Raw genomic sequence first — 72089 nt, forward strand, 5'->3', positions numbered from 1 at the left:
AGATCCATTCAGGTGACCAGAGTCAGCTCTACTCATTGGCTTAAGGTGAGCAACCAATCAGGTACCCAGAAAAGAAGCATCACTGCCCACCAACAAGCCAGCCCCTTTTTGGGGAGGACCTCTTCCTTTCCAAAATAATATAACCAGAGAGAAAGCATGCTCTCTCTCTCTGCCTGAGCAACATGTAACCAGATTGTTCCTCCCTCCCTACTCTAAGTAAGGAGCATCAGGCATGGCACATTGCAGTGCATGTCTATATCTTCTAATTGTGACTGGACCCTAAGCCACCAGGATCAGGTCGTTTACCCTGTCTATGTTTTTACCCTTGTCCACCATGCTAAATTCCCCAGAACCCTATTTTTAGAGCAATTTGCCTAACAGAGGATGGCGCAAACACTGCCCCCCTTCTCTTCCCTGGGTCTGTGTGTGCAGACCCAGGGAGGAAAAATTGACAGCATCCCGGAGGCGTTTGTGCTCCCCCCCTTTTTCCTTTGGGTCTGTGCACAGACCTGGGGAAGAAAAAAGGGGTGGATGCCTGGGGGATGGAAGACTGGGGCTGCATTGTTGGGTTTGGGTGCCTTGACTGGGGTGGCAGGCACCCCACCTTACCATTTTTTGAGTGGGTGTCACCATTTTTTAGTTTTGCCCGTACTCAAAAAATGGGTAGATCCGGCCCTGGTTGCTTGGTTGCTGATATCAATGTGAACTCAATACATCGAACTGTTCTGCATGCAACTATGACTGTATAGGTTAATGATGACAGTTTTCAGCTTTCTCTTCTATTAGACTGCATGGCAATATTGAATGGCCAATGTTACCCATCAGGTGCATTCTAAGCATGGAAACAGTAACCATGATTGCTATACTGATCCCTCACTCATGCTGTGTGAGAAAGTTGTTGATTGACATCCATGATGAACCCTGTGTATTTTTGTATCAAAATAGCTGAAGGATTAATGTTCTAAATCCATTTAAAATTAATTTGTGTACATTTCAGAAGTAAAGCCCTCTGAATTTTCACTGCTATTCAATTTCTGCAGAGCTCCAGATGGTGCACTTCAAGAAGCACAGCCAAATTGGCAAAAACAGACCTAATCATTTCAGCATTTTCTCAACTCAACCTTTAAGCAGAAACAAAATGAACCGAATGACAATATTTAAAAAAAACAAAGCAAACCACTTATACCCATATTTATTTTATCACATTTGTTTTCAACCTTAGTCCTAGGAGTTCACTACAGAAAATAGAAGTTCGTGACTCTGTGATGGTGGCATTCACAACATCACCCTGAGAGCTTCACAGCTGCGTAGGACAATATATTTATGGGAGGTGCCATGGTTCAATGGTACAACACCTGCTGCTTTTCATGCAGAAGGTGTCAGGGACTGTTCTTGGGATCTCCAATTAAAGGAATTTTGCAGTGGGTAACGTGAAAAACCTCAGCCTGAGACTATAGAGCTGCTGGAAGGCAGACTAGAAAATACCAACCTCAACAGGCAAAAAAGGGTGATTCAGTTTGAGGTAGCTTCATGTGCATGTATGCATTCACATGCTGAGGATTCTCTGGTTTCTTGCAGTGGTTTCACACACCGTCTTGTGGTCTTTATATAGAGAGAAGCATTTGGCTCAGTAGCACTGGAATTCACCCTTTAAACTAACTTTAAGTACCATCAATTTTTGGGGAAAACTAGTTTCAGTGATAGTTCTATACAGTATAGAACCAAACCTGAAATAATATGAAGTCAGCTTTCCCCTTCATTACAACAAATGATGCGGGGAAAGATTCCTAGACCCTGGCATGCATTCTACTGCTCTCCTCATCTAGTATGAAAATTACACACTAGATCAGAGAGCCTTCTGTGAAAGTTAGCTGGGTCTGGCAGCAGAGCCACCATGCAAGTTAGCTGGGCCTGGCACTGGTAGCCACTGCACAAGTTATCCAGGTCCAACAGAGGTGGGCACTGTGCAGCTTGGCTGGGATAGACAGAGGCCAGCATGTGAGGCCATGTAACTCACCCAGGCTTTTACTGGGGAGAAGCTGCTAGGAGGGAAAGCTGAAGTCAAGGGGCAGGTATGGGTAAGTTGGCTGGTGGGAGGGAAAGAGAGAGAAAGCAGGGAAAGGTGAGAGGTTATGAAGGTTGCCAGGGAAGGAAAAGAGGAAACAGTGGCAGAAGGGTATATAGGGGGAAATGAGATGTCTCTACAAACCTTGCAGTTCCCCAGTTTGTTTATGCATAGTTAAAATTAATCTGTAACAATGAAAATGAAAATCTTTTAGACATCTGGTCAAGATGCTTCCATGTAATCATGCTATTAACTAGGAAATGATATTTTTAATTGTTTTTATGCTTCTAGTTTGAGGACTGTTAGGATGCTAAATGTTTTGTGCCTTGAGTTTTTATGTGTTTTTTGTGTATGGGTTTTTATATGCTTCTATACTTCTGAGTTTTTAAAATACAGCAGAGCAGTATCTGTGTTCTCTCTCTCTCTCTCTCTGTCTCTCTGGCTCTCTCTCACTCACACACATACACACACACAATAAACAGTTTGCAATCCTACATGTGTAGTCTCACTGGGGCAATTTACTCATCAGTTGCTGAAGTTCCAAGCTCTTCAGACTAACACAACTTTTCTTATAGCTTCACAGCTCACTAGGAGCAGCCGTGTTGTTCTGCTGGCTCACCCTGTCCCCATTCAGCCTGAGTCCTACAGATTTAAAGGCACAGGCACACCATCCAAAAAGCAAGCCTTACTGAGCTTCTAGCATTCTGAAGTTGAAAGGCACATGGTGGCTGTGGGGGCGGGGCTTCCCCCCACTTGCCAGCTGACTGGAGTGGGAAGGAGACTGCAAAACTGGGGGATCCCTCACTGAGACCTGGGGATTGGCAAGCCTAGGTGACATATATACGTTTTATATAAACAAATTAATTATTAGGGTTTGTAGAATCTTTCGGGATCAAGTGCCGTGTTCTACTGGAGAAAGTTTTCCTTCCAGACATTTCGTTCTCAGCTGCGGAGAACATCCTCAGTGGCGTTGCAGCCAGAGCAGGCGCTCAGACCTTCTTGGCTGCTGTGCATTGAGTGGGGCCAGGGCTGCTGGAGAGCTGCTATTTGTAGGCTGGAGGGTGTGTGATGAAAGGGCAATTGTTTTGTGGATGTGCCCATTGTTCAGGTGAGTATGATAATGTGAGACCTTTCTACGGTGAGTATGATAATGTGAGACCTTTCTACGGTCTCACATTATCATACTCGCCTGAACAGAGAAGCTATTGAGATTTACAAACACCAGCACAATTTTAACAGAAAGGAAGAAGGCATTTTCATCCACCAATCTTGGTACCCATCTCTGCAAAACACCCTACAGACTATAAATTGCAGAAAGTCTCAGAACAACCAGCAAATTCCACAGAACAATCAGCACAGTCAACAACCATCTTCCTTATCTTCAAACCCCTTCCAACCTTCCCAGCAATTAACACAGAACAATGGTCACATTCAACAGCCAGTTTCCTTATCACTACCCTTCCAGGAAGCCCCACCAAACAATGGGCACATCCACAAAACAATTGCCCTTTCATCACACACCCTCCAGCCTACATATAGCAGCTCTCCAGCAGCCCTGGCCCCACTCAATGCACAGCAGCCAAGAAGGTCTGAGCGCCTGCTCCGGCTGCAACGCCACTGAGGATGTTCTCCGCAGCTGAGAATGAAACGTCTGGAAGGAAAACTTTCTCCAGTAGAACATGGCACTTGATCCCGAAAGATTCTACAAACCCTAATGATGTTACCAGCCGTGAAAACCTGAATTCTTTGATAAATTAATTATTGTTAATTATTGTTATATATATATTGTTTATATATATATATATATATATATAAATTGCCACTGTGTGACACAGAGTGTTGGACTGGATGGGCCATTGGCCTGATCTAACATGGCTTCTCTTATGTTCTTATATGTAAGGAAGGGGAAACCATAATGGTAATTCTCCACTCATGCCTTGGGAATGGATTGGTTCATTACCAATTTATAGACAGTGTAATGGAAAAAAATTCTGCTAATAGGCACAACAATTAGCACACATATTTTAGGAACAAAATACGAAGAATGAAACATTTCCAATGCCATTTCTTCTCTTTTGTGATTAACAGCACTAATTGCTTTTCATCCATATGTGATTGTTAGAGCAATCTGGGTCTTTATAGAATGCCAAAAAGAGACTTTCACAGCAGATCATGCTGTGGATCAGTTTGCCTGGCCCCCATTAAGTTCAAATGTGTCATGAGAAGAAGAAGAGAAGATATTGGATTTATACACTGCCCTTCACTTGGAGCGGTTTACAATCGCCTTTCCTTTCCCCTCCTCACAACAGACACCCTGTGACCAATGCTGTTGAGTCTTGTGAGCTGAAATTCTACTTACTGACTGAGCTACTGGCATTAAAGCTGTGAGCTACTGCATAAATTAGTTTGCTCTGGGGTGATTTTTTCCTGAGTAAGACAAAAATGTGTGAGCCAGAAGCTAAAAATCTGTGAGCTAGCTCACACTAACTCAGCTTAGAGGGAACACAGCCTGTGAGGTAGGTGGGGCTGAGAAACAGGGTTTTTTCTCCCTATTAAACAGACCTGGTTGTAAAACTGGTTAGGCAGGAATAGAGTGTGTTGCTCAGGATAGGGAGGGCTAATCAACAAGCACTATGAGACATCTGGTATGATGGGGATGTATATTGGAACAGGCCATCACATGGCTTGTGGCTGAGTGCACTGTGAAGGAGCACCATTGGTGCAGAGTGGCATCTTTTTGAGCCAGATAGTAGCCTTGCCCATTAGGAGAGATGGCTGAAGCTGTCTGCTCATATGGCTGTGCAGGTGGTAATAAGCAAGGCTGGTGGAAGAGCCAGCTGAGTTTGGAGCCAGGGTAGATCTGACCAAAGGGAGACCAGGTGGATGCCTAGTGGAACTCTGCCCTCAAAATCATCAGTTTATTGAAGTAAGCAGTGACAGAGATCAGCCAGTTAATTAATCAATGAAGTTAAATAAACAAAACTAGTTGAACACACATTCTGTTGTCTCTTCATTTGGGAGTGATGGGGCAATTGATATAATGAATACATGTTAAAACAAATGAGATATAATTATGACATGTTAAATTTGCAAAGAGCATAATTCAACTGGATTTGTAGATTCAAATGTAACAAAACCTAAGATGTTAAAATCCAGCTAAAGCTATGCTTGGTTGTAAGACCCAGTAGGCTAGGTAGCTATTCTGTTTATGTACTTGAATTGGAGAAAAAAAGATTTCTTGCTGTTAAGAGAAATGAAAATAGATCCAGCAGTCCTGCTTTTAAACTGTACTAAGCCAATCTTATTTGGCTGGCATCAGCATGGTTTAATTGTATGCATAACACCCTGGTCCTTCTTCTGATTGAAATGATATGATTAAACTTCAGCTTTCACTTAAGTAAGAATGTGAATAAATTCTGTAATTACCAGCTGATGGGAGGTTCACACAGAGATGACTTCATAAACATACCCCACCTGTCAAAAAGAATGGAATGTTTATTTACCATGCATGTTCCCTATTAGGTACTCTCATTTTTCTTCAACTATAAAAAGCTGTCTATAAATTATAGGGAAGAAATGCACATTGATTCCAACCCATGATTTTCTATGAACAGTATGAAAATGTGCAAACATGAAATTAGCCTTTATGTCAAAATTGCATGAAACAGCTGGATGATCATTGCAGATTATGTGCTAACAGCACCAACAGCATGAACCGTATGAGCCAATTAAACTGAATTATGGGTACTAGTTTTCTAATGAGGGCTGTTGTCCAGTAGGAATTGATCTATGACCTCATTAGACTCTGAGTGGGTTTGGAATTGTACAATTTCAGCCCTTAAGAAGCATCTCAATTGGAAAGTCTAACTGGGCATATTAAGAAGCCTAATCATGAACAAATGGTGTACGATTAGTACTCAAGTATTCAAGCAGGTAGGAGGTTGTTTCTCAGTAGAAAAGTTGTAATTATTATTCCTCTGATAATTTGCAAAATATATCAGGATGACAAGGGTTTAGAGGTCTGCTTTTAAAGCTTTAGCTCCAATTATACATGCAATACTTTGATATAAACTTCTGGGAAAATACCTTAACACAGCATATTTCATATTCTTGACAACCGATATAAGCTTTTATGCTTTTTGAATCTTGCAGTTATATCATGGAACATGGGTGTCCTTCCAACAAGGCAGGGCAAAAGGGTCATTAGCACCTCTAGATGTCTGGAATCAAAAGTCACACCCATGTTCCCTAGTCATTTCTTGTATAGTTTCCAGACATTTGGAAGCTATAGAGAATTTTTTAATATCTAGATCTGAAAGGGCTGTGTGTGTAAATCTGGAGAAAATTGAAATAGATTCAATACATTGTATTTTATCTAGGGTTGCCAAGTCACCCACAGCCTTTGGCAGGGGACTTTTTCCAATGTACGCTATGCATGCACCACATGATGATGTCATTTGCAAATGATGTCATCATGCCAGCAATGTCACGCGCTGGCCATGCATGCACAGCATGATGATGTCACTTGCAAATGATGTCATCATGCCAGCAATGTCACGCATCGGCTATGCATGCACAGCATGATGATTTCACTTGCCAGCAATGTCACGTGCCGGCCACTCTGGGCATTTCCAGGAAAACTCTATGGTTTTCCTGGACACTAACAATTTGGGAGGAAAACTCTATGGATTATGAAAACCATAGGGTTTTCCTGCCCAGAACAGCTGGTGCACGACATTACTGGCATGATGACATCACTTACGAGTTACATCATCATGCAGGAGATGTCGAGTGGGGATCCCCTGCTGACCCACTGGGGGCCAGCGGGTTGGGGACTCCCAAAGTGGGAGAACCCCCACCTGGGAGCTTGAGAGCCCTAATCTTACTACTTTAAACACTAAAAAACATTGGATATGACTTAGCACATAACACTGTATGGGAGCCAGTTTGGTGTAGTGGTTAAGTGTTTGGACTCTAACCTGGGAGAACAGAGTTTGATTCCCCACTCCTACGTGCAGCTACTGGGTGACCTTGGGTCAGCTGCAAGTTCTCAGCAGAGCTGTTCTCCCAAGAGCAGTTTTCTGAGAGGTCTCTCAGCTCCACCTCCCTCACAGGGTGTTTGTGGTGGGAAGAGGAAGGGAAAGGAGAGTGCAAGCCACTTTGAGACTCCAAGTTAAATGTGGGGTATAAATCCAATCTTTTTCCTCCTTGATTTTTATATTTAGAGGCTTTTGTTTTAGTGTTTTCCCAAACACTCTAATACATTTTATTTATATAATCACTGACCTTTTATTGTTCCCAGAAGGCTGATACCCTCTTCCCAGTACCCAAACCCCTTCTTTTTCAAACACCAGTAATCTCCTTGAAGGGTTTCTTTTTTAAACTAATTTTCAAGGTTTCTGCAGGCTGTTTCTAATCACACCAGATCAGGAAATTCTGTAATCCTCTGAGATAATTCTCGGTTTGATCTGGTAGTAAATCTTCTCTCTCTAGAAGATCTATCCCTTTTCCTTTGGCCTGAATGAAAGTCTTCTCTACTGTCCAGTGTGTGTGTATATATATATATATATATATATATATATATATATATATATATATATATATATATATATATATATATATATATATATAAAAATTGCCACTGTGTGACACAGAGTGTTGGACTGGATGGGCCATTGGCCTAATCTAGGGTTGCCAAGTCCAATTCAAGAAATACCTGGGGACTTTGGGGGTGGAGCCAGGAGACATTAGGGGTGGAGCCAAGATGAAGGCTGTGACAAGCATAATTGAACTCCAACGGTCAAATGCTGCGCGACCCTGCACTCGTGACGGGAGTGGGATACGGCTTGGCCTCTGCCGGTGCCTTCCTGCGAACGGGGCAGGGGCCTCCACTTGCCTCTCTGAGATGGCTCTGCTGGATGTGAACGCCAGCTACGGCACCGACCGACAGCAGCACCGTCACCCCAAGCACCACCTTGGATATCGCCGACATGTCCCAGGACACGACGCGCCACACGGAGCATGCGCCTGCCTCCCCGCGCACAGCCCTCCTGCACATGCCTATAGGCTTAGTGCCCCGAGCGCATCGTTCCCAGCAGGCCAACGACCCCCAGCCCAGGTAGTTGAACGCCGAGAGCGACCGCCAGTTCTTGGAGTAGCTTTGCTCCAAAGAGCCTTCCAGGGGCGACCCCCACCCCCCAGAGAGCAGGGAGTGGCCTGAGACCCTGTCAGCTGTGTGTGGTTCCGCTCGGGAGCCTCGCGGTGCAGCTGACCGTCTGCCCGGCTGGCTTGTGTTCAAACATCGCCTGCCAGAGCAGCAGCTACAGAGAAGAGGTGGCATCTTTGGAAACGCTCCTTGGCGCCGTTTCCCCCCTCCCCCCACTTCCGTTTTTTTGGGGAGTGGGGGAAGAGGCTGGAAATCCTGGGGTCCCCTGCCAGGGCGGGAGGGTTGGGAAGCCTAGCCTAATCTAACATGGCTTCTCTTATGTTCTTATCCATACTTCCTTGCCCAACTTTCTCCCAGTTCTCTGTGTTCAAACTACTCTCGGCTAATGCTGAATTCAGACTGTGTTCAGTCAAAGTAGGAATCTGACTCTGTCAGTGATAAGCCCTTTTTTTGTCAGGGCTATTCTCAGATGGTCTCAGTACATGACTTTTCTCAGTTAAAGAAGGACTCTGACTGAATTTCTTTATCATCTAGCTCTCCCAAGACTTTTTTTTCCTCAGCTGATGCTAACCAACCAGATTGCTTAGAGCAGCCCATCACTCAAGGCTGTGAAGAATTAATCCTTCACATTCCTTTAGTTGTTGGTATAGCACTTCTAAGCTGCCACTTTTAAGTAGCCCTTATGGCCCAGTTTTTCTACCCATATCATTTCTGTTGGGAAGTTAATTCCCCTGATTTTTTCTAATTTATTGATTCTATGATCTATTAGATTTATAATGCAAAACACCACCAACTTATCCATCTCTGTCCTGCCTGTAGAGCTTATACCATGTTTCTGAGATACTTAATATATCTAAATTGTCACTAAACACTGAGCATTCCAAATCCCCCATCTTGGCTTAGAGACTTCTAGCATTGACATATAGGAGCCTATAATGTGTTTTTCTCTCCAGAAGCCCTCACCTCCCTTGGCACCTTAAGCACCACACATGACCCTCAGTAGCCATCATGCCCTCACTCCAAAATTCTATTATGCTTTTATCAATCTTACTCTGAGTGTTTATGTAATAGTTTCTTTATACTGATTTGCCCTGAACTGGAGGCTCCCCAGCTCTAGTTGGCTCCCCCCAGATTAGTTTAAAAGCTGCTTACCACCTTTTTGATATTTATCACCAGCAGCCTGGTTCCCTTTTGATTCAAGTGAAGCCCATCTCTTTTGTACAAGTTTGTCCCAGATATGTTGGCTGAGGGACTAAAGGTTGTGGTGAGATAGCTGAAACAGAGTCAGCTGGACTTCAGTTGAAGATGGAGGCCATCTGGGTCAAAGAGATGGTGGTGTGGGAGAGGTCATCTCTCTGCTCTTAATGGCATGCCACTGACATCAGCCAAGAAGTGATCCATGCAACAATTACCTCAGCTGGATTGCTGTAACTCGCTCTATGCAGGGTTAACAGCTTTAAGAGTCCAAAGTAGTCTGGCAGTTACTGGTATTCTCTCTACTCTGATGTAATATATCTATTTTATAAAGAATTTGAATCTCCATAGCTCAGTCTCTCAATATGTTAGTCGTATAAAGTTGGTCCTGGACCTCCATAGTCTACTTCCCTCTCACTGTAAAATAAACCTCTTTTTTTAATTTAATTTCTTTTAAAAATCTCTCCTTCTGGTTATTAAAGACAGACAATGACAAAAGGGGAGGGATGGTGGCTCAGTGGTAGAGCATCTGCTCGGTAAGCAGAAGGTCCCAGGTTCAATCCCCGGTATCTCCAACTAAAAGAGGGTCCGGGCAAAGAGGTGTGAAAAACCTCAGCTTGAGACCCTGGAGAGCCACTGCCAGTCTGAGTAGACAATACTGACTTGGATGGACTGGGGGTCTGATTCAGTATAAGGCAGCTTCATATGTTCATATATATGTTCAATGATATCAGTATGTGTTACCAAGGAGGGGGAGAGGGTATCTCAGAAACTCCATCACACATTACTTCAGGTCATATAATGCCAAGCTTGAAAGACCAGTAAATAAACATTTATTTAGCTTTTTTCACAACTGTGTTTGATAGAGTGATGGGAAAGTGTGACGTGGGTACTAGTCTTCAATTTATCACAAAGCAAATACAAGTTACTGTTGCAAGACCAGTGACATTGGACTGAGTAGGGGTTTTCCCACCAAAAGTATTTTAGTGCCTGCCTACTCCTGCAATCTCAACTTATCAAAGTGTACATTTCTCTACCTAGGAAAAATGCTTGAGAGCTGTCTTGAAAATGCTTTCACAAAGCAATCCTAAGCAGAATTACACCCTTATAAGACCACTGACTTTCATAGAGCTAGAAGGATGTAACTCTACTTAAGATTGCACTTTAAATGAATTAATCTAGTAGTAATCTTGTTGCACCCTTGTTCCCTCTTTGAATCAGGAGGATCATACAGGACTTTTTTTTTGTGTAGCAGAAACTTCTTTGAATATTAGGCCACACACTGCTAATGTAACCAGTGCTTGACCTTCTACTTAGCACTCTTCAATGCTTGACCTCCTCCAAGAGCTTACAGGGCTCTTAGTACAGGGCCTACTGTAAGCTCCAGAAGGATTGGCTATATCAGGGGTGTGTTGCCTAATATGCAAAGGAGTTCCTGCTACAACCCTCCCCCCCCCGATCATATCTAATGTAGCAATCCTTTGCCTAATGCTGTATAAAGTCAGACATAATTTTTTCCAGCAGCTTTACAAGAAACTAAAGGAACAAGGGTACTATGAAGCTTTGATTCTATCCTGAATAATGACCTGAAGCAGAGAGATTTGTTTCCATTCTCAGGCTCACAAATTTGAGTTTCTTTTTTTAAAAGTTCCACTGTGCATATACAGGATTTTCTGAGGTTGTTTTGTGTGAGTGCATAAGTAGCCAAGATTATGATTTTTCACTGCTGAGCAGTTTCATGGATATTAATGAGACCAGCAAATTAACAAGTTTTTCTTGCTGTCCTCTCTTTCTTTCTCTCTCTCTCCCTCCCCTGCCCCCCAATTCCATGATGTCAAATATGGTAATTTCATTCTAGCAGTAACACCATTTCCTTTTGCCCATCTAACAGGATGATTTCAATGCTTGACCTTCTCTGTTCACAAATTTCTTCTTAAAATAATTCCCATGTAGGCAGCCATGTTGCTCTGAAGCAATACTCCTACTTTGTTCCTGTGTATTAAGCTAGGGAAAATAAATCATGAAAAGTAGACTTACAGAATCAACCTTTCTTGCTGGCTGACAAATCAGACATTATCGCTTTGCCATTCATAAACATTGGTCATGCCAAAACCTAAAAGATTAGCGTAGGTAAAGCACAGTAGGGAACTTTGGGAAGATGGTACTCAACCTGCCCCACCTTCATCTTCCCTGGGCTTCTCCCTAGTCAGAAATAATAGCTGTTGAGAAATAAAGGACAGATGGAAGCAATTTCAGAGGGCCCATGGCATCTGCTTGGCATGCAGAAGGTCCTAAATTCAATCCCCTGCATCTCCAGTTAAAATGGCCAGACAGTGTGACATCAAAACCTCTGCCTGAGACCCTGGAGAGCAACTACCAGTCTGAACAGAAAATATTGACCTTAATGGACCAGCGGTCTGATTCAGCATAAGGCAGCTTCATGTGTGTGTTAATGCATGTGTATTTGTGTTAACATATGTGTGTTCAAGAGGAACTCCCCCCCCCCCCCCCAGTTTCCAACTGCCACAGCAGGGGCCATCAGAGGGATTCGAAGCAGCAGCTAGTATCCTTCCATTTTCCTCTTTTGATTATGTAATCTATTTGACTTCTGTATTGGCAATCCAGTGATGTCCACATATACAGTCATTGACTGCTTGAAACTTGCTCAATGAATGAATTGTTATCTTCACAGAATTCTGAATCACTCTCCTCCTTAATTTTGTGCTCCCAGCTTAATTTTCCAACAATATTTGAATCTGCTTTGTTTCCCACTTTTGCATTCTCCTATGATTATCAGCACATCTGGTGTGTGTGTATTCAGTTTCTTCCTGGGCACTTGCATAAAAGCTTTCAATTTCTTCCTCATCAGTGTTTGTATTTGGAGCATAAACTTGATGATATGTTGATAGGCTTTCTATTAAGTCTGACTTGATATTATTTGGTCAGACTTTGCATTATAGCCTGTGACTGCCCATGATGCTACATCATGTTTCACTATTAGCACAACTCCTTTTTTTCTGTTTGTCATTCCCAAGTAAAATAGTTTGTAATTTTTTGACAGAAAATGCCCTGACCCAGTCCACTTTGTTGTGCTTACTCCAAGGATTGCAATGTTTAAACATTCTATATCTCATTTTATAATTTCAAGCTTACCTTGATTAACACTTATCACATTCCATGTTCCTATTATATGCATTGAACAGCTTTGGATACTCCTTTTTCATTCATACCCATCAACAACTGAATGTCCTTTTGGCTTTAGTCCAGTTGCAACATTAAGAATAGAACTACTCATACTTGGCCTCAGCTCTTCCCCAGTAGCTAATTGAGTGCTATCAGACCTGGGGGGGGGGGGGGGGTTTCCATCTTTCAGCACTATATCTTTTTCATTTTGGATTGTGTCACTGTAGGGTTTTTGAGGTAATAGTTGGTCAGAAGTGGTTTACCATTGCCTTTTCTCTGAAATACTAACCAAAGTTAGCTGAAGTGGCATTATCATTGTCCATGAAAGATCTACCAGTGTCACCGTCTGCTATTGCTGCTGCCCAGTATCTACACTTCAAGGATTCCTTTGCCCATCACTGTCATTGGAACTGTCTGTTCTCTTCTACTGATGTGGCTGTTGCTTCCTGGAGGAGGTAGATCCATCTTAGTCTAGAATCTCACTGTGACCATTCCATCTTGAGTGACTCTGCTAGGAGTTTAGACCCCTTATTGTATTGCTCTCAGCACTGCTACCACACACACCCTTTACCACATAAAAGTGTGTGTCCAAGAGGGGAATTTGTTCTTCATACTGTGGCAAACTTTTTTTTTTATTTCTAGCTCACTCTGTTCCTTGTTTATCTTTCTGAGTAAATGAAACTCCTATGACAGAATTGCAACTTGCTTTCCAACCCTACCATTTGGAAACCAACCAGAGACTTATGCAAGGAGTACCAGCTCTTCTCAGAGAGTATTCTGTGTAACAAGCAGATGCAAGGTGTACACCCACAAATTCACTTTGCCCAAATAAATTAGCTGTTTTTATTAAGACTTGCATATCACCCTTGCACAAATCAAAGTATGTGGGTCTCAGATCTGAAACACCAAAGGAGTTGGCTTGGTAATTTATCTGATGCACTGCTCAACAAACAGCAGCGTGTATGTTGAAAGTCAAGTTGATCTTGTGCCTTATAAACCAGATGCCAGTTTTTCCTCATGATCTGCTATATGAGAATAAGTCTTTGCACATCAAAGTGTACTATATTTATTAGGAATTACAATAACCATCAATATATCTAATTCCCAACATGGCCAAATATTCTTCAGAAAATCTGGAGTATAGAGTCATGAACAGACAAGACAGATCTTTCTACAAATGTTAGAGAAGCCTCGGATTTGTAGAAAAAAGTTTTTAATGAAAGTACACTGTAAAAAAACCCAAACAATAGAAGCAGTGCCTGAGACTTCCGGGGTTGGAAAATGCCGAGCTGAACTGCTTCTCAGAAGGAGAGCAGGCTGGAACTTCTGTTCGGGGTAGTGGAAGGCAATCTAATGCCTACTTTTCTCTGTCAGAAATCAGTCCAAGATATGCACAGGAAACTTTGAGGAGATTTATCTTGGCTAAAAGGGAGTCCCGGGGGTGGGGCTCCTTTGAGGCTTTGAGGGATCTCCGGAGACGAGTTGCATTTTCATCATCTGCAGAAGTTTCCAGAGTCATTTATTTGACATAAGCTCGACAGGATCCTAATCTTCTTTGATACTGCTAAACATCTAAAGCTATACAAGACTGGTGTTGATCTGGATAACTACAGAAAAGGTACAGATTGTATCTTTCATTCCGGGACTAATTAAAGTTAAACAAAATAAAACCAGAAGGTAGGAAATTAAAATTTAGAAAGCTTGGAAGAAGGGGAGAAGGGGCAAAATTTGGACTTTGTAAATGTAAAGGACAGTGCTAAAAAGTGGAAAGGAATTTATTGTCTTGTCTACTTGTGGTTTTGGAGAAAAAGGCCCATCATCATAGACTTGCAGCTCCCACAGCCAATACAGGAAATACGTCAAGCATCGTGAGATCTCTCTACCAGTGAAAACGGGATTTGGTGGCAAGCAAAGCAGGAAGTATCAGATGGAAAAGGGAAATCATTGAAGCAGCCAGCCTATTCTAGGAGTATAATATCATAGGAAAACATTGGTGGCCATTGCTAGAAGGCTAAAAATTAAATAACATTTTTAAAGTGTTCGGGTCATTAAAAATTGGTGGAGCCGACAGAGGTGATGATTATAAGGTAAATACTATTGGACATTACTGTTAATAACTATTTTAGAAGCCTCTAGAGGAAAAAGGAAAACATTTTTAAAGTGAGGCAGAAAGTTGCGACCGCCATTTTGGAAAAAATAAAACTTAAAAAATTAATATCTGTGCCCAGGAGGCTCTGAGGTCAGTGAAATTAGGCTTATTGAAAAGAGCAAGCCTCACTCTTTTAAATCTGATAGTTGAAATTTAATTTGGTGAGGTCGAAATTTTCGGTGTTTTTACATGTCAGACCATAAGCAAACCCATAAAGGACTGCTTCACTGGAGAAAATGCAGGACCAATTAGATGCAATGGAAGCCAGGATAATGAAAGGGATGAGGGAGATGATAACTGCTTCCAAAAAAGAAATTAGAAAAGATATTGAAGAGCTAAAAAAAAGATATAGAGGATCTCAGAAATGAGACTGTGGTGACATCAAAAAAAGCGCAAGAGGTGAAAGGGAGAGTGAAAGTACATGATTCCACCTTGTTAAAAATACAAGAAAAAGTGGCAATTCATGACTGCAAATTGATGGAGACCCAGATACGTCTGAGAGGAGTACCTGAGGATGAAGAAACTGATTTGAAAGAATATATAATAAAAATAATTGCAGAATTTTTGGAGGAAGATCCTGAAGGGACTAGAAACATGTATGACTATATGTATAGAGTGAACTCACTATATGCCGAAAAAAATAATCTACCAAGAGATGTGGTTATAAGATATATGACAAAAGAAATGATGGGGAAAATCATGAATAAAAATTTTGAAAGACATTGATAGTGGGAGGCAGCAGAGTAAGAATTATGAAGGAGTTGCCAAGACAAGTGATAAATGACAGAAGAGCATATAAGAAATTGACAAAAAAATACAGGATAATGAAATGAGATATAGATGGATAATACCTGAAGGTTTGAGTTTTGAGCTACAAGGGAAAAGAATTACAATTACAAGCACACAGGAACAGCGTGGATTTTATGAAGAACATAAAGAATTTGCACCATGATGGATTACAAATTATTATCTTGGAATGTAAATGGACTAAATTCACCACAAAAAAGAAAGGCAACATTTCATTGGATTAAAAAGCAAAATTGTAATATAGTTTGTTCACAAGAAGTACATATCAAACAAAAGGATTACAAATTTTTATGGAATAAACAATTGGGACTAGAATTTCATTCATTGGCTGAACAGAAGAAAAGGGGAGTGATTTTTTATAGTAAACAAGAATTGGACCCGAAACTAGTGTTTAAAGATAAAGATAGAAGATTTGTAGCAGTAGAAATAATATTAAATGCAAAAAAAAAAAAAAAAGTTGTTACTGGGACTGTATGCACCAAATGGAGCAAAGGATGCTTTTAAAAAAGACATTATACAACATTTTGATGAAGCGACATATGATCAAGTTTTGATAATGGGGGACTTTTAATGGAACAATTAAGAACACACTGGATAGGTCTGGGGAAAAATAATAATAAGGAAGGAAAATTGCCAGTCTTTTTTTGAATTGGTCAAACAAGAAAACTTGGAGGATATATGGAGGAAATTTAATCCTGAAGTGCGGGACTATACCTTTTTTTCAGCAAGACATAAAACTTTTTCCAGAATTGACATGTTGTGGGGTACTAAAGATTTAGGCCTTATAACAAAGAATTTTACCTAAAATTGGGGCTGATCATAACCCAATAATGTGGATTACAAAATTGTCTAAAAAGTCGAGAAGATGGAGATTGAATGAATATTTACTACAGAATAAAGAAACAGTGACATCTCTAGAAAATGAAACTAAAGCTTGGAGGATATATGGAGGAAATATATATCCTTCCAAATAAATGATAAAGAAGATATAGAATTTCAGATGGTGAGGGATGCTTATAAAGCAGTAATGAGAGGAATATTGATTACATTGAATAATAAAGAAAAGAGCGCAAAAGAAAAACAGATGCTGGACATTCAAAATGAAATAAAGAAAAAAGAAGGGGAAACTGAGAAAAAGGCCAGGGAAAAAGAAAATTATTAGGGAGATTACAATATTACAAACACAAATGAGACATTTGTTAAATAAAGAACTGGAATGGAATCTGAAAAGGTTGCAGCAGAAATCTTTCGAGAGAGCAAATAAACCTGGAAAATATTTGGCCTGGCAATTGAAGAAAAAGAGAGAAAGTAAAATTATTAATAAAATTGTGGTGGAGGGAAGAGAGGTGGTTGATCAAGAAGGAATAAAAAGAGAATTCTTTAAGTATTATGTCAAATTATTTAAGGGTGTAAAATAAAGAAAGAAAAGATGCAAGAGTATTTACAAAAGATTAAAATAGCACCCTTAACAGAAAATATGGTAAAAGTCTTGGATGATCCAATTGAAAAAATAGAAATTGAAGCAGCAATTAATGCAATGAAAAATGGAAAAGCACCTGGGCCAGATGGATATACAGCTAATTTTTTTAAAACCTTCAAAGAGGAGTTAATTCCGAAACTTCAGAAATTGATGAACATGATAAGAATAAAAGGGAAAATACCAAATACATGGAAGGAAGCTGTTATTTCGTTGATTCCAAAGGAAGACAGAGATGTCACGAATGTAAAAAATTATAGACCAATCTCACTATTAAATAATGACTATAAAATATATACAAGAATTTGGCAGAACGGCTTAAACAATATTTGATAAAATTTATAAAGGAAAATCAAGCGGGGATTCTTCCCAAAAGGCAAATAAGAGACAATATTAGAACTGTTGTAAATATTGTAGAATATTATGAAAGACATCCAGAAAAGAAAGTAGCATTATTCTTTGCGGATGCAGAGAAAGCATTTGATAATTTAAATAGTGACTTTATGTTTGCAGTAATGGAGAAAATGGATTTGGGGGAAAACTTTATAAGGATGATAAAAGCAATACATACTGAACAATGTGCAAGGTTATGTATAAATGCAAATCTTACAGGAGACATGATAATTAGCAAAGGTACAAGACAAGGCTGTCCGCTTTCCCCACTGTTGTTTATAATGACTCTTGAAATCTTACTGATGCAAATCCAAGAAGATAAAGAAATAGAAAGATTAAAAGTAAAAGGATTTACTTACAAATATAGAGCATTTGCAGATGATATAATGTTTATAAATGAAAATCCTATACAAGTCACATCTTTGTTGTTAGCTAAAATACAAGAATATGGGGAATTGGCAGGACTGTGTATTAATTAAGAAAAATCAAAACTTCTATGTAAAAATATGCAAGTAAGCAAACAAAGGAACTGCAGAAGATAACGGGATGTGAAGTTACCTCTAAGGTAAAATATTTGGGTGTGAAGATAACAATGAAGAATATTGACTTGTTTAAAAACAATTATGAGAAGCTATGGCGTAAAATTGATGAAGATATGATAAAATGGAATAAACTTAATTTGTCATTGCTTGGCAGAATAGCTGCAATTAAGATGAATATTTTGCCAAGAATAATGAATTTGTTTCAAACTATTCCGATTGTGAAAGACAGTAAACAATTTAATACATGGCAAAGGAAAATTTCAGAGTTTGTGTGGGCTGGGAAGAAACCAAGGATCAAAATGAAAATCTTAACAGATGCAAAAGAGAAAGGAGGATTCCAATTACCAGATTTAAAATTATATCATGAAGCAGTTTGTCTAGTGTGGATAAAAGAATGGGTGACGCTGTTAAACGAAAAACTTTTAGCGTTGGAAGGTCATGGAAAAAAAATTTGGCTGGCACGCTTATATGTACTATGCAAAAAAAAAGATGGATGGTTTTTTCTCTCACCATTATAAGAAATAATTTGCTAAATACTTGGATGAAATATAAGAAGTATGGGGATGAGAGAAAACCGTTATGGATAGTGCCAGCAGAAGTAATAAAAATAACAGCTGAGACGGGTGAAGAAAAGTGGTTGTCATACAGTCAACTATTAAAAATACAAAGTGGCAAAATAGAATTGAAAACTGCTGAAGAGTTGAATAATAAATATGATTGGTTCCAAATGCAACAAATAAAGAGCTTGGTGGAAAATGATATTAACACTGAAGGAATAAGAAGAGAGCAAACAGAAACAGAAAAAGTTCTGCTTGGAGACAATGAAAAATTAATTTCAAAATTATATAAATTACTTTTAAAATGGTCTACAGAAGATGTAGTGAAATCTCAAATGATTAAGTGGGCAATTAATGTAAATAACGAAATACAGATGGAAACTTGGGAATATTTGAGGAAGAATTCTATAAAACTTTCGACGTGTCATAGTATTAAAGAGAACTGTTTTAAAATGATGTACAAATAGTATATGACTCCTAAAAAGTTGGCAAAGATGAACAATAAAATGCCAGATAGATGTTGGAAATGTAAAAAACATGAAGGTTCTTTCTACCATATGTTGTTGACTTGTGAAAGAGCAAAAAAGTATTGACAGAGGATTCAACAAGAAATTTCTAGGATCTTGGGATACAAATTTAAGAAAGTTGCAGAGACTTTTCTGTTGGGATTACAAATGGAAAGATTTCCAAAAGAAGATAGAACTATAATCTGGTACTTGCTTTCAGCTGCTAGGACACTGTATGCGCAGTTGTGGAAGCAAGAAAAAATACCAGAAAAATGGGATTGGATTGTAAAAGTTATGACATGGAGTGAAATGAACAAATTAACAAGAATTTTAAGAGACTATGACTTAGAAGTTTTTAAGATGGAGTGGGAAAAGTTTAGAAGATATGTAGAAAAAGAGTGGAAAATAAAAGGACATTGGACAATTTTTGATAATGATTATGTAAGTCTTAGAAGGAAGAAGAATATTAATCTTTGTTTTTATTAGTTAAGGGTACCTTTAAATGTTAGTATTTTAAGTAAATAACACTGGCGGGTCAAGTAAAGGGGGAGGGGTGGTTAGAAAGTAATATATGGGATAGATAAAAAGAAGTTATTAACAATGCAATAAATAGATATTGTTACCATATGTTGCTAAATAAAATTGTTTAAACAGCAGTGCCTGCAGCTTTAAGAAACAAATGCCCTAAGTCAGTGGCCCCCAACCTTTTTGGCACCAGGGACCAATTTTGTGGAAGACAATTTTTCGATGGACCGATAGGGGTGGAGATGCTGGGGGGTTTGCTGCCCCAGACTGCCCCCATGTCCACACCCTCTACCTGTCTCCCATGGGGGTCTTTAAATAAGGAGTAGGTGAAGGTCTCTGCCTCATTCTGCGGCCCGGTTGCTAACAGGCCATGGACTGGTACCGGTCCATGACCCAGAAGTTGGGGACCCCTGCCCTAAGTGGCCATTTCAGGGCTGTGATCACACACATTAAATAATACACTTTCAATCCACTTTCAGTGCACTTTACAACTGGATTTTGCCAGTTCACACTGAAAAATCTAGTTGGAAAGTGCATTAAAAGTGGGTCAAAACTTTTAAAACGCATTATTTAATGTGTGTGACCACAGCCAGAAAAGGAAAGAGAAATTGCAACAGTATTTCCATTGAAGCTTTGACTTCTGCTAGCAAAAGGAAGGGCTGGTGCTGAGGTTCTTTCCTGGACTTTTTTATGTTTGAGGGAGAATTCATAGGGTAGGGTTGCCAGCCCCCAGGTCCCAGCAGCAATGGGGGACTCGATCTGCCACTGGCCAGTGAGGAAAAACCAACTCTCAAATGGAAATGTCACATGGTGACCCTCTGGTTTTTGGACAAACTCTGTGATTCTGAAGGCAAAAAAATTATGGAGTTTTGCCCCAAAAACCAGAGCATCACATGCAATGTCTCTGATGCAATGATATAACGTCTGGGTGATGTTATCTCATTTGATGTCCGCTCACCCCCAGAATGTCTCCCAACCTCCCCTTCCCATTGTGATTGTGAAAGGACTTGGCAACACTGTCATGAGTGACTTTGTACCACATGACTTGCATGCAGCACCTAGGCCAGATTGCTTTCTATTGCTCAAAGGCTATGAAAGACAGTGTGGTATCATGTTAGAGTTTCAGACTGGGATCTGAGAGACCCAGTCTGCCATGGAAACTCACTGGGTGACCTAGGGCCTGTCACACACTCTCAGCCTACCCTACCTGATGAAGTTGTTGTGAGGATAAAATGTAGGAAAGGAAAATTATGTAAGCCACTTGGGGTCCCCATTGGGGACAAGGTGGAATATAAATGAATTAAATACAAAATAAATATAGCTGTGGGGGGCAGATAAGATGTAGGATGGGTAAGAAAGAAGCAGGGAAAGGTGGGGCTAAGGGGGTTACTTGGAGGACAGGAAGGGGAAATAGTTTAGGGAAAGGAATACAGGGGAAAAAGAGGTTCCCTTCATAAGTCCGTGTTGGTTCTGCACCAAACAACTGGTTCTGGCATTGAGCAATTGTCTAGTCCAGGGAGGGACGTCCAGGGAGGGAAGCAGGACAAATTGAAGATGGACAAAAGCAAAGATAAAGGTAGACTGGCTGGTGGGAAGGAGTGAAGGAAGCAGGAAAAGGGGAGATGCTATGAGGGTTTTCCAGGAAGGGAAAGAGAAAATAGTGGATGAAGGGGAAAAAATGAAATACCTCCCCACATTCTTGCAAATTTATATTTGTTGCACAATTAACTTGAAGATAAAACCTGAGTTTTCACAGTGGGATTCTGGACTATCTACACATTCTGGAATCAATGAGGTAGAAGAGTATCAAGGTGTTAATGGAAACATTTGGACAGAAAACCTTGCTGGAGATTTGGCGATTCTACTGCGAAGTGCTCAAAATTTACTTTGAGTTTGGTAAAATTTATTGTTTAAAAACTTGTTTGGATTCTTTCATTTTGTAATTACACATTCAGAGTCATTATATTCTGAAGATATTCCCATTGGTTTAACTTCTCCATGTTTGTTGTTATTTTTCCTGCACTCCAAGGTAGAGCAGATGTGTCCCATGAAACTCAGTAAATCAAGAGTTTTCCTCTCACTCCAGGAAACACCCTGTCCACCATTGTTCTTATTCTAAGCAGACATCTTTGTATTTGTATCCTGCAATTGAAAATGAAACAAAAATTGCATATCTCATTTTGAAGAATTTTTTTGTCCACTCTTCAAGTGCTACTATTCACCTGGAGATGTATCCTGTTTGGAGAATGCTAATTTTCCTACCCAGTAATGGACTGAAGGTTTGTCATGAGATGATTCTCGGATCAGTTGTAGATCCAGACTCAAGCCTGATAATTTCCATTTGCATCCATCCATGGGAAAAAGGAAAAGAAAGCCACCAGAAGCAGAGTCTCTGCTATAGGAACTGTGTGATAGAAAACTTCCCAAAACAGAACGGTGCCCCATGTGTAGCAATGTGCTGTTTTGAGGTAATGTATTTTGATAGTAAAAAAAATCCCTTTTTGGGGGAAAAAAGTGTTATTACTGAAGAAACCACATAAGCTAGAACATGTTCACAGTGATATGTAGATTTTGTGCTACTGCAATCTAAACTTTTTTTTAAAAAAATTATCCAACTTAAAGAACTCCAGGCCAGGGCAAAGGGAGATTTGCAGAAAGTTGAAAAGAGATGGCATGAGGACATCCTAAGAAGTTTCCAGAGTATATTTAGGATTGTACCCTGAATATCTGTAGTAGGTAATGTAATCTAGGAATCTTTTAGATATATCAGTTCCAAATCTTAAACCAGTTAGCACTCTTTCAAGATTATTTCATTGGTCTCTTGACTGTGGCATTACTGTATTCTGTAAATTGTGATTTACTGGATGCCCTTATTAGATTAAAAAATAGAAAAAACTCAAATATTTATGTACACATATTTTTATTTCATTTACTTCTGCTTTAATTCTTTGACACAGCACTTATTTGAAAACTCAAGGATGCTCTGAATGTTTCATCTTAAAGAACAATCTCTCTATGAATACAGTAATACAAAAACTAATTTAGAACAGTTGTACAAATGAACAGTACATGTAAGTCTCCTTTTTTCTCACTTGCTGTCCAAGTGGTAGGCTTTGCTAAGCCAACATGGTCACCTGCTGAAACCACTGCTTAATTGTACTAGGTGCTTCCAGATTTTAATATTTTAATGAATTGAATAAAATTATTGCAGGGTAGTGAGAGATCAGCATCAAAGAGGTTTAATGAGGAACATGCAAGGTGGGGTATACAGCTTCACAAACCCTCTTTTCTCCCTTGGACATCTGTCAAGGGAGGACCAATTGCCAATCTGTTATATATTTTTTTGTCTGATACATATTATGTATGGGATGCTGTCATGGTAGGCCTGTGATATTGTTGTTTTGAGTTGATGCAAGCATTTGGTCTTGAATATTTCATTTTCCTAATATGGCCAAATTCCAACTATCTAGCAAAGGACTGACAAAATATTGGTTGCAGCTATTTAACTGTATTTCAGAACTTCAGCTGTTTATTCACCCGGTACAGGAACTGTGGTTGTGTCATTTTGTTCAACTTTGATATTGCTGTAGTACAGTTAATAGAACTGGAGTAAAACATGGATCAGATCAGTGGCCCTTCTAGTCCAGCATCCTGTTACTGGTTGATAGTTTGACATTTGATTTCTTTAAGTACCCTTAGACACATGCTATCTATACTTATTAATTTTACCACTCCATACAAATTAATACATATTAATCATTTATTAATTAATACATAAATCTTCAATTTGCCTAGTAGTCCTAGAACTTAATTTCTTGTTTCCACAATTTGACACAGTCTTTCAGACACCTTTTCTGAAAAGAGCAGCTCCAGTATGGGTACATACCCCATATTTTCCATAGTGAAAACATAAAGAATTCATTTAGTTTCTCTACCATTTCCCCATCTTCCTTAAGAAATCCTTTCATTTTTCAATCATGCATAGGTCCAACTGCCTCCCTTTCTGGTTTTCTGCTTCTAATATCTTGGGGGGGGGGGGATGCTTTTTGCTTGTTTTTAGCTGTGCTTGGCAGTCTTCCTTTACATCACTGGTAGTCTGGCTGGTCCCCCTGTAGTTTCTTGGTTTGACAGAGGTAGGAAGTGTGTACAGGTTGAATCCCCAAGTGACTTGACAACTGAGACAGTTGCAATATTTCTGTCCTTTCTTCTTTATCTGGGCAAATCAGATGCACAAAGGGCAAGGCTCCTGTATCCTTGAATATCAGTGATGGATTTGGGCAGGCACAAGACTAAGAACAGCTTCAAAGACTTCTTCTCACATTTTCAAAGGTATAGGAGCCCTGCATTTAGTTGCACTCCTTTTAACATGTCCTATACTCTCATTTGATTTTTTGTTTGTGCTGCTCATGTTAGTTAATCACATTCCAAATACACAGGATTGGGCAATGTTTTACAGAGTGCCTGGAAAAATACTGGCATATTAGAAAGTGCAATAACCACATTTGGGGAAATTCTCAAATTAATGATTAGTAAGACTTTGATCCACAAATGTTTGATGTCACTATGAACTATAATCTTCTCCAAAGGTAGATCCAGACATCTTTGTGGACAGCAATAGAATTACAGTGTGTTCATAGAAAAGCTTAGATTCTTTTCTCTCCTGTAATTCTCCTGCACTTCTTAAAGCTCTCAATATAATTAACAAGTGAGAATATGCCCACACTATGCCAGCAAAGGACAGATTTATGCAGTTTCAGAAATATTTCAGCACCTGATTTTGGTGCTAATAAATAAAACCATGGAAAAATTCTATTCTCTCAATTTTTAACCCATTCATTTATATATGCTAGCTTAAAGGCAGAGCTTTTTTGTGGCAGCAACTCCTTTGCCACACACCCCTGCTGTAGCCAATCCTCCAAGAGCTTACAGGGCTCTTAGTACAGGGCCTACTGTAAGCTCCAGGAGGGTCAGCTATATCAGGGGAGTGTGACCTAATATGCAAAGGAGTTCCTGCTACAAAAAAGCCCTGCTTAATGGTAATTAACCAGTCATATTACATTACCACAATGGTGATAAGTGTCTGTCTTGAGATGTATTGGGTTAATTTTTTAAAAAAAAATTGCCTTCAATGCACAGAAGCTTAACCTTGCTCCTCCACATTTCCCGGTTAAAGATAAATACTGTTCAAATAAATTATAATGATTATCTGACTCTGATGGGGAACAAGAGAAATAATTTTTTACTTATAAAAATAGAAGCATATCTTACATGACATATTCATTTAACTTTGTGAACAGAGCAAAAAGTTTAACTTGCTACAGCTCCAAGCCCAGGTAGGAAACAGAAGAAGAGAGGTTCTATCTTATATATATATATATATATATATATATAATTAATGAATGGTGTTGGCAAAATACAGCTCACTCACTGGCTATGGGGTGCATAGGGGTGCATAGAGCATTTGCTAGTAGAGAAAAGGCACAGTACTGGCCTGCTTAAAATTTTACACTTAAGTGGCTTTGAGCTAATTTGCTGTCAAAAGAATGGCTTGTTTGAAATTAAGAATGAATGAATGAATAAATAAATAAATATTATAGGGAGTATAAGAGCAACTGGCCATCTATAAGAACAGCTTGCTTCTAATAAAAATATTGCAGAGAGCTATTGGCCAGCAAACTCCAGAAGGCTTGTGTATCTGATTAAATGGATAAGTTTGGACTGGCTTAAGCTCCTACTATAAATATATGCACTTAAGTGTCATTGAGTGGATGAGAAAACTTAAGAGAGAAGATGTTGCAGAAGAGCATTAATACTGGGTTGTTACAAGAGGCTGGTAACCCTAGAAGAAATATAGGAAGGATTACTCCTGAGGAAGTCAATTAACAAAATGAGCCTATATCCGGGTGCTCATAGGACCTTCCTTGTAATATTGAAATATGAGAATGGACCTCTGTGATAATATTGTTATGTGAAATTGTTATTTCTAGTGAAGTATAAATCGATATTTAAAAGGCTTTTTAATGGTTTTATTAAACATTGTTAGCCAGTACGTCACAGTATTTGTTTCTTTCATTGCCTGTCTTATCAACTGTGATCCCTTTTTGTTGATTATACTGCCATATTCAGGGCCGGCGCTAAGGGATCTGCCACTAAAGGCAGACTCCTGCGTATCACCCCCCCCCTCCAGCTCCCTTTTTTTCCCATATGCATATGGACGGGCTGGCAGCGTGCCTGGAGCCAGTCACAGCTCTGGAGATGCAAGACTTTGCCGAGACCTCTGTCAGTAAAGGGAGAGGCCTCAGGTGAATAGAATAGGATAAAGTCCACCATCCAAAGTAGTTATTTTCTCCTGGATGGGGAGAGAGATTTGTTGTCTGGAATTCAGTTGTGATCCCAGGAGATCTTCAGGCTCCTCCTGGAGGTTGGCTACTGGAGGCCTGGCAACACCCTCTAGATGACTTGATACCACCTGGCTGCCATGACTTAACTAGGCCAGGTGGTATCCTGTTCATCAGCAGCTCCACTATGACAGTCATTGGGCCTTAGCAGTTGCCAACTCCAGGTTAACCAATTCCTGAAAAATTCAGAGGTGGAGCCTGGAGACAGTGAGTTTGAGGCGAGGTGGGACCTCAGACATGTATAATGCCATAGAAGCCACCTTCCAAGCCAGCCATTTTCTCCTGGGGAATCACTGTTGCCAATATCCAGATGAGGGCTGGAGATCACTCAGAATTACAACTGCTCTCCAGATGACAGACATCAGCTCCCCTGGAGGCAATGGCTGCTTTGTAGGGTGGACTCTGTCTCATTATACCCTGCTGAAGTTGCTTCCTTGCTATCTTCCCACCCACCCACCCAAGTGAAGGCATTCACTCCCCCCACCCCCTGCCACCTCCATGGGAGCTGATGTCTGTTATCTGGAGAGTTCCTGCTTTGGTCCCCACTGTGGAGAAAGTCTGTACTTTTCCCAGGTAGAGGCTACAGGGAGGGGGGAGGCGATGAAAATCTGAAATCAGATCAGTTCCCCTACTCTGTGGTATACTATAACACAACCAGGTCAGCCCCCCCCCAAAACAAACAAACAAAAAAAAAAACCCAGATCATACCACAAGCTCATACTGATGCTAAATGCCACATGGCTGAATATGGCCCTTTCTCCATTTTGATCCTTTCTCCAGCTTTGATCCAGATCTACTGAGCACTGAATCTGCCTGCTACAGAGTCACATAATTCAAAATGCTTCAGAAATTTGCTTCTGACCTTTTGTGGAGTTTTACTTTTATATTTGCAAAAGCAGGAAGAAAACCCTGCAGGCCTACGTCTCACCTAGACTCCCGAGGGGGGGGGGAGGTTTTTCTTGGTTTTGTACCCCTGGGAGCTAAAGGATGCAGAAAGCCATGCCAGTCCACCCCTCTCAGAGGTGCTGGAATGTGGGAGGGAGGCCTGAATCAGATACATTGCATCTGTGACTGGAGGTTCAATTCAGCTGTCTCTCAAGATTGCCCTGTCATAGGTGGGGGGCTTGAACCCCCAGTCAAGATGCTGCTGTCACACACACAGCCCCCAACCACCCAAAACCCAGTTGGAACTGGGTTTTTATTCTGGGAGGGGGGAGGAGAAGTGGGAAGAACTGCTAACAACCTGGTGCAGGGGGAGAGATGCCTCTTACTGAACTTTCACTACCTAAAGGTGTCACTGCCCATTTCTACACATTCAGCCTCCACTCTAGGAATGAGACATTTTTGTTTCCTGTCACTGGAGTTGGCAACCAAATGAAACACCAGTACTGAGGCACCTTAAGGGATGGAGTTCAGGCATTAGAGGTCATTCATTCCTCTCCCTCCCCCACTGGCAGCTCCCTTTTGCTTTCTTCTGTTTCCAGAATGCAAAAATCAACCACAATGTACCTAAATCAATGCACATATTGCATGATCTCTTCAGGGTCAGCACCCTCTGAACAAAAGACAAATGATGCTCCCACTCCACCCCATCAAAAGACAAAGCAAGAAGCAGCACCTTTCTATGCTGGTGTTTGTGTGTGAAAGAGAATCTCTTTCCCTCTGCCAGCCATTTCCTTTCTTGTCTAGCTCCCCTCCTGAGGGAAATCAGCCCTCTGGCTGTGGTTGCCAACTCCCATGACAGGAAACAAAAATGTCTCATTCCTAAAGTGGAGGCTGAATGTGCAGAAATGTAGTGAAAGTTCAATAAGAGGCATCTCTCCCCCCACTCCACTTCCCCCCCCTCCTGGAATAAAAGCCCAGTTCCAACAAGATCCAAAGCAAAGCCCATTTTGGGTGGTTGGAGGTATGTATGTGACAGCAGCACCTTGACTGGAATTTCAAACCCCCCACATATGACCGGGCAATCTCAAAAGACAACTGACTTGATCAAAGCTGAATGGAGAAAGGGCTAAATCAGTGTTCTTACAAGCAAACAATGAAAAGTGGGATGGAGCTTTGGGGAGGAGTTTGAAAACTTGGAGGGAAAGTTCTGCAATTATGACCTTAGATCTGGATGTTCAGAAAACTCCTGGTCAAACTAAACTTGAGAACTGTGGGGCAATTCCAGTGTGGAAGCGGTTTTGGTGTACATTCAACTAAATTAATGTAGAAGATTTAAGATTCTGTGAGGCAAGAGAGAAGTGACTGCGATATGCAGTGTAGAAGGTGGCTCTGAAATTTGCACAAAGAGAGGATTTTATGGTAAGTGTAGAAACAGCCCCTTAACAGGAATTTGTCCAACCGCCTGCAGTCTCGCTGTAAGGATGGAGGGACACATTTGCCACCATTGGGGGAAGAGAGGAAGATTGACAGCCCAATGCGCTTGTGCTTGGGGGCGGAGCTGGCTGTAGCAGCAGCAGCGCGCCTTCCCCGCTCATGCCCATCTCTGTCTGGTGATCAGTCTAGGCAGGAGAGCTTTTAACTTGCTCCTGCTTAGATCTTATCAGTTTCAGGTGTTTTTTAGGCATTCCTTAAGCAAAGATTAGGTGGCTGGGCAAAAGCATTTTTGCTTGCTGGCTCTGGTCTTGTCAGTTCCCCTTTTCTTCTGGCTTTTGGACGTTTTAAGAAAGATCGGGGGCTGATTGAGTTGCTGATAAGGCAGGGCAGGAGCGCTTTTAACTTGCTCCTGCTTCATGTCAGTTTCCTTTGGCTTCCTGGCATTCAGGCTTCTCAGTGGAGATCAGGTCACTGAAAAAGCCTGTGAGCTTGATTTTAACTGCAGCGTATTGCTGAGGATCGGGGCTGCTGTTAGGTCTCTGGTGAATGCGAGGACATGGATTGGATTGGCATATCTCCATTATTCAGCTGGTTTAACCCTCCCTCCCCCTCGTCCCCCCCTCTTTTTAAGAAGGTGTTTCTTGGGTTAAGCTTTTTGCTAGTGTGAAATACAAACTCCTCTGGGGGTTGGGTGTGGGGGCAGTATTGTGGAAACCATTTTTTCCCTTGTTGGTATTGGATCAGGTAGTGGGTGATGTGAAAGGCCTCTACCAAAAAAACTTTTTTGGGGGTAATTTAGCTAAAGTGTTGCGGCTGCCATTTTTATGTCCCCTTTGTGGCTGTCTTTTTGAATCAGAGGGCAGCCATTTTGGGAGCTGTGGAGAAGGGGCCATTTTGGCTTCAGCTTTGCTATTGTCCCTGGGGGCTTTCTTGCTGAAGAAGGCAGCAGCCATTTTAGGTGCTGTGCAGGAGCGGCCATTTTGAATTTTTTGCAGGTTTTTTTTTTGCTCTTAGTAGTTCAGGCTGGTATTGTTAAAATGTCCGGTATTGTTAAAATGTCTGGGAAAAAAGGGACGGGGAAGCCCAAGGGGAAGCATCCCGCACCTAAGGCTTCTAGGGCCCCGCCTCAGAGGCCAGCTCCCCCTTTATCATCTTCGGATGAGGAGGATGAGGAGGTGGTAAATGCTGCTATTTTGCAAAGGTTTAGGGCTCTGGAGGAGGCTTCCGGAATTCCTCCCTCACAGGGTTTAGACTTAGGCTTGGGGAAAAATTCTAAGACTGCATTTCAAGCAGGTATTTTAACCAGGTTGTCTATTCTCGAGCGCAGGTCTGCTAGAAACATCGCAGGAGGAGCCGGCAATTCCGGTGGCGCATAAGGGAGTTCAGCTCTATTTCCTATGGATTCTGGAGCAGGATCGGCGATGGTACCAATTGGATCTGTGGGTAAGACCGGAGACATGCCACAGTCATACACTGGGCCGGCTTGGCTGTGGGGTCCATGGGGCCCTGCTGCTCCAGCTGTTCCTGGCATTGCTACAGGGGCTCAAGGTATCTCTTCCTCCCCTGCCACAAGTGCACAGCAAGCTTGGGCTTGGCCACCTGGGCAGTTGGGCCCCTATGGGCCGTGGCTAACAGCTGGACAGCAAGGCATGTCAGGTCCCATGATGGAGGGATGGGGCTTTCCTTCCCCTTTGAGTGCCTCTTATGGGGCTGTCCCTATCACCTCCTTACCTTTTGGGGACTTAGCCCTGCCTTTAGGGGACCATTTGCTGCCAGCAACGAAAGATAAGATTCTAAAAGGGGAATATGTGGATGTCTTATCCCTCCTGTTCCGGAAGCTGGAAAAAAAAGACAAAGAGGATTTGGATGATAAGGAGAAAGAAAAATTGAAGAAACAGAAAGTTGACAGGACTTGGGCCAGTTGGCTGCCTGAGTTTTTCATATATGCTGGGGTGATAGCAGGGGCTCAGCCTTGGATGGGTGTTTCACTTATACAGTATATGGACATAATTTATAAGGGGTATACGATGTTTAATGGGCCCGCCTGGCTTCAATATGACCAGGAGTTCAGGATGAGGGGTGCTCTATACCTTTACCTTCATTGGGATCGTATCCACCAGCAACTTTGGCTCCAAGTCATGTCCCCTGTTCGACCAAATTTGGGCGACCGCTCTGATAGCAGTCATTTGGTGGCCAAGGCATCTGTGATTTCTTCTTCCCACAGTTTTGTGGGGCAGACAGTTCAACCCCGCTTGCTTTGCTGGGAGTTTGGCTCCCAAGGAGTGTGTAGCAGAAAGGCTTGCCAGTACAAGCATGAATGCCCCCTTGTGTGGTGGCTCTCACTCCTTTAATAACTGCTCCAGAGCCCGGCCACGTAAGGGCCAAAAGAAGCAGGGTGGGAGTGGAGGCAATTACCAAGCTGGAAAAGAGGCCCAGTCTGATAAAGGTGGGACCTCTTGAGCAGTGGCTTGCCCAATATCCACACCATGTTGATAGGGTTTGTCTGTTAAAGGGTTTTATGTTTGGTTTTAGGATTCCTTTTCAGGGTCCCCGAGTTGCATTTCAGTCGGGGAACCTTAATTCTGTTAAGGGTATGGAGCAAGTAGTTAGGGGTAAGATTGCCAAGGAGTTGGTGGAGGGCAGAATTTTGGGCCCATTTTCTACCCCTCCAGTGCCTAACCTTCGGGTTTGCCTCTTGGGAGTGGTGCCAAAGAAGGCAGCTGGTGAATTTCGTTTGATTCACCATCTCTCCTGTCCCAGGGGTGAATCAGTAAATGATAGCATTCCTGAGCATTTACGCTCTGTTAGGTACACCAGCTTTGTTAGTGTTATACAATGCTGCAGTAAGGGGGCGGAGATGGCTAAATGCAATATTAAGTCTGCCTTTTGCCTTCTACCTGTTCATCCGGCTGACTTTGAGCTCCTGGGTTTTTCCTTCAAGGGGCAATTCCACATGCATAGAGCTCTGCCTATGAGTTGCTCTGTCTCATGTGCGGCTTTTGAGCGCTTCTGCATGTTCCTTGAATGGGCTGTTTGTGAGAAAGTGGTTTTACAGGAAGTGGTTCATTATTTGGACGACTATCTCTTTGTGGGTGCTGAAGGGACTGGGCATTGTGCAAAGTTAATATCTGGCTTTCTTAAGCTGGCAGTGGAGCTGGGTGTTCCACTGGCACAGGAAAAAATGGAGGGTCCAGCCACAAGACTTACTTTTTGGGGGATTCATCTGGACACTGGCACAATTGTCTAGAATACCTGTTGAGAAAATCGTAGATTTGAGGGAGAGGGTTGATTCTTTCCTTCTTAAGCGGAAAGTTACTTTAGTTTAGCTTCAACAACTCGTAGGGCATCTCAACTTTACTTGCAAAGTTGTGGCTCCTGGACGTGCCTTCTTGCGCAGGCTTTGTGATGCGATGGCTGGTCTACGACTTCCACAGCATTGATTGTGGGTTACAAGCAGCATGAGGGCAGCTCTATTGGTATGGCAGGAGTTTTTTGAGTCCTTCAGTGGGATTTCATTTTGGAGGGAAGACATGAAGCTTAAAGCAGAGCTTCAGGTCATGTCTGACACTGCTGGTTCCTTAGATTTTGGGGTCTATTTCTGCAGACATTGGTGCATGGATGTGTGGCCGGATTCGTGGGGCCAGGCGGGATTGAACAGAGATCTTACGTTTCTTGAGTTCTTTCCCATCCTGGTAGCTGTTTGGCTGTGGGGGAATTATATGGCCAATCACACTATTCATTTTTGGTGTGATAACATGGCTGTGGTACATGTCATTAATTCCCTTATCTCCAAGTTGCAAAAGGTTATGAAATTAGTGTGGGCCTTCACTCTGCATTGCCTGTGGCTTAACATACTGTTTTTAGCCAAGCATGTTCCCGGGGTGAATAATGGGGTGGCTGACGCTCTCTCTCATAAACAGATGGAGAGGTTTCATCAGGTGGCCCCAGAAGCTGATCGAGAGCCGGCGCAAATGCCCCAGGAGCTATGGGTGATTGGAGAGCCAAGGCCTGCAGAGTGATAGGCCTAGCCATTGCGCCCAGCACCAGGAAGTCTTATGAATGTGCAGTGCTGCAGTTTGAGGACTTTAGGTCAGGGGTAGGGTATCGCATTGTTTGACCCCTCCCGGTGGAGCAGTTGCTCCACTACTGTGCTGCTTTAAAAGGTAAAGGTATTGGCCGTGCGATTCATTAGGGGATGCCTGTCTGCTCTGGCTTTTGCTAGTAAGGCTTTGGGGTATAAGGAGGAAACCACAAGCTTTTGTCTGCGAAAGATGCTGGAGGGCTGGGCTAGAGAACCCGAGCCTAATCCTGACACTAGGAAGCCTATTTCCCCTTTGATTCTTAGGTGCTTGAAGGGGGTTTGGGCCACAGTGTGTGCATCCTATTTTGAGTCCACACTGTTTCATGCCACTTCCTTGGTTGCCTTCTTTGGGGCCCTTAGAGTCAGTGAGCTAGTGGCATGCTCCACAAATGATATTTCTTTAGTGCTTTGTTACTACAGGACCTGAAGTTAGTTGCGAGTAAGGCAGTCGTCACCGTTCGATGCTCCAAGACTGACCAGCATCACAAGAGAACCGTTTTGGAGTTGGGCACATGTTCTGAGCTGGAGTTGTGTCCAGTTTCTGCTCTGGGTGCCTATTTGGCAGTACGCGGTCCCAGGGAGGGATTTTTGTTTTGTTATGTCAATGGCAGTCCGTTGACAAAACATCCATTTTGGGCTGTGACTACTCGGACTTTAGCTAAGCTCGGGTTGTCTGGGGTGTGGTTTGGTACCCACTCCTTTATAATTGGTGCGGCCTCTACAGCTGCCACCCTGGGTTATCCTTCCTCGGCCATTCAGCATCTGGGCCATTGGCACTCAGCAGCTTATAAAGCCTATGTTCGCCCCCTGCTCAGTCCCTAACTTCATGGCGGGGGGGGGGGGTTAGCTTGGAGTTTGTGGTTATTGTTGCTAGTTTAACTGTTTTTCTTTTTAGATGCTGTTGTTCCTAGCCAGAGAAGCCGTGTTCTCATCTATGGACACAGTTATGTGATTTGGGCTGCTCATCAGGCTCGGAGAACTTCAGTTGGCTCTCATCTGGGACTCAACCAGTGGGTTACCATTGAATGGTGGGGGCGCAGGGGCCTTCATTGGTCTGGCTTGTTGCCGTTGTTATTTCAAAGAAGTGCTTGCCCTCCTCCCAGGTCTTAGTTATACACCTGGGAGGTAATGATCTTGGGCTGATGAAGGGCACAGCTTTGGCCCTGCAGGCAGAGGAAGATTTTAGGGCTATCAAGGAGAGATGGCCTGGAACCATTATAATTTGGTTGGCCATGATCCCCTGCCTTTTTTGGAGAGGTGTTTGGGACCCTTTGGGCCTGTCGCAAGGCTAATAAAAGCATTCAAAGAGCCTTGGAAGACAGTTTGGGCTACTACTTGCCTCATCCGGACATTCATATTAGTTGTTCCCACCTCTATAGGGGTGATGGCATTCATCTTTTGGATGAAAGTAATGGTCTCTTCTTGGGAGACCGTTGGCAAGGGCTGCAGGTGGCCTTGGGCCTCCCAGTGGGTGCTAAGGCCTAAAAAGAGGCTTGGCCTTAGTGGTGGCAGGTTTCTATGGTTAATGAGCTTACGTGGCTAGGGGAGGACCAGAAAGCACCCCCCTTTTGTTGGGTGAAGGGTCTGTCAGGATCGACCTTTGGGTTTGCTGGCCCGGGGCGGGAGAATGCAGACTGTCCTTTGGGGCTTACCTGGAAGGTTCCTTTCATTGAGTTATCTGGCTCATGGTTGGACCTTTGCGGTTTGTTACCTTTTGCTGAGCTGGCCTGGTGTGAGCTGTGGTGTACAGCTCTAGCCAGGGGCTGGGTTGCTCGCCTGCTAAATGGCAGGGGAGGTGTCTGTTGAGACTCCTGGCCCCAACAAAACTGCAGGTTCTGCTTAGCCTTTGCCATTTATTAATAAATTAAATACAGTGGCCCTTAGTTTAATCTAATTATTGCGTCTGACTCTTTATTTCAACCTGAGGGGGCAAAAGGCGGCATTGCTGCACTTCAAACAAAAGGAATGCTGAGCTTCAGCATCTGTGTGACTGTCGTCATGCCCCCCTATGCTTCCATAATTATTCTTCTGACTGGCATGACTTAACTAGGCCTGACTGTTTGCTCCTGTTCAGCAGCATGATAGCCAGTGTAACTTAGCAGTTGCCAACTCCAGGTTGAAAACTCCTGGAGATTTGAGGGGTGGAGCCTGGACAGGGTGGGGTTTGAGGAGGGGTGGGACTTCAGACACGTACAATGCAATAGAGACCATCATCCAAACCAGCCATTTCTTCCTGGAGAACCATTGTTGTCAATCTCCAGGTGAGGGCTGGAGATTAGTCAGAATTACAACTGCTCTCCAGATGAAAGACATCAGCTCCCCTGCAGATGGAGTGAGGGAGTGAATACCTTCACTTGGGTGGGTGAGAAGACAGCAATGGTAGGGGACACTCACCCAGAGATTCTTTCTAGAGCCTGTTGTATTTTCCTTCACAACGGGCCTTATTCCTAGTATAAGATTAAACAAGGCAAGGAACAGCCGAAGTGGCTCAACGTCTAACTGATAAGAGGATGGGGTGAACTGCCAAGTGTACCTGAGTGAGATAATTCTCTTATCCTTTCCCTCCCAAATCATCTTGCATGCAGAGTTACAATATCTGATAAGATGTACTTCATAACAGCCTTGACTTGGTCTTTTTATGGTGACGCAAAATTAGGAGTTATGTCACCAATTAAAATTTTGGAGGAAAAATATCTTTTATAACCTTTCCCCTTTTTATCACTGCCTTCATTTCCAAGTTTCTTGAAACAACTTTTTTTTTTTAAATGAGCCTTGCTAAAGTATGCTGGGTCTCTTGAATATGTATGGTGCAATATCTTGGATTTTTTGTTGTTGTTACTATATTATGAAAGGGATGTGCGTTTTAAAAAGCATTCATATATTTTCATAAAAATGAACAGAGACCTTAAAAGTTCTTGCATATATATGGGGCATGATCCAGCAAAATCTAGCAGATTTCAATGGAAAGTATGTTCTGGACAGATTACTCTAGGCTTAAGCCATCATTTCTAATCAGCTTAGGTAACTCTGCATAAAACATCATTGTATATCTCTCCCATTCAATTGAATCCATCTTTTCTTGGGTACATCACTCCCATACTACACAAAAAGAGACTAACAGTGCAATCCTAAATAGAGTTAAAAGTTTCTAGGTCCAGTGACTGAAATTTGATTTAGAAGAGTGCAAATCTGCTATAGATTACACTGTATACCCATTTTTGTTTCTTTCTCAGGCCACAGAACAACAAATTGTGAAGTGAGAAATACATTTCAGATTGAGGCTAGGCAAATTTGGGGTTGAGCAATGCAGTCAGGAGCTGACATTAGGGTTGCCAGGTTTGACTCAGAAAATATCTGGGGATTTTGGAGGTTTAAAGCCACATGGTGATTGTTGGGGTGGGGCTTTCTCCCACCTGCCAGCTGGCTGGCAGCAGGGAGGAGTCTGCAAAACCAGAGGATCTGCTGCTGGGAGCTGGGGACTGGCAAGCATAGCTGGCATGGTTTTGAGTGGATTCCCATTGAGTTCCATGGGTAAGTTTTTCAACAGCTTCTAGCCATGAGGGTTAAATTAACCCTCCATGTTTAGATGCACTGTTCCTCTGAACACCTCTTGGTAGTGGTGGGGAGAGTATTAGGAAAAATACTTTTTTTTTCTTTTTTGCCCTGTTTTTGGGCATCCTCAAGGCATCTAGGTAGTCAGGAAACAAGATAGTATGGACACTTGGTCTGACCCATGAAGCCACTAACATTTTTATGTCAAGGAGGGCAAAACCTGACTCTAGGTTTGTGAACTGGAGTCTTCATTTATGAGGAGTTAGTTTAGATCCTGCAAGTGTTCTACTGAGGAAGACTTAGCATGGGTTTTGTAAGGGAAGATCTTGTCGCACTAACCTGTTAGAGTTCTTTGAGGGGGTGAACAAACATGTGAACAAAGGGGATCCAATAGATGTTGTTTACCTTGACTTCCAGAAAGCTTATGATAAAATTCCTCATCAAAGGCTCCTTAGTAAGCACAAGAGTCATGGGGTAAAAGGACAAGTCCTCTTGCGGATCAAAAACTGGCTAATTAATAGGAAACAGAGAGTGAGTATAAATGGACAATTTTCTCAGTGGAAGTTGGTAAGCAGTGGGGTTCCGCAAGGCTCAGTACTGGGTCCAGTGCTTTTTAACTTGTTCATTAATGATTTGGAGTTGGCAGTAAGCAGTGAAGTGGCTAAGTTTGTGAATGACATTAAATTGTTCAGGGTGGTGAAAACCTGAGAGGATTGTGAGGCACTCCAAAAGAATCTGTCAAGGCTGGGCGAGTGGGCATCAATGTGGCAAATGAAGTTCAACATGGCCAAGTGTAAAGTAATGCACATTGGGGCCAAAAATCCTAACTATAAATACACGTTGATGGGATGTGGAGACTGACCAAGAGAGACAGCTTGGGGTTGTGGTACATAACTCACTGAAAATGTTGAGACAGTGTGTGACTGCAATAAAAAAGGCCAATGCTATGCTGGGAATTATTAGGAAGGGAATTGAAAACAAATCAGCCAGTATCATACTACTCCTGTATAAATCGATGGTGTGGCCTCATTTGGAATACTGTGTACAATTCTGGTCACCACATCTCAAAAAAGATACTATATCATTAGAAAAAGTGCAGAAAATGGCAACTAGAATGATTAAAGGGCTGGAACATTGTTCTAAATTACTATGTAAGTTGTATTTGACATTCTGGTGTACTTTTAAATCATGTGTTTCACTTTTATTGTCCTTATATGATTTTAAAAATACTAAATCTTGGTTCATTGGGACATAAATGCTACTGAGCTAAGAAAGTCTGCACTACCTACCTTATCTATATGTGCAGACAAGGACATGGATAATTTTACTGGGGCAAAGAATGAATTCCTTGTGAATTCCCATGTCCAGACTGCCCTTTTATAAACCCTCTAGTGTCAGTGAGAAAGTATTAAATTCAGAGCTGCTGCTGGCTACTTGTCCCTAAGTATAATAAAGTAATGGGTTCAGCCTGGAGCAGAGAAAGTGCACACTGAACATATGGTCTGAAAGCTGCCAGAAACCAGGCAAGCTCCAGAGAAGCTTGCAAAGCTAGCCAAGAACACTTCTTTATTGAATGCCCTTATCACAGTCTGTCTGGGCCCAGGTTTCTTCCAATCAACAGAATGAGGTTGGGAGGAAGCTCCCTGCTGGGGTCTACATGCTGGAAGGCTTTGAGTATTTCTTACTAGCAAGATTCTTGTCAAGAAATGAGGTCTCTAAAAGGGGTGTAAAAAGAAGCTTTGTGTGCTCACAGTCATGCACAAAAGTAAACTGCTTCTCAGTGAAGACATATAAGGCTGCAATCTGAATTACCTTGGGGAATAAGAAAAAAGTTATAACCAATGTTCCCTCTAAGCTGCAGTCTTGTGAGTGAAAATTGTACTTTGTGAGCTACTGATGTTAAAGTTGTGAACTGCTGGCATTCAAACTGTGAGCTAGTGCATAAATTATTGTGCTCTGGGAATATTTTTCCTGAGCTAAGACAAAAATGTGTGAGCTGGAGGCTAAGAATCTGTGAGCTAGCTCATGCTAACTCAGCTTAGAGGGAACATTGGTTATAACTGGGCTTTTTTGGTAGAAAAAGCCCAGCAGGAGGTCATTTGCATATTAGGCCACACCCCTTGACACCAAACCAGCTGGAACTGCATTCCTATGCGTTCCTGCTAAAAAAAAAAGCCCTGGTTACAATGTGTTAATAATGCAAAGTTTTAAGAGGTTTTGGTGTGAGGGAATGGCAGATGACATGGAAACAAAGAATTACAAATTTGATTTCAAATCAAATGGTCTTTTGGAGTTGAAACAATAGGAATAAGAAATTTGAAACTATCTCTAAAGGCTTATTTATTAAAGAGTAAGTTCTACTGAACTCTAGGGAGCAGCTCATATATCATAGCTAGTACTTTTAAAAATGCCACCTTGTTGTCCTTTCTGTCAAATAAATTTCCCCAAGCTTGATGGCAAATAAGGGAGTGAGGAAAACCTTTTCCAAGGAAAGATGCAAGGATTTTAATTTTTATTTCCACTCTCCCTTCTCTACAAAACTTTGACTGCCAAGCTGAAGGCCAAGCTATCATTTTTTAGAATGTCAGCTGGTGTATTTTATGTTACCTCCTTCGGGATATGCATGTGGTATTGTACTTGTTGAAAGTATTTCATTAAAATACTTTCATTCCCAGCTATCTAGCAGAATTCATAACAATTTACATTTTTATAGGAAAATTAGTGACTTCAATGGATTTAGAAATGTATAACTCTGTTTAGGATGGCACCATTAGTCTTCAAAAGATATGAAATTGGGGAGGCAAATCCCTTTTTTTGAAGCCTTTTGCAATCCTTTTGCCATCCATTTAGCAACTGGTATTCAAATGAGTGGAAACACAGCAACCCTAGAAAAAAACCAGTAGATAAGATGCTATACCATTGCCTACTTGAGTTTCCAAAGTCTTCAAGAAACTGAGAATGAAAAAAACAAGAATCATGGACATAGGGTTGCCAAGTCCAATTCAAGAAATATCTGGGGACTTTGAGGGTTGAGCCAGGAGACTTTGGGGGTGGAGCCAGGGGCAAGGTTGTGACAAGCATAACTGAACTCCAAAGGGAGTTCTGGCCATCACATTTCAAGGATCGCATGCCTTTTAAATACCTTTCCTCTATTGGAAATAATGAAGGATAGGGGCACCTTCTTTTGGGGCTCATAGAATTGGACACGCTAGTCCAATCCATTTGAAACTTGCCTGATGTTTTGAGGTGAGCCATTAGCTGCTATGCTGCAAATTTGGTGTCTCTGCTTCAAAAAACAGCCCCTTCAGAGCCCCAGATACCCACAGATCAATTCTCAATTATACCCTATAGGAATCGGTCTCCACAGGGAATAATAGAGTGCCCAGCATACATTCCCCCACCCCCGCCTGCTTTCTAATAACCCTGAAGTGGGAGGAGGGTCTCCAAACTGGGGGATCCCCTGCCCCCACCTGGGGATTGGCAACCCTAACTCCAAAGGTCAGATAAAAGGGAGAGGATGACAACTTTTTTGGGGGGGAAAGTCTCATTGGCTCATGTGAAGTGAAAGGGAGAAGGTTATTACTTTGGAAGGCACTGCCTTGAGGAAGTTGAACAAGTAGTTCTGACAAGGGTGGAAGGCCAAGTTAATATTTGGTTGCTTAGAAACCCTGTAGCAGGGAAAAAGTACTGGCTTCCTTCATGTGAAAGCACAATCAGATATGACCTAAGAACATAAGATAAGCCATGTTAGATCAGGCCAATGGCCCATCCAGTCCAACACTCTGTGTCACACAGTGGCAAAAAATTAGCCACAGTGTGTGTGTGTGTGTGTGTGTGTGTATGTATGTATGTATGTGTGTGTGTATGTATGTGTGTATGTATGTATGTATGTATGTATGTATGTATGTATGTATGTATGTATGTATATATATATATAGCTAATAGCCACTGATGGACCTCCAGACTTCTGAAATGGCAATTGTTAATTCAGGTCTTATGAAGGTCAATTCTCCCTCAATAGGATTTTGGCAGGGAAGTGGTGTGAAATGGCCTTAGTCTTCCTTGCGAATGAGAAGTGACTAGGGTTGCCAAGTACAATTCAAGAAATATCTGGGGACTTTGGGGGTGGAGCCAGAAGACTTTGGAGGTGGAGCCAGGAGACATTGGGGTGGAGCCAGGAACAAGGGTGTGACAAGCATAAGTGAACTCCAAGGGAATTCTGGCCATCTCATTTAAAGGGACAGTACACCTTTTAAAATGTCTTCCTTCCATAGGAAATAATGAAGGATAGGGGCACCTTGTTTTGGGGCTTATAGAATTGGACCCCCTGGTCCAATTGTTTTGAAACTTGGGGGGTCTTTGGGGAGAGGAACTAGATACTATACAGAAAATTTGGTGCCTCTACCTCAAAACACAGCTCCCCCAGAGCCCCGAAACCTCCAGATTAATTCCCCATCATACCCTATGTGAATCGATCTCCACATAGGGAATAATGAAATCCTCAGCAGATGTTTTCGTCCCCGCCCCATTTCTGGTGACTCTGAAGCGAGGGATTGGCCTCTCTATTCACAAGTTGCTGCCAACTTCTTCAAAGTAACACAGACACACCATCCCAAGAGGAAGCCTTTCAATTGGAGACTGAAGCCTCCGGAGGTGGAAAGGCACATGGTCCCTTGGGAACGGGGCTTCCCCCCACTGGCCAGCTGACTGGGGGTGGGAAAGAGCCTGGGAAAGTGGAAGAACCCCCGCTGGGACCTGGGGATTGGGAAGCCTAGAAGTGACTTTAGTCTTTTACTCATTAGTCTTCCTCCTTTCTTTTGGCTAATAGTGAGTTGGGAGTGGTCAAGCATCTGCTTTGAAGGCAGAAGGTGCTAGGTTCAATCTCTTTCTTTTCAGTTAAAGAAGGATCAGTTAGTAGGTAATAATGTGAAAGACTTTGACCTGAAATTCTGGAGAGCTGTTCCTAGCCACTAGAAAGCAGGCCTCATTTTAAGCAGGATCTCACAGGAGCAGATCTCTGGAACCTCTAAATTTTGTGGTTTTCCCCGCCACCAACAAATGGGAACATAAGCAAAACATATAAAGCAGACAGATGAAAATCATCATCATGCCACCTTGGGCACATAGTAATTTAAAAAGTATGATGGGAGTAAGGTTTTATTATGACAATTATAATTCAAGAAGCAGGAGTGATGTCAGGGGTGTGTGTCATGTGCAAATAAGTTATGCAAATGAGTTGTGCTAATGAGCTCCAGCACTTATTTTCTATGAAATGACTCCTGGTTGAGAGTAAAGCAAAGCTAATGGGTGATGCATTTTTTGCTGCAGTGACATAATTTGTAATATTGGAGATACACTAGAGACCAGAGTGAAATAGAGGCTGGGCCCAGCATTCAGCTCTTGCTGTGGTGACCCTATTAATAATCTTTCTACTTGTTATAGCAAAACAAGATTTCTAGTTATGAATTATCTTATGTGAGTAGTCTGGGCTGTATAGAGATTTTTTAAGAAAATCAAATACACATCTATTGGTTAAAATGGAAATTGTCTGCATTGTGCAGCCCACTGATATATGCAGTCTTCCTTCGTACAGGACTAGAGTCCCATTTTTCCAGTGACCTCTGCCTGCCAAACAAAATCAATATTCTTGACTCATGTTTCTAAAGCTGCTGAAGTGTATGGGCTTTATTAATAAGCAGGAGCAGGATATAGGTGGAAATGGATGTCTGTTGAAATGATACAGGTACCTGATCAACATGGGATGCAGGCTTACAGACACATAAAATCCTTGAGATCAGAAAATGAAATGAGTTATGGATATGTCCTGATTCAATTTCACAAGTCAAGATTCAGTACAGGGGACAGCAATATTCATAAAGGATGATATCGTTATTTCATGTTATCCCTTTGGAAATAGAAGGCCAAACTGCATGTGATTTGGGGGATCCAGGATCAGATCCTCTGACATTTATCTGCAAACAAGAGTTGAGGGCATGGATTGCTGGGGGAGGCTGGACCATTATGCTGGGGAGGAGGTAGTTAATTCCATCCTTGCAACATTTTCCAAATCTCTCTCTCTCTCTCCCCCTCCTCTAACAATGTCTGTTGAAGTCAACTGGCTTAGAAGGTTATAAGTCTGCTTAGGATTTCACTTTAAGTTTTGTAAGAGCCATTTGTTCCATCAACATGGAGGGTTTTTATTTGCATTATTATTGTGAATTGTCACAATCAAATATTTGACCTGTAGATGGTGTTCTGCAATTCGAGATCTTGCCTAGTTCTTGAGAATTGCAGAGGTGTCTTTGCATGATTCTTGCTGGTACAACCAACACTGTCTTCTGTAGCTCAACTGGTGCTATTTACTCAATGCCCAGAATGTCCAGGTGTTTCCTAAGACTTCTAGGCACTGCTTCAAGGGCTCCAAGGACAACTAGCAGAATGGTTACCTTTTTAAACTCTATTTGTAGGTCTTGGTATTTGTGATCTTCCCCTGTTCTCCTATTCCTCATTTTTCCCCTACAACTATAACATCAGGGGTGTTGTTGTTTTTATTGGTGGTGGTAGCAGTAGTAGTAACAAAGGAGAGGAGAGTAGCAAGAACAACTTTTTGGCATCTTATTTATTTTTTCCACAAAATTCTGCTGAGAGGTTCTGGGCCTCACTATACTGTATGGCAGGTAGGATTCAGTCAAATGCTGTCCATCACAAAGAGAAAGCCCTTCTCATGCCCCGTGGTTGCACAGCTGATAAGTAGCTGGTTTAGGTGAATACCCTTGCTCAATAGTTGCTTCAAGGCAGACATTAGGTTTTCCTGCCCATTTCATTTTTTAAAGATATCAAACTACTGGGATTTTAAAAGGTTAATGGGGAGCAGTTTTGATTGGGAAAACAATGCTGGTGAGAAGAGTTTAAAAAACATCTTCCTGGTGCTATCGCCCAAACCAACCTGCTATCCATGGTTGCTAATTTTTCTGAAAAGTCCTTCCTGAAGCTCAGCAGAATGAAATACACACACACACAAAAGTTTCCTTTGTAGGTATCTGTTATATTTACCCAGTCATGTGTTGTTGCAGTCAGCAGTGGGTAGTGAGTGGATTTAGGGAAGTGACTAAGAGATTGAGCCATAAAACAGGATGTTGCCTGCCTGAATATTGCATCTGCAAGAAATATATTAGTGGTCTTAGGCAAGTCAATATTCATTTAGCTTCAGCCCTCCAATATAAGAACAAGAACACCTGTTTATGTTGATAATGTTGTCATTGTTTTTACAATAGACACAACCATTTCACCACAAATTCGCATTTGAAATGCAATGTAATTCTTCTGTCACTTGGCAAGAGAATAATCTTCTACTCTGAAATAAGAGACCAAACCCTGGTTAGTTATCTGTATCAATCCATTCAGTTTTTACAGTAGACTTTAAAGATTTTAAACCCCAAAAAATCCAGGTAGCAGTGCTGGTTCCCTAGAATGATATTCATTTTTGCCAGGCACTTTCTCCAAACCTTCAGGGATTTCCCAAGCTGAAATTGTCAACTAGGGCTAGGAAATTCCTGGAGATTTGGGGTAGAACCTGGGGAAGACAAGGTTTGCAGAGGGGGAGGAACCTCAGCTGGTATAATACCATGCAATCCACCCTCCAAACCAACCATTTTCTCAGGAGAACAGATCTTTAGGCCCTGTCTGAAAGCTGGCACCTTTGTTGGCAGGCTGGCAACTTTATTTCCGGCTCTGTCTGTTCAGTTATGTCTTAAGATTCTTGAAACTGTAGACATGGTGTAAAGTCTTTGTCTCCATCCCACCCCCCTATTTAACATTTTTAAAATATCTAGAACAGATATCGGAGAAAGACTTCTGTGTAACAGGAAAACTTTTACTCTTTCCAGCACACTGAATGAGTGCTTCCTAGACTTACATAAAGTTAAGGTGACTCAGCCTGTCATAACAGAGTTAGACATGGTGGTTATGAATCTACCCTCACTTTAAATGGTTTTAGTCCTGTGTTGTTTCTTGTTCTATCATTGTTTTGCTGAAGTGGAGTAGCAGCATGCTGTATATTCTCTTCTGTATTTGTTATCTTCAAGGACAATTTCATGGTGAAGTTCCTTAGATTGCAGCAGAAACAGAATCATTTGCTGACCTCGGGTGCTGCAGCCCAGTGTCCAACAATGAGCAGACATTGAAGTGATCTCAATAAAGGCCTTTTCCCTCAGCCAGCAGGGAATAAATTTCCTTCCTGGTGTGCTTCAGACCATGTAGTAATATTAAAATGTGAGTCATTCAAAGCAGTCTTTGCCTGGACAGAAACTGCAGGCGAATACAGTGTGTGTTTGTCATGGCTAGAAGGTAAAAGGAACAAATAGTATTATAATTATATGCCATGAGTGTATCATGAGAGCTACCAATGACCTGGAGATGATTCTGACCTTGTCTTTAATGTGTGGATAGGAGAGAACAGAAGTGGTTTAAATGTTCTTCAGGGAAAAACCTGTGCAAGTAAGGGCTAGATTGTCAAGACTTAATATGCACATATGACTATACTTGTGCAGAGGGAGCAGGTTGAGCTCACTAGCCCCCACCTCAGATGACCATACAGTTATTTGCAGGGAGTGCTACCTATTTACAAGTGTATGCACGTATATTCTGTACATGTGATGAGTTAACAGTGTCAAAAAATCTCAGCAAGTGAACTAATCAGAAGATGGTCTTTTAAAATGCCTTCTGACTATTTCATTTGCTGAGTCATGTGGTGATGCCAATATGGCTTGGAGAAGGCATTTGAAGAGATGGCCTCTTTAACTGCCTTCTGAGTTCACTTGCCAAGTTGTGCCACAGCAGATACCCTCTTTAAATGCCTTCTCCAAGCCAAGTCGCGTGACTCAGCAAGTGAACTCAGCAAGTGAACTAACCAGAAGGCATTTAAAGAGATAACCTCTTTAAATGCCTTCTCACAGCTGAACCTGAATAAAAGCCAGATAATATCAGCTTTTACTCAGGCTCAGCTATATTGGTAGCTAAAAAGAAGCTCTAGTTTCTTTTTGGCTTAAAACCCCCTGAAAATATCAGGAAAATGTAGTTTTGCAATTATTTTCTTTTTGCACACAGTACAGTCTCCTGCCCCCTTTCTCCATTTTGGCATGCATCCTGGGCTTTTTGCAGTTATAAATTTGCACTGCACATCCTTTTCTGACGAATCTTGGCATTAATTAATTCTGATGTCTTAAGAACAAGATTAACAACCTCATCTCTGAATAAATTATCTATATTATTGATATTTTTTGGAAGAGCTTAATGTTTATAATGTTAATTGGATATACGTTTTTCTGGGAAAGTGGCATTGCTGACACACATCCTTGAAATATTTTATAGAATATAAATAAGTATATAAAATGAGCATTATTAAAGTTTCTTGGCAGCTAAAGTAGCAGGGAGTTTGAGGACTTCTCCTAAGTTAAGAGATGAGATAGCTATGTGATGTGAACTCTATATAACTAGTAAAATACTTTCCAAGTGGTGGAAATATGCATGAAAATAATACCATGAAGAGTTGAGTGGGCTGACAAGTGGTGTTTATTGTTTGCCATTGTTCTGGACCCTTAAGCATTTACAATTTTGCTTCTTGGGCACAAAATCAATTGGGGAATGGTATCATGGTTATTGTTGTTACAAAATCAATTATGGCTCCCCTAAGTATCAAAGCTCCTCATAGGAGCAGAGGTATTTTGATTAAGGTAAAGGAGATTGTAAGCCACTCTGAGACTCTGATTCAGAGAAAAGGGCAGGGTATAAATCTGCAGTCTTCTTCTAATGCATTAACTCATCAAAGTCTTTGCCTTTTGTTTGCTAGATAAGTAGATCAAACTGAAGTGGGGAATATTTATTCATATATTTATTTTATGGCAGAGGTACATAAAGGAAACATATAATAATATAAAATATGTAACTAAGTAGATACAACAGGTATACAGACCAATTGGACAATCCCCCTAAATATTGGTATCTAAATTTTCAATCCACTCAATCACAGCTGGAGTACAAGGGCTCCATCACACCTCCCTGGAAAGCATGATGCTCACATTCCTGTGACAGATGGAAAACAGCTAGGTGGGCTGCACCACAATCACATTTGGATCCTGGTATTTCCCTCCATTTAAACAAGTCTGCACAGATGCAGAAGCTTGTTTGTATTCTATTATCCATCTTCTATACTTTATGTGGCTAGTCCAATCCTGCGACTTCTCATTGGTGCTTTTCAGGCTATAGATATTGAGTGGATTGCATTCATGTTCACAATCATTAATTCCCTAGATTTAAATTTTTTAATTGCAGCATTGGTACAGGTCTTATTGCTGCATGTCAGGACTTTAGTCTGGATAGACCCACATCAGCCATGTCTTTGTGGATGGACAACACGCTCTGTTTTCAATTGTCCCGCAAGTCGGAATAAAGAGTCAGACACAAACCACTGGAAATAAATATGGGCAACTTTATTTAAATCTTAGTAATAAACGGCAAGGACTAACCTGAACTGCGGCCAGGTCAGGGCCAGGGGTCACAACAGACATCTCTCCTGCCATTCCACAGACATCTCCCCTGCCCCCAGACTAGCCCCAAAGGATAGTCTGCATTCTCCCACTTTGGGTTGTCCAATCCCAAGGCTGATCCTGCCAGACCCCTAACCCACAAAAGAGGATGCTTTTTGGTTCTCCCCTAGCCACATATGAACATCAAACACAGGAAAAACCTGCCAAAACTAAAGTGACCAACCTAATTAACAGCACCTCCCTGTAGCCAAATCCTCAGTCTTCTGACATGCTATGTAGAGTAGGCGAAAAAACACTCCAACAGTCCCACCAATCAGCTGGGGAGCAAAAAATTCCTACTCGGCCCCTCAGACCAGGAGGTGACCAGCAGTTGCCTACATAACAATCAGGGTGGGAGGGAGGGTTGATTGCCAGCCAAAGACTGAAAAGGGAGTGTGGAAGGTGCTGCTATTACTGCAGCAAACCCCGCCCCCACATAAGCATGCCCAAATGGGCCAGTAAGTTCTTCCCCTCTTCCCTCCAGGGTGGCAAAGGTGCCCCCCAACCTTACAGCAAGGCTGCCAGCCGGTAGGGGTGAATTATCTTTCTATATGCATGAAGAAGGGCATATTGCCTTTGGAGATGCAGGAGAGTGATGTGACACAACATAGGTAGCCAGTAGGTTGGAATGGGTTCATTTGCTGATGATTCTCATTGTTATATTGAACTGGACATCAAGTTTGTGGAGATGGGGTCTGTTGAGCCACACTGAAGCACCATATTCCACACAGTGGTTCCAACACCAACTCTAAAGCTGAGATGGGGACTGGGGTTGATGTGATGGCTGTTGATGCCGCAAAGGCAATGATGGTGAAGTTTTCATATGTAGATTCTATGAAGAAGATGCATCTGGGAAGTCTCTCCCTCTTCCAGATGAAAGGTAGTATATTCCCAGTCCAAATATATGGCCTTATCCTCAGCTTTCTGAAAATATTTATCCCACAGTTCAAAAGCACAAGTGGACAGATGTGACAGTCTGATAGAGATATTGGGCATTATTATAAAAAATTTCTCAAGGAAACTTTTTACTATACACGTCAAACTTTCTACTGGTGTCTGCTCATCATGTAAAGGTTGAACACTAAGGTGGAAAGTATAAGAAGGGAAAAAGGAAACTGATTCATAAATCAACTCACTTTTTCTTTACTATTTTTGTGTAGTTGGCTGTAAGGGTGATTATGGCATTGAGCAGATCTGAGTTCATTCTTAATAGCTCCTGTTTCTGTGAGGCCTTCTAAACTGACAGATACCCTGACAGATTGTTTAAACTGATATGCACAAAATGGACAGGTTTGACAGGGAGGCCTGCATTCAGAAGTCCATAAAATTATATATTAAGAGAACTTGTTTTGAGTTGATGATATAAGGTCCATCCTCTTTCACCCCAAATACCTTGTCTTTCAATCTTTCCCTTTTTCTGTCTCTATACAGTGTAAGTTCAAACATAAGGAGTGAAACAAAGTTATACATCAGCTCCATGAAAATATCTTGTCATATCTTCCACAACACTAGAAATGCATCTAGAATAAAATCTTTGAATAATGCCATTCGATTACTAGTTCCAAAAATCTGGGGGTTAAAATATTAAAAATAACATCTCATATTGAAATATATCAGAATAAACAAAGAATTAGTACATTCAATCCTCAGTAGTCTTCATTAGCTAGATTTGGAACTTCATTTCAAGGCAAAATTTAAATAATGGCTGTGATTCAGTTCTTGTTTTATGAGATTAGAAGCCCCAGATGGAGATTCATTTTCCCCCTGCACATTAGATGCATCCATCAAATTCAGCAGGAACTGAAAGAACATTATGACGTGTGTTCCTATCTAGTTAGGTACCTGCATCTACTGTTTGCACATATGTCCAGATTGTGAGATTGGGGAACCTATGTTCCATTGATTTATTAATTGCAATGACAACAGAAACATGCAAGTTGCATACTGCTCTTAGATTTTTGCTTTACAAGATGGCTGTACTTCATGACTAGTATCTATGCTGGTTTAGTAGGCTCTGGCAAGATGCTTTATGCAATACTTTATAGGTAATATGACCATTTTAGGCCATGCTGCTGAGAGCACTTGCTTGAGGGTGCTAGACAGAGCAGGGTAAATTTCAGAGTTTTGTGTGTATATACAGTGTATATACAGTCGTTGTTAGAAATGTAAAATAACTTCCACTAAGTTTCCCAGCCTCCATGATTTGATTTCTTAACAGGGTCCATAGCACCCGATAACTGACTCAGCAATGTAAGCTCAGACATGCACTAAGATTGCACTGAGAAGCATTCAACAATGTCAGATTCACCTGTGGATGTGAAGACACAATCCAGGCTGATACCCCCAACAATACCATCACCTCTTGGCACAATGACCTTTCACCAGAGCTTGAGGAAAGAGTGTGTACCCTTGTGCTAGGACTTGTAAATTATGCTTTTGACAATTGAAGAATTTTATTCCAACCTGCAAGAATTTCCTACTGTGACTATTTGTTATCTTATTTTTTTAACACCAATCTGTCCTACTACAGTGGGAGCTCCTGCACGGTACAAGGCTGGCCAAACAGAACCCCACCTGGTACTTCCCGCTCATGAGCAGCTGCTTCGGGATACCAGCACCACCTCATCTGTTGACTTGTCAGAGCTGCTGTGAATGAAATTGTGAAGAGGCAAACTCAGTACAGAATCAAAGAAAATGGCTTTGATAGAGAACCTGTGCATTCAGAGCATCCACGCAAGCAGCCCTGAACTATTAACCCATGCCAGCAGTAGTCCAAATAATGGCTTGCCATACCAATGGTCTGCCTCAACCTATCTTGCCTCCCCTTCAACATTACCATTTGGATGATATGGCTATTGCCTACCACTACAGGGATTCACACATGCTCAGCTGAGTCTTCAGTGGGAGTGTGGAACATGAAGTTCCTTGAAGCTATTGACAAGGTTTCCATTATGCCTGCCCCTGGGGCATAAACTGGCTTCCTCATTTACTATGGAACTGGGTGACCCAAAGAGAGCTGGAGATGTCCAGAGTGACACCAGTAGTGCACCCATACCCAATCTGATAAATTATGCTATAGGAAGACATATAAAGTGGCAATGGTAAAGATATGTTACTGTTCTGCTACAATAGCATCAGCTAGCTCACAACCTCCCAATTCTTCAAGAAAGATCAGCAACTGCTGACACCAAAATCTGAGCCTTAATTGTCTCAGGAAGAGACAATTAGACTCACTTAGTGTAATCTACCTTGAGTCCCAGTGAGAAAGGCAGACTATAAATAATGTAAATAAATTAGACACTCCAACCACAGGGACTTTGGGAACAGAAACAGATTTATGGGATTGAATGGCACACCTCAAGAAGAAATGATTCCTCACAGACTAATGAACAGAGAATTGGCAGAGGAATGGAAGCACCTTGACCATCTCTTAAACTGTATCTTGGACAAGGTGGAAAAAAATGGGGTGATCTCTCACTACACTATGGCAATGTTGGGAAGCTGATTGGGTGGAATTTAATTACTGGGTGCAGTGGTAAAGTGATACAATTTTTTAAAAGGCAGTGGTAGTAATCATTTCGAGAATCAGAGTTCAGTGAATCCAGATCCAGTCCTCTTACTTTTATATCTGGAATTCCATCACAGGCCTGCTTCTGGATATATGCCAGAATAGATCTGGAAGAAGGCAATCAATGAAGTGAAACATCAAGAGATGACTGAGTTGCAGAAGGCAGTGTCACAGGAAGAATAAAAAACACATGACACAATTACTACAGAAAGAGTTCAAATGGAGTGCATAGTCTCTGAAGTCAAGCAACAGGCCGCAGAAAATGCACTAGCTGTGATAAACCAGCAAGAGGGTTCTAATGAGAGTTGCTGGAACTGTGGCCTAAAGCTAGTGAGAGTTGCTGGAACAGTGGTTGCAACACAGAATGATACTGTGGCTCATATTGCCAAGATAAGAATTGGAAGAAACACCATCACATCTGTGGGCAGATATTTCAAGCCCAGCAGCAAGATAGACACCAGGAGTCAGCTCCTCTGCTACATCCAGTAGTGGAGCCAGGAGCCCCACTGATACACCAACAACAACTGCTTCTCAGTAAATCACCCCTGGAACCTCATCCACCACAGAGATGACTCCTTGCTAAGAATGAACTAAGCTTCTTAAAAACAAAAAAACAAGAATACAAAATTAAAAGGTTCCTTATTCTTAGATTCGTAATATATAGTTTGATCAAAAGATCTATTACAAATAAATCAACTAATTTGTTTGAAGACCATGAGACTATCCAGAAAATTGGATGTTTTATAGTAAGAAGCAGAAAATGTATTTTTAGTTTTTTCCTCTTATCCATCCTGCTGCTGTTCTTACAAAAATAGAAACATTTCTCAATTTTACTATTTTTTTCTTGAGACTTACTATGCTTTCAGCCATCTTGAAGTATTCTCCTAAAACCACTCAGCCCTTTACACTTTGCTTTCCTTATCTTACCCTCCAAGAACAGACATGATGCTTTTTGTCTCACTTCCTCCTGATCCCTCCTCAAAACCCACCGTTTCTAGGAAGCCTTTGATTTCACCCAAATCTTCTTCCTTTACTGAAAGTAGACATAAGCATGTGTAGCTGAACTAAAAGTTTAACCTTCGTGTTACCCTCAACTCCACCTGACCTGTCCTATGACTAATTTTTGATCATGTTTTGTCATTATTGTTTTCTAGTAGTACATCAGGCATATTGATGGCACTAGTTATAATGCTGATAATGCCTCTGGCAACTACACCTCCCAAATAGGCCTGGATAGAACAGGGGTTTTTTTAGAGAGCTCTTCATTTAGGAACATGCTAAATGGCACCTGGAGTTCAATACACCTTCCCATCCCTTCCCCCTTCATCTGCATCATCAACACAATAAGTGCTGCCTGCACTATCTGAGATGCAATCCCATGAGGGATTCTCCTAAAGGATGCTGGAGCCTGGAACTATGTTTTTAAAGCTGGAGAGTGGGGGAGATTCTTTCTACATTTCTAATTTAATAGTAATGCTGTGTAGAAAGAAGATCTCATGCAGCATACACATAAAGAAATGGTTACAAAAGACATTGCCCATCTATCATTTCTTGAGTGATCCATCATTTTTATAATTCTTGCATAATGCATACAAATAAATGAAAAAAGACTGTCTCAGAAAAAATATTGCCTTTCTGGAGTGTTTAATGATATATGTTGCTTATTTACACTTAAGTAATCTGTGTACCAGTAACAAAAGGAGTGAATAATTCTTTTAGCATTGTTATAATTACACTAGGAATAAGGTCTATTGTAAAAAAATTACAACTGGCTCTAGAAAGGGGCTCTAGGCGAGTGCCCCCCCAGCTTCAAGAGGGGATTGGATAAACATATGGAGCAGAGGTCCATCAGTGGCTATTAGCCACAGTGTACTGCTGGAACTCTGTCTGGGGCAGTGATGCTCTGTATTCTTGATGCTTCGGGGGGTGGGGCTACAGTGGGAGGGCTTCGAGTGTCCTGGCCCCACTGATGGACCTCCTGATAGCACTTGGGTTTTTTGGCCACTGTGTGACACAGAATGTTGGAGTGGATGGGCCATTGGCCTGATCCAACATGGCTTCTCTTATGTTCTTAATTCAATAAACAGTATTTTCAAATATTCCATAACATTAAAAATTATTTATATAAGGCTCATACAAGCACAAAAGATGCATAAACATATTCATACACATAGTACAATACAGCACAAGATTTCGTAACTACAATATCATAATACATGCATATACCGCCCCCCCCCCCAAGACTGCTCTTGGTAATTAAAGTCCAAAAACCCTTGTGTAGCTTCTCAGATAGGTTGTCACCCAGTGCTGCAGTGGGAATAGCAACAAAATGTCTTCAGCTGACCGGTGATAGATATCTGGTTTTGATGTCAATCTACAGCTGAGTGTTCTATGAAGCAATATCCTCTTAAATTGTACTTTTTTTTCCCAAGAGGAAACATTATTATATTAATGGAACATCCAAGCCTCTTTCCTGCTGGTGAATGAAGCAAGTTGTGACTGCAAATGCAAGAGGCTTGTATTTCCATTTATATAATAATTTTTCCTCTTTCTTCCTCCATATCATCTCCCTTTTCCTGGCTTCTTTCTCTCCTTCCCTGTCATCAATCAACCTTTTATCTGTTAGAAGAACAGAGCTGGTGATGTCTCTTGCTCAGTCCTCCAAGACTACAAACACCATAGAGCAAGCTAGATAGCTAGGACAATATCAGTCTCCTTTCTGTCTGTTCTGCTTTCACTCACCCTCTCTAACCAGTAGAATGTAACCTCAAGGAACTTTCTTCCTCCTTGTTCTCCCCCTGTTCTCTCTTCTTTCCTGTATGCACCAGAAGGAACAGTGTGGTTGTAGTGTATCAAGAAATGTCATGCGACCCAACGGGGGGGCAACTGGGCAGTCCCAGGAGCCCCAGTGCCGGGAGCCTGTCCCCGCCTATCTCCAGCTGTGGCGGGAAGTTCAACGGGGCTGGATTGGCCCAACCAACCCAGTAGGCTGTACCCGGGATTGTACATAAGCGGGACCCGGCCCGCGTGTTCGCTCTCTTGCAACGTGCTCCTAATAAACCATGTTGCCCTACTCTCGTCTCTGCCTCGAGTACGTTACACTGGCGACGAGGATGGGATACTAGCCGCAGCGGCTACGACGGAGATCTGGGCAACAAGCGACTGTCGCCGCCATCATGGCCAACCAAGGCGGAAGCACCGGCTACCTCGAGCCCTTCGACCCAACCAATCCAGAGGGATGGGAGTCCTACACGGAGCGGGTCGAGTTCTACCTCCGGGCCAACAAGATCACTGACGCCGGAGCGAAGAGGGACGTTCTCATGAGCGTCTGCGGGCCTGCCACGTTCGAGATCGCCAAGGGTCTCTCGGCACCCGCCCGTCTGGCAGAGAAATCCTACGACGAGATCATCCGACTCCTCTCGGGACACTTCTCACCACAGCCTTCGCGGGTGGCTCGCAGGTTCCTGTTCCACAAACGGGACCAGATCGCGGGTGAGTCCGCCGCAGACTACCTGGCGGCCCTCCGTAAACTCGCCGGGAACTGCAACCTCCCCCAACTGGAGGAAGCCCTGGCGGACAGATTCACGTGGGGCCTCCGCGACAAGAGGCTCCAGCAGAAGCTCTTCGCCAAAGAAGAGCTTACTCTCCAGGCCGCCTTCAGCGAAGCGGTGGCATGGGAACGAACCGCACGAACGTTTCCCCGGGCCAAGATGGAAGCTGCCCACCACGGAGAGCTGGACCAAGACGGCCCCGAGAAGGAGGAAGCCCATCAGCTACGCCGCCCAGCCGGGCCACCCAACAGAGCGACCCAACGCCCCCGAGCGACCGACCGACCACCAGCGTCGGAGAGAGCCCCGGCCACCAAGTGCGCCAGCTGCGGCAGCCCCCACGAGCGGAGAGACTGCCAATACCGGACCTGGGACTGCAGGAGCTGTGGAAAGACCGGCCACATTGCCAGGGCTTGCCGAGCCAAGCCCAACCGCAGGAAGCCGACCACGTACCACGAGTCCGCGGAGTCCCACGCGGTAGACTCCACGTCCCTACAGGTACTGAACTTGCCCCACGATTCCCCCGATAAAATCAAAGTGGCGGTCCTTATAGAGGGGAACCCCTGCCAAATGGAGGTGGACTCAGGGTCCTCCATTTCCCTTATTGCGGAAGAAACCCTAAGAGAACTGTGTCCCCGCCAGCGGCTGCAACTTCGGCCGGCAGACTTCATACTCCGGGACTTCCAGAAGAACCCGGTGCAAATTGCGGGGTGGGCGCGGGTACAAGTCGAGCGGGGGTCCTTCCACGGCCCGCTGGACATCCTGGTGGTTAAGCGCCAGCTGGCCACCCTGCTAGGTCTGGCCTGGTTCAAACCCTTGGGAATCCGCGTGAAGGGGGTGGGCCAGACCATAACGCCCCGGGGGTTCGGGGAGATTTGCAAGGAATTCCCCGAGGTATTCGATGGGTCCCTAGGGAGCTACCGGGGGCCGCCCATCTCCCTGCCCCTAGACCCCACGGTCAGACCGATTCGGCTCAAGGCCAGGAGGGTTCCGTTCGCCTTGAAACCTAAGATCGAGGCAGAGTTAGACCGCCTCACGGCACAAGGCGTCCTGGAGCCGGTGGACTACGCCACCTGGGAAACCCCCATCGTTACCCCCATCAAGCCAAACGGGGAGGTGCGGATCTGTGCCGATTATAAATGCACCATAAACAAGGCACTACAGGACAACCCCTATCCAGTGCCGGTGGTGAGCCATGTCCTGGCCGCCCTAGCGGGGGCTAGGATATTTGGGAAGCTAGACCTGGCCCAGGCCTACCAGCAGCTCCCAGTAGACAATAAGACGGCGGAGGCCCAAACGATCGTGACCCACAGGGGGGCTTTCCGGGTAAAGAGGCTTCAGTTTGGGGTTAGCGTCGCTCCGGGGATTTTCCAGAGCCTAATGGACGCTCTCCTTAAAGGGATCCCAGGAGTCCAGCCGTTTTTCGACGACGTTTTAGTCGCCGCCCCGGACCCCGATGAATTCGGCAACCGCCTTCGAGAGGTGCTCCGCCGGTTCCAGGCAGCGGGGCTCAAGGTCAAGAGAGAGAAATGCTTGCTGGGGGTTCCACGGGTAGAGTTTCTGGGGTTCGCCGTTGACGCAGCAGGAATCCACCCCACGGAAGAAAAGACCCGAGCCATCGTGCAAGCCCCGGCTCCCACTTGTAAAGCGGAGCTCCAAAGCTTCTTGGGGGTGCTCAACTTTTACCACTCCTTCCTCCCCCACAAGGCAGCCCTGGCGGAGCCCCTTCACCGGCTGCTGGACAAAAAGCCCCTTGGGTTTGGGGCAAACGACAGGCCGCGGCGTTTCAGGCGGTCAAGGACGTCCTGGTGTCCAATGCGGTGCTCCACCATTTTGACGAGGCCCTCCCCGTCATCCTGGCCTGCGATGCGTCGCCGTATGGGGTGGGAGCAGTCCTGGGGCACCAGCTTCCGGACGGGAGGGAGGTACCGGTCGCATATTACTCCCGAACGCTCACTTCAGCCGAGCGCAACTACGCGCAGATAGATAAAGAGGCCCTGGCAATCGTGGCAGGGGTCCGAAAGTTCCACGAGTATCTATATGGGAGAAGGTTCACCATTGCCACGGACCACAAGCCCCTCTTAGGTCTACTGGCCCCAGACCGACAAACCCCCCAAATACTCTCACAGCGCGTGTTGAGGTGGAACCAATTCCTCAACTCATACACGTACACACTGGTTCATAGGGCCGGCAAGGCTATGGGACACGTGGATGCGCTTAGCCGTTTGCCGCTTCCGGAGACGGGTCCGGACCCCGCACCCGCACACCAGGTCATGATGATAGAGAGCCTCCCAGAGCCGCCCCTCCACGCAACGGAGGTGGCCAAGGCCACCCAGAAACACAAGACACTGGCACGGGTGCTCGACTGGGTGGTGAGGGGGTGGCCAGAGGGAAACATGGGGGAAGAATTCAAGCCTTACAAGGCGAGGAGGGAGGAATTAGCCGCACACAAGGGCTGCATACTTTGGGGCAGTAGGGTAGTGATTCCACCTCCGCTCCAAAAGCGTGTTCTAGAATCCCTACACGAGACTCATCCCGGCATAGTGCGAATGAAGGCTCTGGCCAGGAGCTACGTCTGGTGGCCGGGAATGGACGGGGAGATCGAGGGCTGGGTCCGCGGGTGCCAGACCTGCCAGGAATCCCGGCCCGAGCCGCCCAGCGCCCCCGTCACTAGGTGGGAGTCCACCCGGAAACCATGGTCGAGACTCCATATCGACTTTGCGGGCCCATTCCAGGGGCAGACCTTCATCATAATAGTGGACTCCTACACCAAATGGCTGGAGGTCATCCCCGTAGGGTCCACCTCGTCCACAGCCGCGATCAGAGCTCTGCGCAGGGTCCTATGCACACATGGCATCCCGGACACCATAGTCTCTGATAACGGGGCCGCCTTCACCTCAGCCGACTTCCAGGCGTTCCTGCAAAGATACCTGATCAGGCACATAAGGTCGGCTCCCTTCCATCCGGCCACCAACGGCCAGGCGGAGCGGATGGTCCGCACAACAAAGGAGGCCCTCGGCCGAATTGTACAGGGGGACTGGGACCACAGGCTGGCCGCGTTCCTCTTCGATAATCGGATCACCCCTAACCCAGTCACAGGAGTCAGCCCGGCTGAGCTCCTCATGGGACGCAAACTCATAACCCGGCTGGACCGGCTGCATCCCGACCGGGCTTCAGACACCCGCGGGAGCCCCGAAGTCCGAGACGCCGCCCGGGGTTTCTTCGCGGGCGACCCAGTTTTCGCCCGAAACTATGCAAGGGGCCCCGATTGGGTGGCGGGGCGGGTACTGAGGGTAACCGGGTCCCGCCACTACGACATATCAACGGAGGGGGGCCAGGTACTACGGCGGCACATTGATCAGTTGAGGCGCCGCACCCTTCCGGAGGCCCCCACAGACGCGGGCGAGGCTATATCCAGCGAGGAGCCTAACGGAGACCGCCCAGATGACGCGATCCCAACATCCGTGATGCGGGCGCCGGAGGTACCGGAACCGACCGAAACCGAGGGATCCGCTGAACCGGACGGGCCGCCCCCGTCCACTCCAGGACCTACCGAGGCACCATCCTCGGCGGCCGCGCCGCCGCCACCGGGACCCCCCAGACGGTCCACTCGGGAGCGCCGGCCCCCCGCATACTTACAGGACTTTGTACATTAACCAGGGGGGGAGGGGTGTAGTGTATCAAGAAATGTCATGCGACCCAACGGGGGGGCAACTGGGCAGTCCCAGGAGCCCCAGCGCCGGGAGCCTGTCCCCGCCTATCTCCAGCTGTGGCGGGAAGTTCAACGGGGCTGGATTGGCCCAACCAACCCAGTAGGCTGTACCCGGGATTGTACATAAGCGGGACCCGGCCCGCGTGTTCGCTCTCTTGCAACGTGCTCCTAATAAACCATGTTGCCCTACTCTCGTCTCCGCCTCGAGTACGTTACAGTGGTATCTCCCCTCCTGATTTGAACTAAGCAGATGGCTTACTATTAACCCAATGCCATCCATAGTTAGCTAGAATAGATAGTTACTCTTTCTCTCCACTACACTTATATGTTATGTTTCTACAAACACCATAGAGCAAGCTAGATAGATAGGACAATATCAGTCTCCTTTCTGCCTGCTCTGCTTTCACTCACCCTCTCTAACCAGTAGAATGTAATCTCAAGGAACTTCCTACCTCCTTGTTCTCCCCCTATTCCTACTTTTTTCCTGTATGCACCAGGAGCAACAGCGTGGTGTCTCCCCTTCTGATTTGAACTAAGCAAATGGCTTACTATCAACCCAAAGCCATCCATAGTTAGCTAGAATATATAGTTACTCTTTCTCTCCACTACACTTATATGTTATGTTTCTTTAAATAAATTCACCAGTTTTAACTTAAAGCAAAAACTCTCTGTGCAGTTTGTGAGATAGTGTGGTAACCATTAGACTAGGGCATGCTGCTGCACTGAAGTTCAGAAGGAGCACTCTGCTAAGTGAAGGTAAGGACTGTTGCCTGACCAGTCCAGCTATCTTAAACCAGACCCAACATCTGCCCACCCCCAGTCTTCAACTTTATTATGTCACTTATACTCCACCTTTCAACCCAATGGACACCCAAATCAGCTGACATTCTCTTCTCCATTTCATCCTCACAACAATTCTGGAGTTTCTTTATACTGAATCCTTTGTTCATCAAAATGAGCATGGCCTACTCAGACTGGCAGTGGCTCTCCAGGATCTCCTGCAGAAGGTTTTCACATCTCCCAGGACCTAGTGTGACACTCTGTCTTACACATTGCACTGACTCTTGGCTTTCTCTCTTTTGTATCCCTGGCAGACTCTTCCAGGGAAAAGTCTGGCCAAGTTGCAAGTTTTGCGGTAGCAAGTTGTTCAGTTAAGGTGTGTGGTGGCCACTCCCAGACCCTGTCAGAACTTAAGAACTTCAAACGGATCCCATACTTGGTTTCAAAGCTAGGATTTTATTAGAGAGAACTAAGTACTGGAAGAGACGAGATAACAGTGATGGCCAGGGCCAGCACTAGCACAGTTTTATACACTAAAGAAAACACATCACAAAGCCACAATTCACACCAGTGCAGGCACATCTGTCTTCCCACCATCCACTATCAGTCAGGAGGTTACCTCCTCGTTCTGAAGGCCACACGGCTTGGCTTCAAAGGGGCACCAGTGTGAGAATGTGCAGAGACACACCATAATTCAATCTACAGCCCTAAATATTTTGGATACCAGCAGGGCAAGGTTAATTGCTACATAGGCACTTGGGGTTGTTAAGAGGTTACAACATGGAGTCAGTTTGGTTCAGTACAATCTGAGCATGAGCAATACTGAAAGCACAAAGCAGGCACTGGTTACATTACAGTAAAGCCTCAGCAATAGTTACAAGTTCTGACATACTGCCCCCCCTAAGCGCCCCCCCCCGGGGGACCAACTTGGGCTTGTGTGGGTACAGTAGGTGAAACTTTTTCAGCAGTTGCGGAGCGGATACATCCTGTGACTTGACCCACTCGTCACAGCTCGGAGGGAAGTGTTTCCATCTGACCAAGTAATACAACTGGCCCCTCTTTATTCTGGAATCCAGAATTTCCTGGACCTCATGGTGACTCTGACCCCTCACTGTCGTCGGAGGGGGCGGCGGGGCCCTGGGATGGAATGACGTAGCACCAGGGTCTTTCCGAAGAAGGCTGCAATGAAAAACAGGATGGATCTTACTTAGGGACTTGGGCAGGTTGAGTTCTACAGTTACCTTGTTTATGACCCTTTTGATTTTAAAGGGCCCCAGGAATTTTAGAGCAAGCTTGCGGCACGTTTGTGGGAGGGGAAGGTTCTTTGTAGACAGGAAGACCGTATCCCCCACTCTCAATTCCCACTCAGGGGAATGTTTTTTGTTGAACTGCTTTTTGTATGCCTTTTTCGCCTCCTCCAGGTTTTCCTGAATACCCTTCCAGCCTTCACGAAGGCCCTCCCACCATTGCTGGCAAGAAGTGGGTTCGGACGGGCTGGTGGGGAGGGCGAGCGTGGGAAACGGCTTGCCTTCGTAGCCGTTAATGATCTGGAAGGGAGAAGTTTTGGTCGAGCTTTGAAGGCTGTTGTTATAGCCATATTCAGCGAAAGGGAGGAGGTCTACCCAGTTAGACTGTTGGAAATTAATAAAACATCGGAGGTATTGTTCTAGAAGGCCATTGACCCTCTCAGTCTGTCCGTCCGACTGGGGATGGTAGGCGGAGCTGAGGCCCTGTTCAATGCCAGCAAGTTTGCAGAACTCCCGCCAGAAGTTGGCAACGAACTGTGTTCCGCGGTCACTAATGACCTTGTCTGGGAATGAGTGTAGGCGTACAATGTGGGTGAAAAAGAGTTGAGCGAGCTTTTTTGCTGTGGGGAGTTGCTTACAAGGGATGAAGTGAGCTTGCTTAGAAAAAGTGTCGACCACAACGAGAATGACCGTTTTTCCCTGTGAGGGAGGGAGCTCCACAATGAAATCCATGGAGACTACTGACCAAGGCCGGTTGGCCGTGGGGAGGGGGACCAGATGGCCGGGGGGTTTACCCCCCCTTCGTTTCGCCATGAGGCAAGTGGGGCAGGCGAGAACGAATTCGGAGACGTCTTTTTTAATTTTTGGCCACCAAAACTGCCGGGTGAGTAAGTTGAGCGTTTTTACATAGCCAAAATGGCCTGCCAGGCGACTAGAATGGCAACGCTCGAGAACTTCTTTCCGGAGGGGGCTGGGCACATAGATTTTGTCGTTGTGCAACCAGAGACCGTTTTCACTCTTAGTTAGGTGAGGTGGATGGTCAGTTTCTAGGTTTGATTCAGTAATAAACCGGGGTAGAAGGTCCCCGTCCAGAGGGGAGGTTTGTTTCCCTGAGCGGGTGGTGACTCCGCCCGAAATGGCAGACGGGGGAATGAGTGAATCTACAATTTCCTCTCGGAGACTGTCGTGCTGGGGCATACGTGAGAGGGCGTCTGCCAAAAAATTTTTTGAGCCTGGGATGTGTTTCAACACAAAGTCAAATTTTGCGAAAAAGCCCGCCCACCGGATTTGTTTTGCAGTCATTTTGCGGCGCCCGGTAAGGGCTTCGAGGTTTTTGTGATCGGTCCAAATTTCAAAAGGTACCCTCGCTCCTTCAAGCCAGGAGCGCCAGGTTTTCAGGGCAAACATGACGGCAAACGCTTCCTTGTCCCAGACAGACCAATTCCTTTGTTCGTTAGAAAATTTTCTAGAAATGTAGGCACACGGACGAAGTACCCCGTTCTCCCCCTTTTGCATTAATATGGCCCCGATTGCGGCGTCGGAGGCGTCGCATTGAACCACGAAGGGTTTCAACTCGTCAGGATGTGCTAATACGGGTTCTGAGGTGAAGAGGCGCTTTAATTCGGTGAAAGCCTTTTGGCAGTCTGGCGTCCACGTTAAGCGTGCGCCTGGCTTTTTCGCCTCTTCACTTTTGCCTTTGGTTTTTAGGAGTTCGGTTAGGGGAAGCATGACTGTGGCAAAGCCTTTGATGAACTCGCGGTAGAAATTTGCGAACCCGATAAAACTTTGGAGCTGTTTGCGGGTTTTGGGGGGTTCCCAATCTAGCACCGCTTGGACCTTTGCTGGGTCCATTGACAGTCCCTCCCCCGACACTCGGAAACCCAAATAGTCAAGCTCAGTTTTGTGAAATTCACACTTTGCCAATTTGGCGTACAATTTGTGTTTACAGAGGGTGTTTAACACTTTCCTGACTAGCGGCACATGAGATTTGAGATCTTGCGAATAGATAATGATGTCATCAAGGTACACCACCACCCCCTTAAAGAGGAAGTCCCGTAACACTTCATTGATAAAGTTCATGAATACCCCGGGGGCCCCCTGTAGTCCAAAGGGCATGACTAGGTACTCGAATTGTCCTAGAGGGGTGTTGAAAGCCGTTTTCCACTCATCCCCCTCCTTGATGCGGACGCGGAAGTACGCGTCCCGAAGGTCAAGCTTGGTGAATATCTTTCCTTTAGCTACAGTGTTCAACAAGTCTTTTATCAACGGGATCGGGTAGGCGTTGGACATTGAAATCCCGTTTATCGCACGAAAATCTGTGCAAAGCCTAAGCGTCCCATCCTTCTTCTTTCGGAAGAGGACGGGGGCGGCGTGGGGGGCTGTGGCCGGTCATATGAACCCACGCTTAAGGTTTTTGTCCAGAAACTTTCGGAGTTCCTCCTTCTCCGCCCAACCCATGGAGTATAGCTTCGCTTTGGGGAGCTGTTGCCCCGGGATCAATTCAATGGCGCAATCCGTGGGGCGATGGGGTGGTAGCTCATCTGCTTCTTTCTCGCTAAAAGCTAGCCTTAAGTCCCGATACTCCTTGGGGATCGAAGCGACTTCCTCGAGTGTGAGGCAAGCCCGTTCGTTTTGGGGAGGAGCGTGCGGCCCCCATTCGGGGCGCCAGTGGTGGTGTTCGCACCTCCAATCTGGGAATCGGACGATCTGTTCCGCCCATCTTATGTCGGGTTGGTGGCGGGCGAGCCAAGCCGAGCCCACCACCACATCGAACGAGCAAGAGGGGGCGATTACGAAAGTTTCAATCCCCCAGTGCTCTTCGGTTCCTACCGGGACCGCTTGGGTTTCAAGAGTACACGGTTCCCCTCTCATGGGTCCCTCGTCCATCTGTTGAAATTGCATCGGTTGCGGTAGAGGCGAGGTGGCTAATCCCAGTGCCTCTACCAAGCGGGGGGTAATTAGGTCTCGGTTACACCCTGAGTCGATTAACGCTCGGGCGTGCATGAACCGCTTTAAGTTTGGATTAAGGAGGGTGACTGCCATAAACAATAAACCCCCAGTGGCTCTCACCGTGAGGAGTGCCGGCTGTTGTTGGACCTGCTTTGCGGCACCCATTAAAGCAGGTCGCTGTCGTTTCCCGCCGACTCGGTGTCGTCCGACTCTTCGGTTGACTCCTCCACGGCCGTCAGGTCGGTGGTAAAATCCTCGTCAGTCGCCAAGGAAGTGGCGACGGAGCCCCGACTGGGCTCCTTCGATCGGCTACTCTTTTTCTTCTTCGGCCCCGAGGCGGACGGTTTCGCCAAGGGTGGTGTTGCTCCTGCTTTAACGGGGCAGTTGGCGGCGAGATGATCCGGGTCTCCACATCTAAAGCATTTGCGCGCGGCGGCGGGGGTTGAGGTCGCTGGGGTCTTCCTCCCTTCTGCTTTAGTCGGAGTGTGTTTGGCCCCCTTCTTCCCTAGCTGCTGCCGGCGCATCCCTACATGCTGGAGGTTGGTTTCCACCTCCCCAGCCAGCTGGATCCATCCGACCAATGTGTCGGGTCTCCCTTGGCTGTAGCAGCGGTCGAGGATGTTCGGGTTCAAACCGTTGCGGAACGCGGTGTACTTCATGACTTCATTCCACCCCCGGGCCGCCGCACAATATCCCAAGAACTCAGTAGCATACTCGCGAGTAGTGCGGTTGCCTTGCTCGATACGCTGGAGGGCGGCGATGGCTTTCTCCTCTCGCAGGGGGTCGCCGTACTGGCGGAGCATCGCGTGCAGGAAACCGGCGACCGTTGCCAGCTCTGGCTTCCTCCCCGTGTAGAGTCCCACGTACCACTTGCGGGCTGGGCCCCTCAGGCGGGACGAAATATGGTTTACTCGGCTGGCCTCTGTCGGGTAATCGGCACCCCAATGGGTGAAGAACGTGTCGCATTGTATGGTAAAATACTCCACGTCCTCCGGATTCCCGTCGAATGTAATCTTCAACTCCCTGCCCCTGCCGTCGCCCCCCCCCGGAGCCGCAGGGCCTGGGATCGCCGGGGGTCCTCCTGGGAGCGGGGCCTGGGGTACCGCCGGCGGCGGCGCCGGGCCCGGCGGGGCAGGCAGCACCGGGGCGGGTGGCGCCGGTTGCACCGGAACGAGTGGTGCCGGTGGCGCCGGGGCCGGCGGTGCGGGTGGTGGCGGCGCCGGCGGAGCTGGGGCGGGTGCCACCCGTGGTGCTGGGGCCGGCGGGGCCGGTGGAGCCGCGGGCGGTAGCCCCAGCGGCAGACCTCCTCCGAGCGGCGGGACCCCCAGGACCGCAGTTTGCAGGGTTCGAAGCTGGTCGTAGATCGCGCCCAGGTTCTGCTGCATGTCCTCCGCCATCGATACGCGGGACCTGTGCACGTCGTCGTGAATTTCTCGCACCCAGTCGAATAAGTCGTTGCGGAGGGTTCGGATCGGGTCGTCCCCACCTCGCGGCCCGGGACCTTCTCCCAGGTCCTCGTCGTCGTCTCCGGTTCCTCCTTCGCCCAACATGCTCCGGTAGCGCTGCTCCGCGGAGTCGATCGCTGCCGTGGACTTCCGCGGGCTCCAGGGTCGCGGGGCAGGGAACGCGTCGACCGAGAAGGGCGCCGGGACCTTAATTTTGCGCCGGACCCCCGTCACCTTCGGGTCGAGCGGTGGGTCGTCCGTAGGGGTGGTGGGCTCTCCGCTGTCTGGAACTTTTGCCGCCATCGGACCAGGTTTCCAGTTCAGATAAGCCACGAAACAATGGGATCACTGTTATAATGTCAGAACTTAAGAACTTCAAACGGATCCCATACTTGGTTTCAAAGCTAGGATTTTATTAGAGAGAACTAAGTACTGGAAGAGACGAGATAACAGTGATGGCCAGGGCCAGCACTAGCACAGTTTTATACACTAAAGAAAACACATCACAAAGCCACAATTCACACCAGTGCAGGCACATCTGTCTTCCCACCATCCACTATCAGTCAGGAGGTTACCTCCTCGTTCTGAAGGCCACACGGCTTGGCTTCAAAGGGGCACCAGTGTGAGAATGTGCAGAGACACACCATAATTCAATCTACAGCCCTAAATATTTTGGATACCAGCAGGGCAAGGTTAATTGCTACATAGGCACTTGGGGTTGTTAAGAGGTTACAACATGGAGTCAGTTTGGTTCAGTACAATCTGAGCATGAGCAATACTGAAAGCACAAAGCAGGCACTGGTTACATTACAGTAAAGCCTCAGCAATAGTTACAAGTTCTGACAGACCCATACAAGCTGAACAAGTTGTGTGGAGGCTGCTGTTGGGCCCAGATGAACTTTATGGCACCAGGTTGTAGCCATGGCTGCTCCTAGGTATGTTACACAAATTTCATGGGGACAGATTGCTTCATGGTTGCTGCTGGGCCTGACCCTGAGTATTCCTTCCTCCAGGGAAGCAGGGAGAGGAGCAGGGGTAGACTGGGAGGAGGTATAATAACATTCTGTCTTCTACTGACAGAAACCAAGATTTGTAGGGTGACAATATTGTTGTGGTTGTTTAGCAATCCCTTCAATGGCCTCTGAAATCTCAGCAAGCATTAATTTGCCCCCCCCCAAGTCAGAATAATGAGGCAAACACGTATATTGGGGTAAAAAACAGGCCCATTTTATTATAATATTTTAAACGGCATAGGGCAACCTAAACGACAAGACAAACGCCAGGTATAACCATACCCTACTTTGTCCTGAATAGGGCAAGCGACCCTGCCCCCCCAGTGTGAGCCATCACGACGGCTAATGCCAGGCAGCTGAGTCTGGGTTGCCCTCTCCTGACTAGGCCTTGCTTACCCAAAAGGAGCCAATTGAGGCAAGGGCACCTTGTGGCTGGCCCCACAACAGAGAGCCATACAGCCCAGATTCTGATCAAGTCTGCCACATACACCAAAAACAGGTAGGACCCTGGGTGCTCACTGAAACTGTAATATATGCCCCACCTAATTCCTGCCAGTGACCAACTTTAAGACTCCACCCTTCAAAAGGCTCCAAACCACAAAGGAGCAGTGCAAGGTAGGCGAAAAACACCCCAAACCAAGCCAATTAGTTGGGGTGAAAAAATTCCTACCTGGTCCCAACCAACTGGTGACCAGCTAAGCCGGCACTACTGTTGGGCGGGAGGGTGGGCCAAGAAACAAAGATCAACTGTGTGCTCTTGGGCAGGGCTAGGGCTTATAAAGCCTCAGCGACCCACCCTGTCCCAGTCCCCAGATGGCCGGGAAGGCTTGTTAGCAGCCCTTCCTTCCAGGGAGACAAATGTGGCCTCGGTCTTAATGTGATAGCGGCGTGGCCAGGAGGGGGCCGAATTCTTAGAGGGACAGGTGCTGCTTCTCGTAATTTGGCAGTTTTTAATCCCCGTATTTTTTAAAAAAAGATTTCCAGTTTTTCTGCAAACAAAAAGTTTCAATTTCATAGAAACATTTTTCCTGTCTGTTTAGGGGTCCAGTCTCCAGATCCATAGATGAGGACATGTTGATAACATTTCTGATGCTAACAGTTCAGAGATACTGAAGTACACATTAAAACTGGGCTTGGAGAAAGGATTTTAAATGTAAGCTGGTTATGAGAAAATCACTTACTTTATTTCTCTGGCACATCCAGAAATGAAGCATGGCTTACATTTCTGTGTGAAGACAGGGTTCTGGAAGAAACAAATCTTTCTTCTGGAGTACATAACTGTATACACAACATTGTTCAAGGCTTCTGATTAGAGATGCTCAAGCATCTGCTGTTTTGGCCCATGTCCTGCTCACCAATTACAATAAAGGAACCAACTGTTTGGTGCACTGTTTGGTTGCTTGTAATCTTGTTTATTGGGTTACTTTCTGTGCATTCAGGCAATTGTATAGAGTATATAGTAACCCATCCAACCTTTGCCACTGCCTCACCATAGTCCACTATCAATTGTCTACATGGGGAATGCAGCTTAGTCATATATGAATTAACACTGTGCATTTAAAAGAAAACTTACCATTTTGTGTTCAGCTGAGTCTGCCAGATAGATATCAACTTTAATGGCTGTTGGTCTGTCTGGATTTGTAGCAGTTTGTGCATGCTTACTGGGTTAGCATGCACAAACTGTTAGCATCATACAGCAACTATTTGCAAGTGGAGTTTGCTATTCTTACACAGTAAAAAAAGTTGCAAAGCGCATTATTTAGTGTGTGTGACCCATTGTCACATACCATTTTCTTTATTTTTAATTTTATTTTGTCTGTGATCCACCCTGAGCCCACTTGTGTGTGTGGGGGGGTGGAATATAAATCTGAAAAAATAAAAAATGAAATGAAATAAACTAGTGGGCGTTGTAGATTTACACCTCCCAATATAATTCAATTATCTGACAAAACCATGACCTTGGGGAAAAATTATTTCCTCTATTGTGCAGGTATAAAAGTGGTTGTAAGACAAAAGGAAATGAAACTCCATCAGCACAGCTATTGCACAACTACAATGAGTGGCAAACCATGAAAGCCAGATGACATGTTAGAAGCTCAGCCCATTATTACGTTCCCTTGGCAAACAAGTTCACTGTGATATTCTGAGCATGCCCACTACTGACAACTTTTATTTCAGAATATTAAGTTTCATGGAATCAAACATTGATGAAAGATGAATATGAAGATGGAAGTTTCCAAAATTGCTACAGATACCATGACCTTGGGGAGAAATTTATTGCTACAGATATGCTAAAACTTCAATCTAACCTAAAAGCAAAAAAAAAAAAAAAAAAAAAATTAAACTCCCCCCCCCCCCCCAAATATCTGTAATATTTTTCTTTCCTCAAGAGCTTTATGCATTTATATCATTATGGAAAAAACTCTTTAAGACCATTGCATATTTATTTTTACATGTCACTCTATCAGATTCATAAATTTTCTCCTTGAAAAGTTGGTTTTTATTCCTGTGATTACACTAAAAATAACACATGAGGGCTTTTCAGATCAGGAATAACATTTGCATTTGAAGCATTTGACAAATGTACAAGCTTGCATTTTATTCCTCAAGAACATCACCTTGACACATTTTGCTTCAGTTGTCTAATCATTTCTTGACAACTACAACCAGACGTGATGTTCACTGGACATTGTTAGCCAACATTTTTACATACTTTATTATTTCCCCTCCTATTTGGCCATTCAGCCATTTTCTCTAGTTTTTGTGCTCATTACTTTTAGCAAATGCTCAGGATAAACTTACAAACAACTAAAAAAATTAAATGAAGTATTATGTCTGGTTTAGATTATTTGAATTTTACAGGGGGGAAATCTTCAGTGAGCTTTGATCTTTTGTTATCTGCTTAATTCCTTAACTCCCTTAATTCCCTTAACTATTTATTTCATATTTCCCACAAAATTTCTTGTGAATATTCAAAATGTACAAAGCAAAGATGGATCCTCTGAGTCCATGTACGCCCTCTTTCTTTCCTCCATTTCTGTCATTGCTGAAGTTGATATCGCTGCCCCTGTTTCCCACACAGGCACTGTAGAGGTCAATTTTGACTTCTTTTCTTTCTCTTTGACATTTCAGAAGTGGCACATTCTACATGTAGCTCCCCCCCTCCTCTCCAGTATATGCTGGTCATAGTCCTGGCCTAAAAGGCCTCATTATTCTTCCTGTCATCTCTCTCTTCCTCAGTCCTGTTCAGTTGGCAGACAATGCCAGAGCAAACTGAATGAAAATGTTCAGCTAAATTCAGACTCTGGCATCTCAAAAAAGAATTTGTTTCAAAATTAAGACTTGCTTCCTTTGTTTAGTTTGTTGTGGTTTCATTTTGGTGTTGCAGTAAGGAGCACCGACTCCAATCTGGGAGGACCAGGTTTGATTCTTCACTCTGCTGCATGCAGCTGCTGGGTGACCTTTGGTCAGTCACAGTTTTCTCAGAGCTGTTCTCTCAAAAGCAGTTCTCTCAGAGCTCTCTCATCCCCACCTACCTCACAGGGTGTCTGTTGTGGGGAGGGGAAGGGAAAGAAGATTGGAAGCTGCTCTGAGACTCTGAGTGAAGGGTGGGGTATAAATCCAATCTCCTCCTTCTCTTCCTCACAACAATTGTACTTGTGTAGACTATTTCTATGGTTTACAGTGCTTTATATAAACATCCCCTGAGCCTATATTTCTAAGAACATTTCCTGGAAATAAACCCCATTGAACAAATGGGACTCACTTCTCAGTAAACCTGTTCAGGATTCTTCCCAGTGTAAACTTAGTTCAGCAATGCCTACTCTGACTTCTTTTTCTTTCCTACCTTGCTCATGAAGGCCAATTCTAGGTCCTGGACTTTTATCAGTAGTGTGTCCCACATTGTGAAATGGCCAATTTGAATTAGTGAGGAAGGCACTTGCTCTTCTAATTTTTTTAATAAAACTATGTAAAGCAGAATTATTCCTAAGAATTTTTGCCTGGTAACTTTGTTTGGGTTAGATATTGATTGTTGGTTTTTATATAAAGACAGATTACTTTAGATATTGTTATGGTGGTTCTTCTTTTTTAGATACCATTAAGTCATCTTGGTTTCTTAATTGGAGAAAAAGTCCAAAATAAATAATTACTGAAGGGAAATTAATAAGAACCATGAAGATATCGCACAAACTTAAAATAGGAAGGTCATACATCTCAGCTGTTCTATTCTTGGTTTAGTGTAACTTTATTGATAGTTTTATGGTTTAAGACAGCAGGATTGTGATGTGAATTGTAGTTAATATAACTTTTGTGCATCACTGGTGCTAATAAGTTTTTAGCTCTGAAATTATTATGGGATGAACTGAATTATCCTTTCGTAACTCTGTGGGATTTTGTTCACCTCAGGAAGTATTTTGCGATGATCTTGTTTGTTTCTGTTGATTTTCATAACTATTTTAGAAAACAAATTAACTTGTTTGACTCTTATTTATGAGTCTCTCACTTATTTTGCCTCTAGGAAAAAATAGATTTAGAGAGCAGATTATGGTCTTGGATTTTAATTAAAGTGCTTAATCGATTTATAGACACTAGCTGATCTAATGCTGTTAGCTCAGAATAGTAATTTGTAAATATCTTGTAAATCTACAGTAACATTTATGGATTTCTTATCTTACACTGACAGTGCCATCCTAAACAGAGTTTCTCCCTTTTGTGAAGTCAGTGGGCTTAGAAGGGGTGTAGCTGTGTTTAGAATGGCACTACTATGTAGTTATACAAACTTTAAATGTAGGATGGTTGTAAAGCTTTTCCTTATCCTAAAATCAAAATCAAGACAAATCCCAAAATGCCAAATCATGCACTGTTAGTTGCTTTTCTTTCTTTCTTTTGGTATTTTTGCATTTTATGTGTATGTGTCTGCCTGCACCTGGAAGTCATGGCAACTTCTGGTGACTGACCCCTACTGGAGGCCTGGAGGTTATTCAGAGAGGTAGCTGAATAAAGCCTACCCCTGTCCTCCTGACTCCTGGTATTCCAAGGAGGTTTCCCATCCAAGTACTTGCTAGAACCGACCCTGCTTAGTCTGACAAGATTGGGCTTGCTTGGGCTATCCAGGTCAGGGCTCCTCTCTATTTCTTGACAGTTTTGAACACACACAAACACACACTTCACCATGTATCTCCTTGACAGACTCTATTCAGGAAAAAATATGGCCCAATTGCACTATGCCAGTTGCTGGACAGGGCCCAGTTGCTTGGCCGGGACTTGCAAGAACATTCATGGAGTAGCTCATTTTCTTGTGTATCCCCTGCCTCGCATTATTTCGTGATTCTCTCCTCCTAGTAACCCCATACCCTCACATTTTCCTGCTTCCCTTCTCCCCTGCCCACCCACCCACCTACCTTTTTTCTGCTTCCCATCTTCTGCTATATTCATTATTTCATTTATATCCTATCTTTCTCCATAATGGAGACCAAAAGCAGCGTAGATTATTCTCTTCTCCTCCATTTTATCCTCATAATAATATTGTGAGGTAGGTTAGGCTGAGACTGAGAGCAACTGACTCAAGGTAACCAAGTGAGCTCCCATGGCAGAGCCATGATTTGACAAGCAAAACCAAGTTAAGAACCACAGTTTGAAATTATTAGAAAACTGTGTAGCACAATAATACCATGTCAATAAGGAACAATTAAGACAACAATTTCTGTATCCAACCTCTGATATATTATAATAAAGGAAATAAATGTGGCTGGCAAATAGGCACTGTTCATAAGCTTAAACAAATAATGTCCATAAACAATATCAGTGCACAGTCCAAGTACTATTCCAAAATTGTTCTGGAGTGGATCACAAATTTGAGGAATAACAAAGGAAAGGCCACTGCAGCCAAAACAAGGAGCTCAGGACTGGTTTGGTGAAGACACCTTCTTCAACTTTTAGGCTCCACCTGCAGCCATTACAGCCATGCATATGTGTTGGCTGTGGAAGCTCCAGTCAATATTCATTCTATAGACATAGTGCAAACACTTTGTAGCTGGAATTGCTTCTCCCTTGATTTAAGCCATGATTTGAACCTGGGTCTCTCAGATCCTAATTTGAGACCATTGTAATATACTGGCCTTTTTTTGTGGTGGCTGTTGTTGAACAGTAGCAAGAAGCAGAGGGTAGGGCAACTGCCAGGGAAGATGGTGGATGCTTTCCCTTGAGCTCTGTGTTTGCAATATATTAATGATATTAACTATCTCCAGCTTGCTAAAGCCTATGTATAGTCTTTATGGGAGTTTGCTATTATAATTCCTGAAAGTTCTAAGAATTTATTGCCAACTGATTTGTGTTGCTGTGGAATCAGAGAAGCTATCAGCCAGATGCCAACATTGGACAACAGCAAGAAGCTGGACCTGGGTAAATTATGCAAGTTGATTGATAGCAAGTTGCCCAGTGGGTTGCTCTCAGGGCTGACCATGATTCTTAGTCCAAGGGGTGGATTGGCCTTGTGGGCACCAGAATGTCTCCCAGAGTTCCCTGCCACCAGCAGTGCACAAATCCTGTGGCAAAACAGCTGTGTATGGCCTGCCCAATCTGCACAAATTGTGGGGGAAGTGGCACCTGGCTCACCATCCTGTTTTGAGACCTCTAGAGCTCAGACCTCATCATTGTAAATCACTTGCAAGATCAGTCCAATATATTCACATTATTTTATTAATTCCCATGCATCCAAGTAACTCATGTTAGGGCTGCTGGTGAAAGAAGGAGCTCATGCTTATGATAAATCCATACATATCAGACTAATGGTAGAAAGAGATTGATTCTGTGTCTCTTGCTTGCCGCTAGAAAAACTTCTGAACAAAGAAATTAGGTTACTTTTCCTGGGCTACTAAGTTGCAGGAAAGAAGCTTATCTGAACCAATGGAGAAGTCCATCTGTGAGTGCCTGACCTAGAGACTAACTGAACATCCGCTATAATGCCCTATCTTAAAGGAACAAAGCACATTTTCCTGTAATAACAGGCTACTAGTTACACATTCAGCTCCCAACAGAGAAAGGCAATGTGTGAGAAAAAGGCAATATGTGGGCAATTTCCATGGCCATTTTTCACACCCAGTCTGCTCCCAAAGGTCAAAACAACCTTAGAAAGGACCCTGCCTTCTCCCCAATCGTTGAATGCTGGTTGGTACTGTTGCAGTTGACTAGCAATGGCTACTGGGGTGCATTTCTTAAAGCTAGAGGTGCTGTTTCTATTATTTTGGTTTTTTTAAAAACCTTTATAAAAAAGGTTTCAGATTTTTCTGTAAACCTGGGGCATTTTTCATCTGTCCTATGTCTTATACAA

The 72089-nt window shown here is 43.9% G+C and overlaps 1 protein-coding gene and 1 pseudogene across 1 annotated transcript; both read left to right on the plus strand.

The window, feature by feature from the left end:
* Nucleotides 1-8055: 8055 nt before the first annotated feature.
* Nucleotides 8056-49390, plus strand: LOC132570106 (protein CBFA2T1-like; annotated as a pseudogene).
* Nucleotides 49391-54147: 4757 nt separating this feature from the next.
* On the plus strand, nucleotides 54148-56600 carry LOC132570222 (uncharacterized protein K02A2.6-like; the record flags this gene model as incomplete). The annotated part of the gene is made up of 3 exons (XM_060236651.1): nucleotides 54148-55260; nucleotides 55389-55828; nucleotides 55988-56600. Coding segments are annotated over 3 exons (2166 nt in total), but the record flags the coding sequence as incomplete, so codon positions are not given.
* Nucleotides 56601-72089: the final 15489 nt, after the last annotated feature.

The sequence above is a fragment of the Heteronotia binoei genome, chromosome 4, assembly GCF_032191835.1.
Source record: "Heteronotia binoei isolate CCM8104 ecotype False Entrance Well chromosome 4, APGP_CSIRO_Hbin_v1, whole genome shotgun sequence".
NCBI lineage: Eukaryota > Metazoa > Chordata > Lepidosauria > Squamata > Gekkonidae > Heteronotia > Heteronotia binoei.